At 44.3% G+C, this 72,089-nt stretch overlaps 1 protein-coding gene across 1 annotated transcript; it reads left to right on the top strand.

Moving 5' to 3' along the window:
* Positions 1-17,880: 17,880 nt before the first annotated feature.
* Positions 17,881-65,870, top strand: LOC142301297 (exocyst complex component 1-like). Its single transcript, XM_075342322.1, has 3 exons — positions 17,881-18,013; positions 23,481-23,611; positions 65,613-65,870. The coding sequence occupies exons 1-3, from the start codon at positions 17,881-17,883 to the stop codon at positions 65,868-65,870; spliced, it is 522 nt and encodes a 173-aa protein (XP_075198437.1).
* Positions 65,871-72,089: the final 6,219 nt, after the last annotated feature.

Here is a 72,089-nt window from a genome sequence, read left to right as displayed (position 1 = left end):
TACACCCGGCACTGTGGAGAGAGGGGGTGGTTCGCGCTGGATGCGAAGTTACGGGGCAGCCAGGAGTCCCGTGTGAGCGCCGCGCCCCCTCCTTCAGGTGATGTGGAGGACTCGGAATAGCGGCAGCGGAGCACCGTTGCACCGTCCCCGTTGGGACCACCAGTGTGTTTATTTAAAAGTTGAAAATGATGATAAGTGAAATGGAACCGAAAAGTCATCTGATTTTACTGTGATTTTGAAACCGGCCGTTGCCGGCACCGTTGTCCCCGTGGGGACCGTTTGAAAAATTTGCATAGAGAACTTTCTATGGACAAGCCCGTGAACTTGCAGGGCAACCACAGACGTTAGTGGCTTGTAAATAAGTTGTGTTACCGTTACCGTTTCCGCATTTACCGCCTCCAGAGAGGCAGGTTGGAGGGAGGGCCCACAGCAGAGCAGGCTGGGGCCCATCCACCACAGGAACCGGTGGCTACCCTCTGGAGGGGAAGGACAGATCCCGCTCGGGTAACTTGTGCTGGACTGGGGTCAAGGGGTGCTGCCTGGGCTTTAGGGGCAGCATCAGGGCCAGGTTACTTGGGTGGGAGAGAGCGGAGACCGTAATCGTTAACCGTTTTAATGTTTGCAATGTTTAAGAACTGAACCTCCCGATGTGGGATGATGCCATAAATTGTATATATGTTACCGTTTTATCTTTACAGAAAAAACAAAAGAAAATAAAACCGGTGTTGGACGGGCAGCCCGAGGACGGTCTGCGTTTTGCTAAGGGGGAATGTGACGCCCTGGGCAAGCCAGGGGTCACAGGTCACAACATCACACGCACCTCACATTCCCTGCAGGAACATCTAAGCTAACCTAAAATCCTTGTTTCCTTCCTCCAGGGGCTGATGTCCACACCAGGGGGTGGGCCAGGCGGTTGGCTCCGCCCACCGAGGAGTTCCCAGCCCTGGAGGCGGGAAGAACCAGGCAGATAGAGTTTGGAGGAGGAAGTGAGAGGAGTTGAAGTCTAGCTGAGGGCTAGAGTGGAGTGAAGTTTAGGAAGTGAAAGTAGAAGGAGGTGAAGTGGTAGAGGAGCTTCAGAGGAGTGACAGAAAAGGAACAGTTAAGCAAGCCTGAAGTTGGTCCGGGTGTGTGCCCCGGACTGAGATAGCAAGGTCAGCAGACGGCGGTGATAGTCTGCAGGGGGACTGTTTGGAGGTTGCTGGAAGGACCGCGGACGAGTGGTGACCCGGCGGTACTGGAGCAGTATACGAAGAACAGTCAGCACCAGGGCAGGGGCCTTTCGGATCCCGGCAAGGCTAGGAGTCGCCATAATTTGCCAAATCGGTCAGTGAAGGGGACCTCTGTCTCCTAACAACCAAGTCCCGATTGAAGGCAACAGTCCGACCGTGAAGGGGAGACACCGCCACCGCCACCACCAGTTTCCCAGGGCCAGCGCCTGCGGGCAAAGTAGGGCTCCTTCGGCCCAGATTGAAGCTGAGGAGTGGGTAACCGGTGGGGACCCATCGCTACCAAGAGACTTTATATAGGTGCAAGGAAGAGACCGTCACCGCTAACTGCAGGGAACCACAGCACCGTAACCGTCCGAGGGACCCGTCCAACCAGCCGTTTGTTTACCGAGAACTGTGTCGTGTTTACTGGCTGAGTACCTCCGTGCCGTGCGGCACAGCGCTGCCCCTGTGCCCCTGCACCTCCACAGGCCCCATACCCGCCTGTCCACCATACCAACCCCATCACTGGGCCTCGGGACAACCACCCCCTACCCACGGAGGGGAGAACCAACAACTTTGCTGCTCCCTGTCACCGCTCCCGGGATCCCCATACAGAGCAGCGGTGGTGTCCATACAATCACCACAACCGTGGGTGGTGTCACGGACAATAAACTATCCCAAAAACCAATCCCCTTTCACTCACGGGCGAGGAGCGCCGCTCGAGTCCCCGGGATCCGGCCCATCGCTCGAGCCACCGAGCAGCAGCAGCAGCAGGCCGCAGCAGCCGCAGTGGCAGCCGGACCTGAGCAGTGGGAGAGCGCGGCGTCCCCTCCTCCGCCCGCGACAATACCATCAGCCCCGGAGGCCCCATACAGCAGCAGCGGCTTAATGGCCGCAAACCACAGGTGGCGTCACGACAACCATAAACTTTATTCACCAGTCATATTTAATTGACACCCACCAGGGCCACGGAGTCGGGCCCCGCCACCACTGACGACCCCCGGACTAGTCCGGCCCGACACCGAGTGTCCCATAGCCCTGGGGTGGGCGAGTCATATCTGACACTGACTAATGAAACCACGACATGATCTGGCATCGCCAGAATACCTGTTTGGCAGAGCAAGTCGAGGATCATGTGGAGATGTCACCATGGTCTGAGGTTTATCCTCTATATTCTTGAGCCGCGACACAAGTACTTGTATGTAACGGTGTAACTGCTGATATTCTGCCATAACTGCCAGACCCTTGGCTCAGTCCTAATGTTACGGGGGCTGTCTGATTATAAAAACCAAAGAGATATCAGGCAGTCAGGGTCCACCGTGCAAAGTCTCTGCTGCAGACTATGGCAGAGGATAAGGGGTATCTTGTACCACGAAAGCAGTACTGACACTGATACGTCTCAGTGACACTAGAGCCAATCACGGCGTGTACTGTTAAAGTCACAGCGACTACCGTATTTAGCATTAACGTAAAAGGGATATGTTAATGAGTGAGGAAGAGTATATAAGTGTGCCGCTGTAAATAGTAGTAGCACAAGTGCAGAGTGCAATACCTCTGTTAAACTCACAGAGGCATATAGTTAGGAAATAAAGCAATTCCTCCCTTACTTGGAGGGTGTGTGGTATGGTCTCTGTTAATGGTCACAGAGACAAAAGCAGTGAGCGTGAAATGGCACCTACCTAGGTCCGCTCCACTAGTGGTGCAAAAGAGACGGACAGCAGCACAAGCCGCACAAAGCTCCTACCTGCGTTCGCTCCACTAGTGTGCGAGGACACAAACCACTAGATATGGCACCTGCCTAGGTCCGCTCCACTAGTGGTGCAAAAGAGACGGACAGCAGCACAAGACGCACAAAGCTCCTACCTATGTTCGCTCCCCTAGTGTGCGAGGATACGAACAACTGCCAGATGCAGCAAAAGGAACGTTACCCTAGCGGCAACGTCCACCTACGAGTAGAATCACAAGGCCCAGCCTGATCATGTGCCTCAGCCACCTGCCTATGTCCGCTCCAATAAGGTGCAAGGATACGGACCGCAGCCGAAGCTGTAAGGTACAAGAACGCTACCCTGCCGATAGCGCTCACCTAGCATAGACAGAGGGACGTGCACAGAGCGTCTACTCTCATGCATGAACCAAGAGGACTGAGCGCCGAGGAGAAGGTGTCAGAGACATGTGACCTTGTGTCAGTGATGATGTCACTTTCACATGTGCAATGGCTCCAAGATAGGACTCCGAACATAGTCTCCAGTGCCACAGCAAAGCGGAAGGAGACACGCAGATACCCAGAAACGGGAACCGTAACAGCCACAGAGCATCTCCAAGGGCAAGATGCTCTGCACAAAGGAATAGTCACACTGCCATATCTGTAAGTGCTGCAGAGCATCTCCAGGTCTGTGAGATGCTCTGCACAGAGAATTGTGACAAACATGCATGAAAGTCTTTTCACAGAATATATGCCCTTTATACACAGTGTCTTTACAAAGAGCAGCACCTATACCTTATTATGTAGTGAGGAGGAGGGGGTGAGTCCTGTGCTTGGTCAGTTTTCCTTACTCTCTTAGGCTACTTTCACACATCCGGTTTTTGCTCTGCGGCACAATACGGCGCTCTGCAGAAAAACCGCAACCGTTTTTTTTGCCGCCGGTTGCGGTTTTTTTTGCATAGACTTACATTAGTGCCGTATTGTGCCGCATGGGCTTGCGTTCGGTCCGGTTTTTGCCGCATGCGGCAGATTCAGCCGATGCTGCGGCCAGATGGAACGTTGCCTGCAACGTTTTTTGCTCCATCAAAAAAAAACGCACCGCGCCGCATCCCGGCGCTTTTTTCAATTGATGCCTATGGGCGCCGGATGCGGCGCGATGCGGAAAAAAACGCATCCGGCCGCCGCATGCGATTTCTTCCACTGCGCATGCTCAGTAGCGTGCCGCAAACGGAAAAAAACGGACCGACCGCATGTAAAAACTTATGCAAAGGATGCGGTGTTTTCGCTGCATCCGTTGCATAGGTTTCACAGCCGGATGTGTGAAAGTAGCCTTACTGTGGGACTTCCGGAGCTGCTCTTGAACTATTCTCTCCTCCTGGCATTCCATTCTTTGGACTGGGTGGTCTATATAGCCTGACACAATTCCACAACAGTCTTTTCTGCTACTACTTCTTCCATATGGAGAAGACTTATTCACTACATCCCAGCACTCTCTGGGTCACTGCTGAAAACTTCCTTTCTCCTGTAGCAGTTTTCACTCCATAGTTACTGGATGATTTTAGATCACCAGTACAGCTCCTAATTGTCACATATATCCTAGTAGAGTTACATTAGTAGATAAAACTATATCAATAAACAGGTCCCCAAACTGCAATTAAGGTGACTGATGTCTTGTACTAAAGTATTGCAGTATATACTGAAAATAACTATCTCCTTTGAAAACCAGCTAACTAAGCCTGCCCATACACGGTCCATTTTAAGGGTAAGTTCACACAGTGCGTTTTTGCGCAGTTTTCAGGTCCGTTTTTGCTCAGAAAACTGCATGACTTTGCTTCCCCAGCAAAGTCTATGAGTTTTCATTTTTGCTGTCTGCACACAGCGTTTTTTTTCAGCTGCGTTTTTGTGGTGCCACAAAAACGCAGCATGTCAATTATTCCCGCGTTTTTCACTGCGCTTTTCATCCATTGAGTGCAATGGGATGTTGAAAGACGCAATGAGAAACGCAAATAGGTGCGTTTTGGTGCGTTTTAGTGCGTTTCTAAGACCAAAAACGCAGCTACGAACGCAGGAGGTTGGTAGTAAAGTGACGTGTACAGGAAGAGGATTCCTTCTGTCAGTAAACACAGAAGCGTGAATCCTCCCGGTACTGTCACCGCCGCTTCCACCTCCGGTCCTGTGCATGTATGCTGCCGTGCGGCGCCATGTCTGGGCGGGAGGTGGAAGCGGGTGCGAAAACAAAAGTTAACAGTAGAAAAAAAAAAAGTCATACTCACCTGTCTGCAGACTCCCGGTGCCATGCCCGCTCCCATCTCCTCCCGGTACCGCCGCTCCGGGTCTGTGCATTCTCCCTGGGTACGTATGCCTGCAGGATGCAGGACCTGGCAATGGATCCCCTGATGCAGTCACCTGACGCGTCAGCTGATCGTAATTCTCGGGCGCCCGGCCGGTTATCAGCGGATGCGTCAGGAGACTTCATCCTTGATTACTGGCAGCTGCTGCAGCGATCGGACGGGATCAGACTCCGCTCCAGGAGCTGCCGGTAATCAGCACATAAGTGAGTATTTTTTTTTTTGCACCAATGCATCAGCTGATTGTATAAACGGCTTTTATAGAATCAGCTGCTGTGTGAAGTGATTCAGGCACTTGATCCTGACACATCATCTGATCGCTTTGCCTTCCAGCAAACCGATCAGATGATATTGGATCCGGATTGGACGGTGCGGGACCCTTGACCCAGGATTACTGCAGAGGGGGGGTTCTTTATTTCAATAAAGATGGAGTCACTAATTGTGTTGTCTTTTATTTCTAATAAAAATATTTTTCTGTGTGTTGTGGTTTTTTATCTTTACTAGAAATTCATGGTGGCCATGTCTAATATTGGCGTGACACCATGAATTTCGGGCTTAGGGCCAACTGATAATATACAGCTAGCCCTAACCCCATTATTACCCAGTGAGCCACCCGGCATCAGGGCAGCTGGAAGAGTTGGATACAGCGCCAGAAGATGGCGCTTCTATGAAAGCGCCATTTTCTGGGGTGCCTGCGGACTGCAATTCGCAGCGGGGGTGCCCAGAAAGCATGGGCACCCTGCACTGTGGATTCCAATCCCCAGCTGCCTAGTTGTACCCGGCTGGACACAAAAATTAGGCTAAGCTCACATCATTTTTTTTTTAATTATTTCATGAAATTCATGAAATAATTAAAAAAAAAAAGGGCTACTCTATATTTTTGGTTCCCAGCCGGGTACAAATAGGCAGCTGGGGGTTGGGGGCAGCCCGTACCTGCCTGCTGTACCCGGCTAGCATACAAAAGTATGGCGAAGCCCACGTCATTTTTTTTGTTTGGGGGGGGCAAAGAAATCCTGCATACGGTCCTGGAAGGAGGATGCTGAGCCTTGTAGTTCGACAGCTGCTGTCTGCTCTCCTGCATACACTATTGGATGGAGGATGCTGAGCCTTGTAGTTCGACAGCTGCTGTCTGCTCTCCTGCATACACTATTGGATGGAGGATGCTGAGCCTTGTAGTTCTGCAGCTGTCTGCTCTCCTGCATACACTAGTGGAGAATGAAGAACATATTGAAGAAGGAAATGACATCAGACCTTTTTTTTTTGTTCACTGATAAAAAAACGCATAAAGACGCAGTGAGCAAAAATGCAGCAAAAAACGCACCAAATCGCGGCAAAACGCGTGCGTTTTTTGCTGCGTTTATTTGACGCGGGTGCGTTTTTGTGCGGTTTTTGCCGCAAAAAAACGCACAAAAATGCAGCGTCAAAAAAACGCAGTGTGTGAACCTAGCCTAAGACTGTTTTTCAATCTTTTAGGCTATATCAGAAAGATCAGCAACTGTTTATTTTATTTTGTACCTTGCACCTCATTAGGTAAACAGATGCAATCTACACATTTCCTGAATAGATAACCGTAAGACTCTCATTTTACAAAAATTAATAAAAAAAGACTTCTACGTGATGGTATTTTATTAAAAACTGAATAAAATTTAAAGTATAAGCTGAAAAATAAGGAGCGCTGATAGTGTAATACCAACAGATCAGTGAGGTAGATCAGGAAAAATACACTCACATGAAATGGTTGTGATAGCCACAACCACTGATAGAGCATAGGATGATGGCGTCTGCTGCAGCCCCACGTGGATGAACATACAAATCAGAGTACAAAGGGGGTTAATGCCGCGCATCAGCCAAAATGAAGATGTAGCACGTTGATATTATAAACGTATTCTTTTATTCCATCGGTCTACGCGTTTCGAGGATATACCTCTTCTTCAGGACCAGTGCATCAACATAGTAACTATATGTTACTATGTTGATGCACTGGTCCTGAAGAAGAGGTATATCCTCGAAACGCGTAGACCGATGGAATAAAAGAATACGTTTATAACATCAACGTGCTACATCTTCATTTTGGCTGATGCGCGGCATTAACCCCCTTTTTAATCTGATTTGTATAAAATTTAAAGTAATAACACATACAGTGGGGAATATACTGTAAATATTTGATACACTGTCGATTTTGAAAGTTTTCCCACCTACAAAGATTGGAGAGGTTTGTAATTTTTATCGTAGATACACTTCAACTGTGACAGAGAGAATCCCCCCCAAAAAATCCAGACTATCACATTTTATGATTTTAAAATAATTAGTTTGCATTTTACAATACAAAACAGTTTCCACCCCCAGGCATCTCAGTTGGGATTGTGTTCTTGGGGTTGTAATCATCCTTTTTCCTCCTCCAAACACACCAAGGTGAGTTGATACCAAAAAGTTCTATTTTTGGACTCATCTGACCACATGACTTTATCCTATGCCTCCATTGGATCATCTAGATGCTCCTTGGCAAACTTCAAATGGGCCTGGACATTTGCTGTTATGAGCATGGGGACCTTGTATGCCCTGTAGGATTTTAATCCATTACAGTATAGTGTTTTACTAATGGTAAGCTTTAAGACTGCGCCCCAGCTCTCTTCAGGTCATTGACCAGGTACTCCTGTGTAGTTCTGAGCTGATTTCTGACCTTTCTCAGAATCAACCTGACTCCACGAGGCGAGATACTGCATGGAGTCCCACAACAAGTAAGATTGACACTTATCTTGTGTTTCTTCCGTTTTCTAATAATTGAGCCAATCGTATTTGACTTTTCACAAAGCTGCTTGCTTATTGTATTGTAGCCAATCCCAGCCTTGGGCAGGTCTATAATTTTGTCCTTGGTGTCCTTAGACAGCTCTTTGATCTTGGTCATAGTAGAGAGATTGGAGTGTGATTGATTGTGTGTGGGGACAGGTGACTTTTTTTTATACAGGTAACGTGTTCAAACAGGTGCAATTAATACAGGTAATGAGTGCTGAGTAGGAGGGCTTCTTAAAGAATAAATAACAGGTCTGTGAGAGACAGAAATCTTGCTGGTTGGTAGGTAATTAAATACATATTTCATGCAACAAAATGCAAATTAATTATATAAAAATCATACAATATTATTTTCTAGATTTTTGGGGGGGTTTCTGTCAGAGTTCAAGTGTACTTACTAGTGATGGGCAGATTCGCAGATAACCAGATTGTTGGGTCCAACCGGGATAAAAAAGAGCCCGGCTCGAGCCCGGAATTGATCTTATATATCTGGCTGGATGCCAGTCCCCATATAATTTTATGGGGACCTAAATCATTAGCTTAAAAATGGTGGTAGAAAGGATAGGTGGATAAGAACAGGCACTTTATACCTATCACTCACCATGCAGCTCTAATGCTACCTCCGAGGCCGCTAATTAACCTCATACATATGCACTACTTCCCCTGCCCACTGATAGTCCTCGCGTCTCTGGTTGAAGTCAGACATGCCCCCACCCTGTGTGACAGCGTGTCTGACTGCTTTCAATTTGAAATGTTGTCTGTGTGTGTCTATATTTCTGTAAAAATAAACAAATTAATAAATTGGCGTAGGGTCCTCCCATGTTATGATACCCGACACAGATAAAGCATACGGCTACAGGCTGCAGACCCCATTCCTGCCCTTATCTTGGCTGTGTATTAAAATAAGGACTGCATGTGGCTTTTTCTTTAAACTATTTAACTAAATAATTGAAAAAAATGGCATGCGGCCCTCCCCCCCAATTTTGACATCCAGCCATATTAAAGCAGACTCGTAGGGGCTATTATTCTCAGGCTGAGGAGACCCATGCTTATTGGGTCCCCCAGCCAAAATATAGCAGCCTGCAGCCACCCAGAATTGTTGCATCAATTAGATATGACAGAAAAAAATGGGTTTAAGTCAGCTCACCAGTCCTATTAGAAGAGTAGCCGTCATGGATTCAGTGAGACAAAATACTAATAATCCAGAAAATTGGCAAATTGAAAAGCAAAAAACAATTCAGAGATTAAGAGAAATAAAATATCCAGAATGGGCATTAATTAGAGCTGATAGAGTTGTGGAACAGAAAAATAGAGAGGATTTATTAAAAGAAAAACCGAAGGGGAGGGGACGTAAGGAGAATAAATGTCATAATGACAAAAAATAAAACGATTTCATTTGTTACCACTTATAGTCCCCAATTTAATGATATTAAAAACATCATAAATAAATATATCCCCGTTCTATATGATTCAGAACCACTAAAAAAGGTATTACAGTATCGAATTAGATTTATAGCTCGTAAGGCTCCTACCCTAAAAAATAGTCTGTTACCTTCCAATCTTTCATCTGATTGTAATGCAAAAAAGGATAATTGGTTACAAACTAAAGAGTTTTATCGATGCGGTCATAACATTTGTACATGTTGTAGTGTGGCAAGTCCATAAAAAGATTTTGAATCATTTGTTACATCTAAAATATATCCCATTACGCGTTACATCAATTGCAATAGTACTAATGTTGTTTATTTGATCTCATGTATGAGCTGTCGGGTTCAGTATGTGGGATGCACGTCAGGTGCGTTAAAAATTCAAATCCGCAGACATTTGTCTGACGCTAGGAATAAATTAAACTTTAAATGTTCAGCAGCTTCGAAACATTTTTCGGAGGTACATCAGGGTGATCTTACCTACTGTTCCATTCAAGGTATAGAAAGAGTTAACCCCCCCGAGGAGAGGGGGAGATCTCAGGAGACTATTGTTGGGCCGAGAGACATGGTGGATTAAGTTGCTTAATACAAGATCACCCAATGGTATGAATATCAGACATGATATGAATTATTTTTATAATTGACTATAATATTAATTGTTTGACAATACCTGAGGGGTGATAAGAGTAAAATTGTAATTCTATGTGTCAGTGGCAGTTTGTGGTGGGTGGAATTAATTCCCTGCCTTCATTCCTGGTGCAGGTGTAGGTGTTGCAATTAGATTATAAAATGCCTGGATTAGTTGTTTAGTTACACACATCGAGGAAGGAGGCATGTCCGAAACGTGTCTGTGTGTATACAGACTTCATGCATCTCGGGAATGATTGTGTCATGCATTTGTTTTATCCTTCATGCACCAGTGATTGTACATCTTTTTAAAAGAATTTTGGAATAAAATTGATTTTAGAAGAGCGGACGCTGGAGAATTTTCCTTATATTAGATATGACAATCTCGGAACTTTACCCAGCTCATCCTATTTGCCCTGGTGTGGTGGCAGTCGGGGTAATAAGGGGTTAATAACAGCTACAGCTGCCACTAAGCTCTAGATTAGTAATGGGAGGCATCTATGAGAACAAATTTGCACCTCCTGGCAGAAAACCGCACCGAAACGGCGTCAAAACCGTTTTTTGTGCATTTTTTTGGCCAAGAGATGCAGATTTGGTGCTGAAATTTTTAAACCATATTAATGCACACAATCTACACCTCCAGGCATGAAAAGGGCAAAAGTTGCAAACTTTTTGTGCAACTTTCCGTTGCACAAAAGTTTTGCAATCTTTCAAAATTTTTTGGAGTAAAAGCTTTGATGAATTGGCAGCTGACTCTATTTTCCAATATTTTAGCCTATATCAGAAAGATCAGTAACTGTTATTTTGTTAGGTGAACATATTTAATCTGCACCATATTTCCTGAATAGAAAACATTAACCTCCTCATTTTACAAATCTTACAAATGCAAGTCTTCTGTGTGATAACATTTTCCTAAAAACTGAATAGAATTTAAAATAGATTCATATGTATTATGGCAAGGTACTCAGACTCAGCTGGGTATATGGGCCGTACATATAGTGGGTATGGAAAGTATAGAGACCCCTTTAAATTTTTCCCTCTTTGTTTCTTTGCAGCCATTTGATAAATTCAAAAAAGTTTATTTTTTTTTCTCATAAATGTACTCTTTGCACTACATCTTTACAGAAAAAAACAGAAATGTGGAAATTTTTGCAAATTTATTAAACAAGAAAAGCTTAAATATCACATTGTCATAAGTATTCAGATCCTTTGCTCAGACACTCATATTTAGGTCACATGTTGTCCATTTCCTTGTGATCCTCCTTGAGATGGTTCTACTCCTTCGTTGAAGTTGTTCAGAAGAAAAAAAAATTACTTATAGGTATACAGAATTTGTTTTGTGACAGTATATACCCAATATATGATAAAAACTTATACTTTATTAAATATGTTAAAACCTAACCCAAACAAAACACACATGACAGACTGTCTCACAGCGTATAGACTGTCGCTATATTAATGTAACTCCTTGCTCCTTATCCAGTTATAAGTAAGGGGTGGGAGGGGGATTTAAACTATGTAGAAATCCATACAGATATCAAAATATGAAAGGGACAATCTCTACAAATACTGTAGAACACACTAGTAGAGTCCCTAATAGAATCTGTTCCTGCCTGTCAATGGAGTACCTCCTTATTTGAGCGATGCCCCCATTTCTCGACGGCTTTCCCTCGTCTCACCCTCTCCTCCCTTCCTCTGTTCAATCAATATAATAGATTAAATAGGGCAAGGACATTTCTGCTCGAAAACCTTTTGACAGCCAATCTAAAAATATCCCAATACACAATGATCAATTATTCAATTTTTTTTATTATTGATCAACAAATATGCTCTCAATCAACCCCAAAGACATACATATCAAAGCTTAATATTTGAGGAAGTTGGAATGTTTGTTTTTTTTAGATTTGACTATCTTAGGAGGATATCTGTTTGTGCAGGTAACTATTACTGTGCAGAATTATTAGGGAACTTAATAAAAACCAAATATATTCCCATCTCACGTGTTTATTTTCACCAGGTAAACCAATATAACTGCACACAATTTAGAAATAAACATTTCTGACATGCAAAAACAAACCCCCCAAAAATTAGTGACCAATATAGCCACCTTTCTTTATGATGACACTCAACAGCCTACCATCCATAGAATTCTGTCAGTTGCTTGAACTGTTTACGATCACCATTGCGTGCCGCAGCCACCACAGCCTCCCAGACACTGTTCCGAGAGGTGTACTGTTTTCCCTCCCTGTAGATCTCACATTTTATGAGGGACCACAGGTTCTCTATGGGGTTCAAATCAAGTTAACAAGGGGGCCATGTCATTATTTTTTCATCCTTTAGATCTTTACTGGCCAGCCACGATGTGGTGTAGTTGGATGCATGTGATGGAGCATTGTCCTGCATGAAAATCATGTTTTTCTTGAACGATACCAACTACTTCCTGTATCACTGCTTGAAGAAGTTGTCTTCCAGAAACTGGCAGTAGGTCTGTGAGTTGAGCACACCACAGCGGTTTTGGGGGTTTGCTGCTTTCGGTTCCGAAATCACCTACGACAAGCTGCTGAGCTTCACTCCATCATCAACCCAAAAAAGTCCCACAAGTTCATCTTTGATGATACCAGCCCATACCAGTACCTCACCTACACCTTGCTGGCGTCTGAGTCGGAGTGGCGCTCTCTGCCCTTTACTGATCCAGCCTCTGGCCCATCCATCTGGCCCATCAAGAGTCACTCTTATTTTATCAGTCCATAAAACCTTTGAAAAGTCTTGAGATATTTCTTGGCCCAGTCGTGACGTTTTATCTTATGTTTCTTGTTCAAAAGTGGTCATTTTTCAGCCTTCCTTACCTTGGCCATGTCCCTGAGTATGGCACACCTTGTGCTTTTTGATACTCCAGTAACGTTGCAGCTCTGAAATATAGCCAAACTGGTGGCAAATGGCATCTTGGCAGCTTCCCACTTTATTTTCCTCAATTCATGGGCAGTTATTTTGCGCTATTTTTGCCTAACACGCTTCTTGCGACCCTGTTGGCTATTTGCCATGAAATGCTTGATTGTTCAGTGGTCACGCTTCAAAAGTTTGGCAATTTCAAGACTGCTGCATCCCTCTGCAAGACATCTCACAATTTTGGACTTTTCAGAGCCCGTCAAATCTTTCTTCTGACCCATTTTGCCAAAGGAAAGGAAGTTGCCTAATAATTAAGCACACCTTATATAGGGTGTTGATGTCATTACATCACACCCCTCTTCATTACAGAGATGCACATCACCTGATTTACTTAATTGGTAGTTGGCTCTCAAGCCTATACAGCTTGGAATAGAACAACATGTATAAAAATTATCATGTGATCAAAATACTCATTTGCCTAATAATTCCGCACACAGTGTAAATAGATTCTGAAACAGCAATTTTGAGCTGGACAACAGATTTTGCACTTTTTAGATGCTGAAATAACAATTTTAAGGTGGACAACAGATTTTTGTACTATTTTGGTCAGGGGTGGGAAACCTTTTTTCTGCTGGGGGCTGTAAAAAATTATCAGCTTGCAAATTACTAATATATTTGGTCAAACCATTAATTAACTCACCCCTACACCTCTACTGTGGTGGTTGGAGCTGCTTCTCTTTGGTGCAGCTGTAATGTTTGGTGATATTGATCATGTTCTTAATATTAATATTATTATTATCATGTTGCTTCTCAAAATTGCTTTTCTAGGATTGTCTTAGTCTGGAGCGCAGTAAACACATTGATAAATCATATACATCATATACAGTAGGAGAAGCGAGGGGCACATACATCACATGAGGGGCTGGTGGCATAGACATCACAGGAGATGCTAGGGTGCATAAATTACAGGAGATGCTGGGGCATATACATCACAGGAGATGCTGGGGTGCATAAAATACAGGAGATGCTGGGGCATATAATCAAGGAGGGACTAGGGGCATATTTATTTCAAAGGAGGGGCTGGGGACATATACATCATGGGGGGCTGGGAGCATATATGCATCATAGGAGGGGCTGGGGGCATATATACATCCCAGAAGGGGCTGGGGGTATATAAATTATAGGACATGCTGGGGGGCATATATGTAGAGCGCTGCCACACCCCAGGCCTTTGGGATACTTGGTTCCGGGTGGTGGATAATGGGGATCGCCGTCACAGGTGGCCGTGCCCGGTTCCGTGACCTGGGGGGGCGCTCGCTAACAGGGTTATTTTGTATGTCACATGTGACGCCACTGGTGGGTTGCAGTAATAAGATGTCCCGCCGCTGCTGTGGTTTTAGGGACAGATGATATAGCAGCAAGTGTGTTCGCGCCCTTCGCCAGTAGGGACTTACGTCCCATGTAGGTGTGCTGCACCTTGTGGTGCGCCAGTAATAGACACGACACAGTTCTTGCAGATTAACTGGTATTTACTCAATGGATGTTGCAAGTGCAGTTTGGTATGGCTGGTCAACCGACTTTCCTTTGTCCCAATGCTGACGTGAGTCCCAGTTGAGCCCTCCGTGCACATGCAGAGCTGATGGTCCCGTTGCCTATAGCTGTTGGTGACCTGCGGCACTCCGCTCTTTTATTTATCTGGGCCCAGTATGACAGGCCTCGCGGTTCCTTATGGGGTAGGCTACTTCTCGGTGCCCTCTCCTGGGTCCTATATATGAGGCTGTGTCCCTGAGCCTATGTGTGGTGTGGTACCCTGGAAGTCACCACAGATGGCTGGATCAGCAGACCGCCAGGAGCTGTCTACTCTTGGGTCCAGTACCCCGTCGTGCATAGTACCTGGAATCTTCTGTATACCCCTCAGGCTACTACCCCTTTGGGGGTCTCCTCACAAACCTCACACCCCGCTCACTCACTGACTCCTTTCAACTGTCGATTTTCCTCTCCTTACTCTGCCTAGCAACCCCTGTCACTTTCCACTAGCCACGCCCCTTCCCCAGGCTAACACCTAAGAGATTGGGTCTCACATCTGCCCACTGTTAACCCTCTACATGCTGCGCCCAGTTCTCAGGCAATGTGCCCCTACCTGTGTGTGAGGTGTGAGTTGTCAGCAGAGGGCGTTCTAGAAAGCCTTAGGATCCTGCAGACCACTGGGGTAGCATATCCCAGGGTGCTGCATATACATCACGGGAGACGCTGGGGGCACATGCATCACAGAAGGGGCTAGGGGCATACACATCACAGGAGGGGCTGGAGTATCGATACATCACTGGAGAGGCTACGGCACATAAATTACAGGAGATACTGGGGGCATATAAATCACAGAAGGGGCTGGGTCTCAGACATTACTGGGGGGGCACAAACAGTACTGCCAGCCACGCACCACAGTGGTGGCAGCATAGACAGCACTGGGTGGCACGGACAGCACTAGAGGGATGCGGACAGAACTGGAGGAGCACAAAAATCACCAAGGGGGCATGGACAGCAAGGGGAGCACACAACACTAGCTGGAGGGCTCACAGCACTGGATGGAGGCCTTACAGCACTGGGGTGAGGGCTCACAGCACTGGATGTACGGCTCACAGCACTTGATGGAGGGCTCACATCACTTGATGGAGGGCTCACAGCACTTGATGGAGAGCTCACAGCACTTGATGGAGGGCTCACAGCACTGGGTGGAGGGATCAAAGCACTGGGGATGGGGGGGCTCACATCACTGGATGGAGGGAGGGCTCACATCACTAGATGGAGGGCTCACAGCACTGCATGGAGGGCTCACAGCACTGGATGGAGGGTGCACAGCACTGCGTGGAGGGCTCACAACACTAGGTGGAGGGCTCACAGCACTGGGTGGAGGGCTCATAGCACTGGATAGAGGACTCAAAGCACTGGATGGAGAGCTCACAGCACTAGATAGAGGGCTCACAGCACTGGGGATGCAGGGCTCACAGCACTGAGTGGAGAGCTCACTACACTAGATAGAGGGCTCACAGTACTGGAGATGCAGGACTAACAGCACTGGATGGAGGGCTCACACCACTGGATGAGGGCTCACAGTCACAGCACTAGATGGAGGGCTCACAGTCACAGCACTGGATGGAGGGCTCACAGCACTGGATGGAAGGCTCACAGCACTGAATGGAGGGCTCACAACACTGGATGGAGGGCGCACAGCACTGGGTGGAGGGCTCACAGCACTGGGTGGAGGGCTCATAGCACTGGATGGAGGGCTCACAGCACTGGGTTGAGGGCTCACAACACTGGATGGAGGACTGAAAGCACTGGATGGAGAGCTCACAGCACTAGATAGAGGGCTCACAGCACTGGGGATGCAGGGCTCACAGCACTGAGTGGAGAGCTCACTACACTAGATAGAGGGCTCACAGTACTGGAGATGCAGGACTAACAGCACTGGATGGAGGGCTCACACCACTGGATGAGGGCTCACAGTCACAGCACTAGATGGAGGGCTCACAGTCACAGCACTGGATGGAGGGCTCACAGCACTGGATGGAAGGCTCACAGCACTGAATGGAGGGCTCACAACACTGGATGGAGGGCGCACAGCACTGGGTGGAGGGCTCACAGCACTGGGTGGAGGGCTCATAGCACTGGATGGAGGGCTCACAGCACTGGGTTGAGGGCTCACAACACTGGATGGAGGACTGAAAGCACTGGATGGAGAGCTCACAGCACTAGATAGAGGGCTCACAGCACTGGGGATGCAGGACTCACAGCACTGGGGATGCAGGGCTCAGAGCACTGGGTGGAGGGCTCAGAGCACTGGGTGGAGGGCTCACAGCACTGGGTGGTGGGCTCACAGCATTGGGTGGAGGGCTCACACCAATGGGTGGAGGGCTCACACTACTGGATGGAGGGCTTACAGCATTAGGTTTAGGGCTCACAGCACTGGGTGAAGGGCTCACAGCAGTGGATGGAGGACCTAAAATTAAACCCTCTATCTAAGCTAACTGTCTAGTAGCAGTGACAGCAGCATCATCCCTAAGCTGTAGCAATCACAAAATGGCGCTGATGCCACATGTCCACATTTTATATGCAGAGGTACATGTGACTTAGGCAGCTAATGACACAAGCCCTTGTGTCTGAACGTTGCAGATGTTTTCTGCTAAATGATTAGCTGCTGAAACATCCACACATAAAGTTAAGAAAAAAAAACAGTCCGCCGCTCCTCTGACCTCTCCCCACCTCCTCCATTTATCAAACACGTCCCCGCGCTCATCATACAGCACCATTATCTTAGCCAAAGTGATAATAAGGTAGATTAAAGCATTAGTGCAACCGCAAACAGTTACCGAACAAATCCGATCTTTGCCGATTTTTGAGAAAATTGCTTGTGAATGTGAACTCGAGCCGAATGAGACAAAGCTCGTACTAAATTTGAAATTGGTGAGCCTTTTTCAAACAAGTTCGCTCATCTCTAGTGAATACTCTCTATTAGTATTTTTGGTAATTTTATGTTTTTTTGCTAATATTAAAGTGATGAGTAGCACACACTGAATAAAACGGAAATAGAGTGTTTCACTGATTGTAATTTTTCATTTTTTACTCTTTACCCTGGATAAGGATGACGTCTACTGTAATAATATATGTTCCCTTATTCTAACAACTTTACTTCTATGGTTTCTTTTCCTAATTACTTGCATAATACATCTTTTAGCTTCACTGAATTGACAGAGCATTGATCTGGTGGTCTGGAAAATATTGAGTGGAACTTTGTTAATATGAAGAGCTATAGGAGCCTGTTATATTACACACAATACATCTCAACATAAGCACTGAGATTATCTTCTAAGTTTTCTTATCATTTCACCTGCATTATGACATTAATATCTATTCTCAAAAGTACACTGCAGAGGGATGTCTTCCGGAATAAAGGCGATAAACTTATCCATGTCCTGCCACTGGCGAAGATTAATAAGGAGGACGCGGGTAATTATCTCTGTGTGTCAGGTATGTATATCTGCTTCTGTTATTTCCATGTATAGTATATATTCATGTCTAGTGATAAGGCAGACTCTGACTTGGGATATCAGCTATCAGCTGAAAACACTTTTGAGGTTTAAAGTTTTCATATGCACTATACGTGAATATATTGTGCACAAATACTCTTTAAAGACTGGGGTTAAAGAGTTATGCTATGATCATTGTTATACCAAGTGTCCTTTAGGATTGTGAATAGCTCTTTTAAAACAATTTACTATTTATCCTAGCATAACGATATAGCTTTTAATATTTTTTGGCTTCCATGTTTAGCTATCTGTGATGTGGGGCTCCAGCCCTGGACATTATCGGTATCATTACCCAGCTGACAATATGGTTCCTTCTTACTTGCTCTGCGTAGGGAATATGTACTGCCACACTACTACAGAAATCCGAACTTCTTTGACAAGAGCAGAAAACTGTTTCTATTGACTACGGTTAACACAGAATCACATATAGATTCAGTTATCTCTGTCTTGTATCCAAGAAAGGACTGATTTTATTTTTTTTTTATTGACTTTCTCATTAGTGTTTGGGCCATGTATCAGAACTTATCAGATTTTCATCTTTTTTTTTTGCATCTGAGGTTTCCCAAGCTTCTAGTACCAAACAAACATGAAAATCAGACCGCACTAGCATGCCACAAAGATGTCACTGAGTTTTTGATGGACCTAGAGATTTGCAGTAGAGTTTGATCTGTAACCAAGATACAAATTTTACAAGTTTTTGCTGTTCTGCTTTTGCAAACTACCTGGTCTACAATAAAAGCTTAGACATGTGAATAGCCATATAAACTATATGTTCTATTATTTCTATTAATGAAATTATGGCTAGAATTTGTATTAAAAAAAATAAAAACAGATTTCTGGATGAAATGGTGACTGCTGGGAAAGTGACTATCCACTTCTGAGTCTCCCAGGTTTAAAGTTAATGCATATGTCGCGGGCGGAGGAGGGGACGCTGCGCTCTCCCACTGCTCGGGTCCGGCCGCTGCTGCTGCTGTGGCTGCCGCTACTCGGTGGTGGCTCGAGCGGTGGGCCGGATCCCTGGGACTCGAGCGGCGTTCCTCGCCCGTGAGTGAAAAGGGAGATTGTTTGGATGGTGGGGGATTTGGTGATTGTCCGTGACGCCACCCACGGTTGTGGTGAAGTTGGTGACACCACCGCTGCTCTGGACGGGGATCCCGGGAGCGGTGACAGGGAGCAGCTTTGTTGTTAGTTCTCCCCTCCGTGGGTAGGGCGGTTGGTTGTCCCGGGGCCCGGTGATGGGGTAGGGATGGATGGCAGGCGGGTTACGGGGCCTGGTGAGGTGCAGGGTCGCGGGGGCAGCGCTGTGCCGCACGGCACGGTGGTACTCACTCAGCCAATGATGAGGACACAGTTCTCGGTAAAACACACTGCTGGATGGACGGGTCCCACAGACGGCTGTGGTGTTGTTTCTCCCGGCAGGTTGATGATGACTGCCTTTCCCTGCACCTATGTACAGTAAATGGTTCCAATGGGTTCCCACCGGTAACCCGTTCCCCAGCTTGGATATGCGCTGGAGGAGCCCCTTTTGCCCGCAGGCTCTGGCCCTGGGAACTTTAGCCTTGGCGGTGACTGTGTTTCCCTCTCTCGGTTGGACTGTTGCCTTCTGTCGGGACTTGGCTGCTGGGAAACCCAGGAGGTTCTGACTCGCCCACCCCAGGGCTATGGGACACCCGGTGCCGGGCCGGACTAGTCCGGAGGTAGTCAGTGATGGCTGGGCCCGGCTCCGTGGCCCTGGTGGGTGTCGGTAGAATATGTGGCTAGGTGGATAAAGTTTGTGTTCGTGACGCCACCTGTGGTATGCGGCTATTAAGCCGCCGCTGCTGTGTGAGGCCTTCGGGGTGATGATATGGCAGCAATGGTGGTACTGCTCCCCACAGGTGGAGCGATGCCCGGGGCACAGTTGGTGCTTGTGAGTGTCTATGCAGCTGAAATAACAGAGGCAACTCCAAGGGTGCAGTTTCAAGTTCTTTACTCACAATTCTTGTCACAGTCCTGCAGGAACCCTTGGACTGCTGGGACCACTGTCAGGGACCTCCGCCGATTCTGGGTGATTTTGGGAGTAAAAGCCGGTACCCTTCTTTTAAGTGTCTCTGTCTTCAGCTGTCTTCCTTAGCCTTGCCTTTGTAGGTTGAACCTGGCTCGGCCTCCACAACAGCCTCCAGGCTGGGGGGTCACCTGTCGGCTGATTATCCCTTTTCTAGAGGTACTGCTGTGGGCTATGGCCCGGGGAGTTTACAACATTCCCTGGGCCTCGGTTTTTACTGTCTGGAGATGATTTTGCACTCCTCCGGTTTCTAGGGACCGTCCCCTGTTGCAGCTTGATCCCTCCACCGATGTTCCTGTGGAACAGGCCACCGCAGCTCTACAGCTACCCGTGGCCCTGGGACCCCTTCGGTTCTCTGCTTGGTGTCACCTGGACCCTCTGAGTCCCAGGATCTTCACCAGGAAGCGTCTCTTTCCTTCCTTAGCTCCTGACTGACTTGGAGCTCTTTTTCCTTTCACTTCTCCTCCTTGCCTGCCTCCTGCAGACCTCTTCCTCCTTCCGCACTCTCTCTCAGACTTCTGTTGCTTTCTCTGTGCGGACACTCTGAGCTCACAGAGCTCCTTTCTCTTTCACAGCTACATGCTGGCTCCTCACTCTCTCACTCTCTGAGGTAAACTGAAACTCTGACCTTCCTCTCTGCTCTACACTCGGCTGGCTCTCCCCACCCCCCGGTTGCTAAGCTACCACCCTATGGGAGCAGGGATGGGTCTTACGACCCCTCCCAGCATGCAGCATGGGAGGGTTACTGCCACTATCCCTTGACCCAGTGTGTGCCTAGCAATGGGTGTAGTGCAGTTTTACCAGGGGACCGGTGTTCACTCCCTTCCTCACCCAGAATGGGGCATCACACCGCTGATGGGGTGCAATGACCTGTGGCGACGGAAGCCTCAGGGGCGCCACAGTTCCCTTCGCTAACAAATTTGGCAAATTCACGGCGACTCCTAGCCTTGCCGGGGTCCGTAAGCCCCTGCCAGATGGTTCTGACTTCTCTTTGCGTACCGGTCCGGTACCCCCGGGCCACCGCCCGTCCACGGTCTTTATGGTAAGCTCCAATAGGCCACTCCTGCAGATGGTCACCACCGTCTGCCAACCTTGCTGATCCGTCCGGGCCACACACCCGGACCAACTTCAGTCTGCTCTACTACCACTTTCCTTCCTCTCACTTTCACTTCCCTCACAGAACTGTCTACTTTTCCCGCCTCCAGGACTGTGAACTCCTCGGTGGGCGGGGCCAACCGCCTGGCCCACCCCCTGGTGTGAACATCAGCCCCTGGAGGAAGGCAACAAGGATTTTAGTCTGACTTCGGTGTGCCTGACCGGGAGTGTGGGGTGTGTGGGTGTTGTTCTCTGTGGCCCCTGGCTTGTCCAGGGCACCACACATATTCCTTTCTCTCTCCATTGATCTCCTCCCCCCTCTCCTGTAATTAAAACTGTTCGGTTTTACACCAAATTTAAAGGGAATCTGTCACCAGGTTTTTGCTCCCCTATCTGAGAGCAGCATAATGTAGAGACTGAGATCCTGATTCCAGGGATGTCACTTACTGAGCTGTTTGCTGTCATTTTGCTAAAATCAATGTTTTCTGTGCTGAAGATCTAACAGTTATACAGTGCCCATGAATATGGTGGACTACCTGGCAGCACACCAAGTAGTCCTGTAATGATAACCTGCGATTAAACAGTGATTTTATCAAAACTACACTAAGCAGCCCAGTAAGTGACACATCGCTGGAATAAGGATCTGTGTCCCTATGATATTCTGCTCTCAGATTAGGAGGTAAAAGCCTGGTGACAGATTCCCTTTAAAGTGAACCTGTCAGGTGCAATATGCACCCAGAACCATGAACAGTTCTGGGTGCATATTGTTAATCCCTGCCTAACCGTCCCTGTATATACTAGCATAGATAAAGAGATCTTTAGAAAGAGTATTTCTAAAGATCTTACATCATATGCTAATGAGCACGGGGACAAGTCCGTAAGGCGTTATTTACCCCAACTAGTCCGCCCTCTTAGCCTGTTAGCATGCCCACAGGGACAGACTAACATGCTATTCAATGAAGCATCACCGGCAGTGATGCGCATACCTGTTTCCACTGTGATCGTGTATCTGAATACCGGCACTTCCGGTCATGCACAGTATGAAGCCAGATGTACGCATCCCGGCTTCAGACAGGTTTAGTGCGCATGACCAGAAGTGCCCGGCATTCATCTCAGCGTTCACCGATACACACAGCGAGCACAGGTATGCACGTCATCGCTGGTGTCGCAGCATTAAATGGCATGTTACAGGGGTGTACTAACATGATAAGAGGGTGGACTAGCCGGGGGATAAATCACCCCCTGGACTAGTCCCCTCGCTCATTAGCATAAAATAAACGATCTTTAGAAATACTTTTTCTAAAGATCTCTTTATCTATGCTAGTGTATGCAGGGATGGTTAGGCAGGGATTATAATTACATTAGCAATATGTACCCAAAACTGCTCATGGCTCTGGGTGCATATTGGACCTGACAGGTTCCCTTTATTACAAAAAGGTGTGTTTCAAACACACAAAAAGGAGTATAATTTTCCATAAGATAAGATAATCTTTATTTAGAAAATAGAGTAAAAGCACAAAAATGTACAGTATAATGATACATCAATTATGAGGCTAAAGGAGGACCTCTACCAAACAACACCCCCCACAGTAGTATATGTGTGTACTCAATAAAAGCATATAATATTGCCTATGATACCCATCCAGACAGAAAAAATCAGCATGTCCTGAAGTTGAACGGTGAACAAATCTTGGGAAACTGCTGCATGGGAGCACAGGAGCTCCAAAATTGGCCAAGGGTAAGTGCCTATATCATAATCAAAGTGTAGCAACAATTGCAATAGTTAGATGCAACTTACCCATAAAGAACAGCAGGAGCGAAAAGTACACACAGTGGGGGGAAGAGGAACCGCAACCAATCCCGAACGCGTATCGCAATGCTTCCTCAGCAGGACGGAGGCAGGGGTGGAAGACTTTGGTCTTTAGTCTTTTTTGTACAGGTTCCCTTTATTGTACATCAGAGTTTTAGTGTACAATGAATCCATATCGTGTAAACCACTCTTTTGACATATCGATGGATAAAAGTAAATGTAGAATGTATGTAAATATAAGAATCTAATACACTGGGCCTCTGCACAAATTAGGTAATTAATACTATTGTTTCAATAATAGATATTACCACTCTTTACGGAATCATAGATTTTTGGCATTACCATAAATGTTGGTACTGTTATATAAATGTATTCTTTGCTACCTGGATGAATGATTTGTATATGACATGTCATAATCTGCACATACAAATAAAGCTGACAAACTATTTGTAATTACAGTATCTTCTACGAATGATGTCCACATAAGTTTAATAACTGTAATGGAAGAGAAAATGTTCTTAAAATGTGAATCAAGTCAGGCGTGGCATCTAAAGGATCTAACACTTATAGATGGAATAGATCATTCACAGGTAAAAATCTTCATCGCCATTTTCAGCTTCTGTAGTGAGAGTCATTAGATCGATATAATAACAGATTTTCTTTTCAGCAGTTTCTCATATCCCTGTAATGACGTTTCGCTCCTATTTCCTCCGTAGTTCTCCCTGAAATCTGATCTCTCTTATTATTCCCATTCCCATAGGGCAGAATTCCAGGCTGAATGTAGGCCTTTAGTGTTTTTTATGCTAGAAGCAGGTTGCCGTCAACAGTCACTATACAGATTTACGTCATCAGTTTTGTGACCTCGCCTAATATACCACAGAAAGGGAAGAATTACTATAGAAGAATTATTATACCCAAAACTTTTTTTGACATTGATTATTCTGAAGTGCTAAGAAAGCCAGAATTTTATAGTCCATTTTAATAATATTATATTATACAGTAATATATTATAATAGACTCTTTAATTATTATAGTGAAACGTTCACTTCTTAGCTTCTGGAGTGAAGCAAAACTACAGTATTCACCACCAAAAACCTCAAATTCTCTGATTAGTGTGTTACAAGATTTATCAGTTGTGATTAGAGATGAGCGGATTCACCGAATTTGCATGTACTTGAAAAAAAGGTTGTTTAGGGAACCGAACTTGCCCATGGACAATGAACCCCATACAAGTCAATGAGGTCCCTAATTTCTGTGCTGAAAAATGCCTTTCAGCTGGATGTGTGTCAGTGAATGTGCGTTACGATCCTGCTTATAAGGCTGGAGTCACACTTGCGAGAAACTAGTCTCGCATCATTTCACTCGGCACAGCCACACACTCTCCTGACAGGACCGGGTCGGCTGCATGTATTTCTATACAGATGAGACACTCGTGTCCGGAGAGCATCAGGCCGTCCCAGGTGATGCGATGAGAGACTCGCGCGAGTCTCTCGCAAGTGTGACTAGAGCCTTTGCATGAGTGAGCTTGTCAGCACTGTGCAGAAGCTGGCTATGATTGTTGGAGCCCACTCATCTCCTGAACCAGGCCAGCTTCAAACCCCCCTGTGAGCCCCATTCTACAGAGGCAATGCACATTTCAAGCTAATAACAAGACCATGCTGCTCTTCTGGTCGCAGTGCTTGCCCCCGAGCAACCAGAAAAATCCTTGCCTTCTTTAAGACAGTAGACAAAACCAACCTGCCATTATGGATTAGCATGATGTAAAATAAAAAACATGTCAACATTTCAGATGTAGCATTACTAAACCCTGACAATCGCTTTACCTCATGACATAAGCCGTGCTCACACTAGTGTTAGGTTCTAATATGCTATGGTTCCGGTGTCAAGGATATGTCAGATTATAGCACCATTGGTAGGCATACCATTCATAACTCTGTTGGTAGTGCGAGTATGCGACGCCCTGGCGCCGCCAGGTGGTCACAGAGGTACATTACACAATACATAACACCTTCCCACATAAGGTTTCATCAGCCACAAAATCCTAGTCATCCCTACAGGGTAAGAAGGACACACCAGTGGGCAGGACCAGGCGGATTGGGAGTGCCCACCTAGGGGTCTTGAGGATCCGGGGGCGGGAACAAGTCAGATCAGTTTGGTGTTTGAAGTTTGAAGGAGGTCAAGGAGAGGAGTGACAGTGACAGACTGTCAGAGAGAAGCTGAGCTTAGTGGAGAGTAGACAGGGTAGTGGCTCTGGTCTGCTGGCTAGGTGGCAAGCAGTGGACCGTGTCCAAAAGCGACAGGAATACGGTCGCGGGAGATCCAGAATGGACCGAGAAAGGGTTTGAGCCCGCCGGTGCCGACAGCGGAGATCCGGTCTGCAAACCGTGCACAGGCGGGGTACCTGGACCCTAGTTAGAAGACGGTTTCCAGCCCCTTCTCTAATTCACCAGGCCGGGAGCAGGTTGTGTGATGCCCTGGACTAGCCAGGTAGTCACAGACATAACAACATACACACCCCCACCCTAGACAGTTACAACAGTCAACCAAAAACCCTTGTTGCCTCCCTCCAGGGTCTGATGTCCACACCAGGTGGGGCGGAGCCAGGCGGTTGGCCCCACCCACCGAGGAGTTCACAGGCCTGGAGGCGGGAAAAGCAGACAGTTAGAGTTTGGAGGTGAAAGTGAGAGGACAGTAACTGCAAGTGTCTGGGTCGGAGCCCAGGCACTGACAGCAAGGTTGGCAGATGGTGGTGGCCATATGCAGGAGTTAGCGGAACTCTGCAGAGCCGTAGGACCGGGGAGCAGAGTGAAGCTAAGCACACAGGCAGGGCCATCGGACCCCATCCAGGCTTGGAGCCACCGACAATAGTAATAGTAAAATCCGAGTGTGACAGGAACCCCAGGGGTTTCCCAACAACCAAGACCCGACAGAAGGCAACAGTCCACACCGAAAGGATATACAGCCACCGCCACAGGCTAGAGATCCAAGGGTCAGCGCCTGCGGGCAAAACGGGCTCCTACGGCACCTATACGCCAGAAAGCGGACTACCGGTGGGCAACCACAGGAGTCAGAACATTCTAACAGGTGCAGGGAAAGACAGCCACCATCACAACGTCTGGGGAGAGCACAACAACACTGCAGCCGGCTGCGGGACCCGTCCATCTGGCCGTTTGGTTTACCAGAGACTCTGTCATTGATTGTCTGAGTGAGTACACCAGTGCCGTCTGGCACTGCGCCACGCTGTCCCTGCAACCCTGCACCCCCAGCCATCCAGCCTCCCCGTATCACCACCGGGCCCCGGGATCACCAACCCCTACCCACGGAGGGGACAACATCCTAGCTGCTCCCTACCATCTCTCCCGGGATCCCCGTCACCAGCAGCGGTGGTGCCCTCATCACCACGTCCCGTGGGTGGCGTCACGAACTCTCTCACCAAACCAACCATCCCCTTTCACTCACGGGTGAGGAGCGCTGCTCGAGTCCCCGGGTCCGGCCCACCGCTCGAGCCACCGAGCAGCAGCAGCAGAAGCCCCGGACCTGAGCGTAGCGAGCGCGTCCCCTCCGCCCGCGACAGTTGCAGGCCTAGCTCCAGAAGTTTTCCCAGATAGAGTGAAACGGCAGTCCACCGCGGTGGATAGGGTATCCGCATATACCCACTGAAATTCCAAGGGTCAGTTTTCGCGGGCACATCTCCCAACCAAAATACACCAGGTGCGGACTTCCCCGTTCCATACGGAGTCGTCCAAAAGTGAGGAAAGTACAGAGTGTCGGAGGAAGGGACATTGGTACACCAGCCGTGTATGGGACCCGAGTACACCCGGACGTGGCAGCCGGCCACTGACACCTTGGTTTACCAACGGACTTGTGTGTAATTCTTCTACAGTGAGTACACCAACATTCCCTGGTCTGGCCCAGCGTGCCACCTCCGGCCTATATCACTCCCTGTGTTTTGGACATTGAGCCCCGGGGTCTCCATCCCTACCCACGGAGGGGTTAACATCCAGCTGCTATCCCATCTCCCCCCGGGTGCTCCCCAACAGCAGCGGTGGTACCATATCTTACCACACACCGTAGGTGGCGTTACGAAGTACCTACAGCAATCCCCGTACAAATACGTCCCATTTTTATTTGAGTGTCCGCGCGACCCCCAGGTCCAGAAATCCCGCGAGCCACTGCGGATCCGGATCCGAGCAGCCCAGCTGCTACTGACGTGGGGGCGGCAGAAGTAGATCATTATGGCCGATATATTTTGGATGGAAATCCTTACTTGCTATTTTTACAAATAGGACATAATTTAATGCTCAGGCCCTAAGTTTCCTGCTAAAATCAGAAGTCAGATTGCAGTGAATTGCTTCTTCTTTGTGTCACATCTTAGTTGTGTGTTCCTGTAAAGCACAACAATTATTGTTTGCTTTTCCCATGCGGTAAGTTTCACCTTCAGTCACAAACGGTAATTTTTTTTCCATGCCAATTAAAGTGCAAAAATTCAAATGAAGAGGTTGAATGAGTCAGTTCCAAGAACCGTCTCTAATAATAATAACATTTTCCATGTATTGATGCCGCTATTTTGCATTTTTAAAAATTCAGTTTATGCCATCAAATGACCACAGTTGGGCAATTCTTACGATTCGCATGGCACTATAGAAATTTACAGCTATAAGCTCTCAGTATAACATCATGGTACACACAGGTATCTGCTTATGTAGTGGTCCTTTTCAAAGTATTTCAGTATCTGTTAGTAGACATTATTAGGAATTTTGGGCATTATTGAACTTAATTCTTGCGTGAATAAACCTTCTTAAGGTTCCTCTTTGGGAATATTTTTTTAATTAACCTAAATGCATATATTTTGCACTAAAGATCATTTTTGCAATTCGCTACAATTCAAATCTTTTACACCATTAGCCTTCTATGGCTACATGCGCACGCTGCATCTTTTTGTGTTCACAAACTGCAGCCAATACTGCACCTTGTCAGAGAGAGCCTGGAAAGTCACAAAAAATGTTTGTAATTATATGTGCGTTTTTGCTGCGTTTTCGGTGCGTTTTTGCTGCATTTTTGTGACAAATGTTGACAAAAACGCAGGAAGAATGAACATGCTACATTTTTTTATCACAAACTTTTGACAAATAAAACGCTGACAAACAAACTGCAATGTGCGCATAGAAAATCTGACTTCTCATAGACTCTGCTGGGAAGTCAAATGTCAGAAAGTTCTGACAACAAAACTGCACCAAAAACGCAGCGTGCGCATGTAGCCTATAGCTTCTGTTTTAGGCGTTACTCACACCCCAATATACATCAGATGAGTGCTGTCCAATTTTTTTTTATAGGATAGCATTTGAACCAATGTTATTCAATGGGGCAATGCTGATGCCTGATTTTTTCAGACAGAATCTGCATGCTGTGATTTCTTGATCCAAAATTTGTAACAAATTCCATCAACCGTAGCGGGAGATGAGATAAAACATCCCATTTATTATTCCATTAAAAGAGTGATAAATTATAGATACCTGGCCGGTCTATGCGTTACTTCGTCATGAGTAAGAGCGGCACTCACTCAAAACGCGTAGACCGGCCAGGTGTCTATATTTTTATCACTCTTAATGGAATGATAAATGTGATGTTTTAACTCATCTTCCTCTCAGGTTGCTGGATTAGAAATTTTGGATCAAGCCTACTTAGGTGCCGGCCTGTGGTTCCATGCACCACACCCATCGAAGCATTCATCCTGCATTCATGGAATTGGTGAGCTGACGCTTTTCCTTTATATGCTGTGATTTCTCTCTGAAATAAGATACCACTCAACCATTCAAGTCTCTGAGTGCGTGGAAATTATCGGACTGTACTCGGATGACATCTGAGTGCAGTCCGATTACCGCGGACTCACAGGAAGGAGAAGATGGAAAAATTATTTTCTTCTCCTCACAGTGTGCTCCTTTTCTGTCATCTGAGAGAATGAAATCACACTAATGAGGACACTCAGATCAAAGTTTGATGATCAGTGTCATTACGTAGTATAATTGACCCAATTTTCTCATATGAGAGAATCTGCAGTTTTGTGATCCTAACATTACACAGTTTATTGCTAGCTGTAGAATATGTTAACTGAGAATCTGTCAGCCTCTTTTATTTGTCTTTTTCTGAGCTCCTCTCAGCTGGTTTATGACCTCAGACCACAAGGAAGTTGAATATGCATGTTAGAAAAGTTCCTGTAAAAGGTTCAAAATATTAATTGAAAACCAATTGCAAAAACAATTTTTAGCCCCAGATGCACGACTCTATGTAAGGAAAAATTCACCAAAGGTGGACTTCCCCTTTAAGCTAGGAACATACTGTGTTTTTGGCCACTGTCAAGTGCATATGCTCAGGAGCTATACAAAGCTACCACAGTCTGGATTGATGCCTTAGTATCTGTCCACCATAGTGACCCATTGACAGAAATGATCAGTGGATTCTTCAGCAGCTGTCCAAATCTATCAACTATTTCTTGTATTGTGGTTGACACAATCCAACAAGGTGAGCAAGTAATCTTTGTATGTCATTAACATATCAGTTGCATAAGACCTTATTGCTTTTTAAACCCTTAGATCCTCATTCTAGTTTTGGTGGCTCTTTTTATTTAAAAATTAAATTTGCTGAGCTTTCCTATATACAACCTCTGGCAAAAATTATGGACTCACCTGGCTCTGAGGATGTTCATTCTGTTGTTTACTTTTGTTTAAAAAGAGCAGATCACAGACATGGCACAAAACTAAAGTCAGGTCAAATGTCAAGTTTCTGGCTATAAGAAATAGTAAAAAAAAAAAATCATGAAAACATAATGTGCTAGCCAGTAGAGATGAGCAAACTGGCCGTGGTTCGGCTCGAGTTCGGTTCGCCGAACGGAGGTCTCGTTCGAGTTCGGTTCGTCAAACGTTCGACGAACCAAACTCGAACCTATAGGATATAATGGGAGGCAATCACAAACACATAAAAATGCATGATAAATGTACACAAACAGTTAATAAACATTGCCATAACACTTACCGGTCCCCGCGATCCCTCCTGCACTCTGTCTCCTGCCGCTATTCCATCCGATGATCGCTGAATCCTCCCGGTGACCAGCACTGCCAGCAGTGATGCAGGACCTATCGTGACGTCAAAATAGCCATGTGACCAGTCACGTGGCTATTATCTCATTGGCTACAGACTGGTCACATGACTATGACGCGTCATGTAGGACCTGCGAGTGCATCTCTCCGGTACACGGTGCACATTTGTGTATCGCCGTGTACCGGCGACATGCTCTAGCACACGGTCGACTCCCCATTTCGTTAGGGACCGGCTGACACAGCCGGTCATTAACGGAGATCATCGTTGCCATAGCAACGCAGTTAGCGGCGACGTCACCGCTAACCGCGGCTTCGGGAGCACCGTTGCTATGGTAATGCGTCTGTCAGCGTTACCGCTGACAGCCAGCAGCACTGATCACTCACGGAGTGAAGGCTGCACGGGGAGCAGCAGCGCACTTCCCCCATGCAGCAGTGATGGAGCAGAGCTGCATTTGTTGAACGAGAAAGACAGAAGACCATGGATCGTGGAGGGCTGACAGGGGGCAATAAAGATGGAGTCTCCAATGTGTCTGTGTATTTATTTCTATTAAAGTATTTTTTCTCTGTGTGGTGTCTTTTTTTTAACCCTTTATTGGAGATTCTTAATGGCCGGGTCAAACGTGCCTGACATTAAGAATCTCTGGCTTAATACTAGCTAGTAAAACAAAGCTAGTATTAACTCATTATTACCCAACAAGCCACCCGGCTTCAGGGCTGTTGGAAGAGTTGGATACAGCGCCAGATGATGGCGCTTCTATGAAAGCGCCATTTTCTGGGGCGGCTGCGGACTGCAATTCGCAGCAGAGGCGCCCAGAAATCTCGGGCTAACCTGTGCTGCAGATTCCAATCCCCAGCTGCCTAGTTGTACCCGGCTGGACACAAAAATGGGGCGAAGCCCACGTCATTTGTTTTTTAATTATTTCATGAAATAAGTGAAATAATTAAAACAAACGGGCCTCCCTATATTTTTGGTTCCCAGCCGGGTACAAATAGGCAACTGGGGGTTGGAGGCAGCCCGTGGCTGCCTGCTATACCTGGCTAGCATACAAAAAGATGGCGAAGCCCACGTCATTTGTTTGGTGGGCAAAAAACTTCTGCATACAGTCCTGGATGGAGTATGCTGAGCCTTGTAGTTCTGCAGCTGCTGTCTGCTCTTCTCCATACAGACAGACAGCAGCTGCAGAACTGTAAGGCTCAGCATACTCCATCCAGGACTGTATGCAGAAGTTTTTTGCCCCCTGAAAAAATTATGTGGGCTTCGCCATATATTTGGCTAGCCAGGTACAGCAGGCAGTTACGGCTGCCCCCAACCCCCAGTTGCCTATTTGTACCCGGCTGGGAACCAAAAATAAAGGGAAGCCCTTTTTTTATTATTTCATGAATTTCATGAAATAATTAGAAAACAAATGACGTAGGCTTCGCCCCATTTTTGTGTCCAGCCAGGTACAACTAGGCAGCTGGGGATTGGAATCCGCAGCACAGGTTGGCCTGAGCTTTCTGTGCCCCACTGCTGCGAATTGTAGTCTGCAGCCGCCTCAGAAAATGGCACTTTCATAGAAGCGCCATCTTCTGGTGCTGTATCCAACTCTTCCAGCACCTGTATTTTGATTGCTGGACATCACAGTGCTGTAAAAATAAATCTTTAAAAAAAATGACGTAGTGCTCCGCGGTATTTTTGATTCTCAGCGCAGATAAAGCAGACAGCTATGGGTTGCCACCCCCATCTGCCTGCCGTTACCTTGGTTGGCAATCAAAATACAGGGAAGACCATTAATTTTTTCTATTTAAAAAATAGTTAAAAAAAAAATGACGTTGGGTCCCCCCATTTTTGATACCCAGCTAGGATAAAGCAGACGTCTGTAGCCTGAAAACCACAGCTGGCAGCTTTACCGTGGTTGGGGATCCAATGTGGAGGTCCCCCCAGGCTCTTTTTTTATAATTATTTTATAAATATTAATAATTACACAATAAAAGTAGGGTCTCCCCCAAATTGGATCACCAGCCAAGGTAAAGCGAACAGCTGTGGTCTGGTATTCTCAGGGTGGGAAGGTCCATAGTTATTGGGCCTTCACAGCCTAAAAATAGTAGGCCGCAGGCACCCCAGACGTGGCGCATCCACTAGATGCGCCAATCCTGGCGCTTCACCCCAGCTCATCCCGTGCCCTGGTGCAGTGGCAAACGGGGTAATAAATCGGGTTGATACTAGCTGTAAAGTCACCTGAGATCAAGCCCAGCAGTTTGTGATGTCATGGCGTCTATTAGATACCCAACATCATATACTGTCAGTACTAACAAAAAAAAAAATCGACAAAAGAAATTTATTTGAAAAAACAGTCCCCAAAACATTTCCTCTTTCATCAATTTATTGTAAGAAAAAAATAAAGGGGTCCCACAACGACTCTGGACCGTCTAGAATATGGGGGGGAGACACTCAGGGAACGTATCCCCCATTTTCTGGGAGTGCGGACCCTTCATGGGAGGAGTGTGGGTGCAATGAATCTGCACTTACTCTCCCCGGGTCCACAGCAGCAGAGTCCATGTTGTAATGGTTGCTAACAAAGCTGCAATGCCCTGCTCATGAGGTAAGGGCATGCCTAATCAGGAGAACTATTCTACATTTCCAAATATTGGTATTTGCTGATATTATTGCTATTCCACCTACTATATATTGGGGATAGGATCTTGGAGATGGAATACCCCTTTAAGTCCAGTTATCCAGCTGAATGAATACTTAACAACAGAGCTCGCTATTTAGATGTGTTTTCTTGTGGCGTATAACGGACTCTCATGTTTGGTAGTCGTTCAGCAGGGAAACTATAAAAGCAGATCCCTCCATTTGGAAATGTAGTATATAGCTCTCCTGATCAATTATGTTCCTTACCTCATGAGCAGGGCATTGCAGTAATAATAATAATTTATTCATTTATATAGCGTTATTAATTCCATAGCGCTGTATGTCTTTGGAGTGTGGGAGGAAACCGGAGTACCCGGAGGAAACCCATGCAAACACGGGGAGAACATACAAACTCCTTGCAGATGGTGTCCTTGGTGAGAATTGAACCCAGGACCTCAGCACTGCAAGACTGCAGTGCTAACCACTGAGCCACCGTGCCGCCCATTTAGCTTACAGATGCATAACCACCACTCACTGTGTCTGAACACAGGAAGCTGAGCTGACAGCCGCTCTGTGCATGCGGCAGCGTCTATTGCGAAGGAGAGGGCCGTGGGGGGATCAACGCTGCACAGGTACCGTGGGACACCGGGGAACACCGGTGGGGTTATAGGGGGTGACCTGGCAGGGCCTGGGGAGAAGTTTTCTGTCGCATGTGTCATGGCACATGCGACAGAAATCAGAGGAGTAGGGTGAATGCGGCCGGCGCGCTGCTGTGCGCGCGGCCATCTTGGATTTCTGGTAGGGCATCAGGGGGGGCACTTTGGCGACACCGGGGGACCGGAGTGGACCGGGGAGGAGATAAATAATTTTTTACCGGCGCTGTCATTTACTGTAACGTGATCATCGGTGTACGGTGTATACCTCTGATCACGTGAGCGGGGACCGGAAAAACCGTCCTGAATCATGATCTCCAGGGTCTCAGCTAGCCCTGAAACCCCTGTGAGGCAGTGACAGGGGTAATATTTGAAGACCGCTATGTGTCCCCCAGAATGTGTCTGGAAACCCTCTGAGTTTGCTATAGCTATTACTGGGAGTATAGCACAAAGGGTAACAGGGAGACAGATCCCTCCTCCCAGTCCAGGTTTTGTAGCAATCCTCATGTCCGGCATTTTCATTTAAAATCATGCAGAGCACAGCAGAGTGTGTCTCAGTTGAGAGCCAGGCTTGGTGAAGCTAACACATGCCGAGTGAGCTGGGCTGGCTCTGTGTGGAGTGAACACAGGCCAAGAGTGTGAGCCTAGGAGAACCTTACACAGATCCCTGCGGTTAACGGGGTCCTAAGGTAACAAGGCTTTTTTTTGATGCAAAGAATTTGTCTATATGCACCGGCTGTGATCCGGAAGAGACTTTGACAGTGGGAAATTGGATCTATTTATGCTGCAACAATAAATAGACTGTTGGTGTGAACACGCTGCTGCCTCACTGCCTCACGTTTTTGCCCAAGCAATGCTGCTACCTCACATTATGGTGGAGAATGCGGGCATGGCAGCCTGGTTGCTAAGGGCAATGGCCTAAGAGGTACTTACCCGGAAAAGAAAAAAAAAAAAAAAAAGGGAGGAATTTTTTTTTTTACTGGCTGTTTGCGGTGGATCGGCGGGTCCACGTAGCTTACAGGCGTTGCAGCCTGGTTGCTAGGGGCAACAACCCAGTTTTCACATGTTTATGATCAAGCCTGCAAAGTTACAGTTTAACTCAGCAGCCACCATGGAGGATCTTGTAAAGCAGCTGGCCCAGGCTAATGCTTAGCAGCAACAAACCAATGTCCAGCTCCAGCGGGCGTTCATTCAGCAACAGGAGACAAACAGCTTGTTGGCTAAGCAGCTTTCTGCTCTGCGAGAAGCGCTCCCAGCGGTAACTCCAGGTCATCCAGTCCTTCCTGCGGCCCAGGACAGAGTAAGGGCAGCACTTACGAGGATGAGTGTAGAGGATGACCCAGAAGCCTTTCTCTCCGTGTTCGAGAGGACCGCTGAGCGAGAGAAATTGTCTATCGACCGTTGGACTGATGTCGTGGCCCCGTTCTTGGTAGGTGAACCCCAAAAAGCCTCCCTGGATCTCAGCACGGAGGATGCCAAGGACTATGGCACACTGAAAGGTGAGATCCTTGCACGAATGGGGGTTAACACTTATCTCCGGGCCCAACGAGTGAATCAGTGGTCCTTTGAGGAGGGAAAACCTGCACGCTCACAGACCCATGTCTTACTGGACCTTGTAAAAAAATGGCTGCAGCCGGAGACCTTGAACCCCGGACAGATGATTGAACGGTTTGTGCGGACTTTGCCAGCCCCCATTCAACGGTGGGTGGGACAGGGGGACCCCGGTACCCTAGACCAGCTAGTGAATTTGGTGGAACGCTACACAGCTACCCAGGAGTTGGTCCGGGACTCTGCTTCACGGCGGGCACTCCGTAGGGATACGCCCCCTTCACAGTTGGTAAAAGACTCCCGTCCCTCCTCGGGTGCTGCCCCGTCTTCAGCCCTGGCAGAGAGTAAACCCCAGACTAAGGTCAGCAGGAGTCCCGGTTCCCCAAAGTCAGACACCCGAAACAGGGACACCTCTTCTGTTATGTGCTGGCGGTGCCATCAGCTCGGGCATGTGATGGCACAGTGCCCACTCACATCAGAACCCATGGACTGCCGGTACGCTCGCCGGGTATCAATGTATGCCCATACTGTTTGTACCGCAAGCACTGTTACTATGGGGGAGGAGCCCCATCTCTGCAAAGTACGTGTTAATGGCTATACAGCAGAGGCTTTGTTGGACTCAGGAAGTGTAGTGACTCTTGTACATGCCTCCTTGGTCTCCGGGGAAAACCCTACGGGACATAAAGTAGGGGTACTTTGTATTCATGGAGACCTACGTGAATACCCTATGGAAAGGGTCACCATTGCTACCTCGTGTGGAGAGGTTCAACATGAAGTGGGGGTGATGAAAAGACTTCCATATGCTGTTATTTTGGGAAGAGACTTGCCCCTGTTCTGGACATTATGTGGGAGGCGACCTAGCCCTCCGAGGTGTATGATTAAACCAGGCCCTGAGCCGGACGATCCCGACTCAGGGATACCTGCCGTAGGGGTCTCCAGTATAGGGAAAGAGTGTAACCCTGCTAGGTTCCCCCTAGAGGTAATGGCAGGAGAGGTTGAGCCACCCGAGGCCATCCCGGAGTTGAACGTGTCTCCAGATAATTTCGGAACAGCACAGCTCCGGGACCCCACATTGGCTCCTGGACGTGGAAATGTACAGGTAATTGATGGGGTACCCCAGCGGCCTGGTGCCAGGCTGGAAACTCCCTACATGGCTCTAAAGCGAGAGTTGCTCTATCGGGTTGATACAATCCGGGGGGAAATAGTGGAACAGTTGGTGGTCCCTCAGCCGTACCGCCGTCAGACCTTGGAATTGGCTCATAACCACCTAATGAGTGGGCACCTAGGTGAAGAGAAAACGCGGGAACGCATGTTTCAGCGGTTTTACTGGCCAGGGGTCGGCGCAGAAATTAAGAGGTTCTGTGAGTCCTGCCCAGTTTGTCAGTTGACCGCACCAACGCACCGTTTGCGTAGTCCTCTGATACCTTTACCCATTATAGAGGTGCCTTTTGAGCGGATTGCTATGGATCTGATCGGACCCATTGTAAAATCAGCCCGTGGTCACCAGCACATCCTGGTAGTGATGGATTACGCGACACGTTATCCGGAGGCCATTCCACTACGTCACACCTCGGCGAGGCTTATTGCTCGGGAGTAGTGATGAGCGAGTACTAAAAAGCTCGGGTGCTCGAGGCTCGGGCCGAGCATCCCAAGATACTCGTGTACTCGGCCCGAGCACCGAGCCCAATGTTATCCTATGGGAGACCCGAGTATTTCTGTGAAATGACCCCCGGCAGCATGTAGAAACCCTAAAAATGTCACAAAAGTCTCAGAAGAGTGCTCAAATGACATGGCAACAGCATGGGGAAGACCCCTTGAAGCATTTATCACTCAAAAGTCACAGCTGTGAACAATTTTGTCCGAGTTTTACGCCATTTTTACGGACTCACCAGAAAACCTTCCAAAATGACACCAAAATGAATTTTCATGGTGGAAATGTTAAGGGCACATACCCAATAGTGAGATAGAGCTAATGTATGTTACTTTTTGAGATTAATACATGAAAGATTTTACGTGAAAACCTTGTGTGGCACTCCGATGTCCAAAACGCACGTTTTGTGCTTTTTACTAACGATGTCGGTCATTTTTTTTTTCATTCTATCTCCCGTCGGTCGGTCTCGCTCTGTCGGTCTCTCTCTGTCTTGTCTGTCCCCCTCTCACAGTCTGTCGGTCATTCTCCCCCCTCTCTCTTACTTACCGTTCCCCGATCACTGCCGCGGCGCTGCACGACTGTTCACTAAACTCCGGCGGCTTTTCCTCTTTTGAAAAAGCCGGCCGCTCATTAATCAATCACGTATTCTCTGCTTTCCTGCTTTTCGGCGCCTATGATTGGTTGCAGTGAGACACGCCCCCACACTGAGTGACAGCTGTCTCACTGCACCCAATCACAGCAGCCGATGTGTGTGTATACTGTGCAGTGAAATAAATAATTAAATAATTAAAAAAAACGGCGTGCGGTCCCCCCAATTTTAATACCAGCCAGATAAAGCCATACGGCTGAAGGCTGGTATTCTCAGGATGGGGAGCTCCACGTTATGGGGAGCCCCCCACCCTAACAATATCAGTCAGCAGACGCCCAGAATTGCCGCATACATTAGATGCGACAGTTCTGGGACTGTACCCGGCTCTTCCCGATTTACCCTAGTGCGTTGGCAAATCGGGGTAATAAGGAGTTAATGGCAGCCCATAGCTGCCACTAAATGCTAGATTAATCATGTCAGGCGTCTCCCCGAGATTCCTTCCATGATTAATCTGTAAATTACAGTTAAAAAACACACACACCCGAAAAATCCTTTATTAGAAATAAAAAACACTAACAAAGTCCCTCATTACCAATTTATTAACCCCGACAAACCCTCCATGTCCGGCGTAATCCACGGACCTCCAGCGTCGCGTCCAGCTCTGCTGCATGCAGGTGACAGGAGCAGCAGAATACACCGCCGCTCCGGTCAGCTTCACACAGCAACTGAGGTGAGTATAGCGATCAGCTGAGCTGTCACTGAGGTTACCTGGATCCAGCGGTGGATGCAGCGGTGGCCGCGGGTAACCTCAGTGACAGCTCAGCTGATCGCGCTACTCACCGCCGCTGGATCCAGCGGTGGCCGGGAGTTACCTGACTGACAGCAGCTGATCGCGCTACTCACCTCAGTTGCTGTGTGAAGCTGATAGAAGCGGCGGTGTATTCTGCAGCTCCTGTCACTTCCATGCAGCAGAGCTGGACGCGACGCTGGAGGTCCGTGGATTACGCCGGACATGGAGGGTTTGTCGGGGTTAATAAATTGGTAATGAGGGACTTTGTTAGTGTTTTTTATTTCTAATAAAGGATTTTTCGGGTGTGTGTGTTTTTTAACTGTAATTTACAGATTAATCATGGAAGGAATCTTGGGGAGACGCCTGACATGATTAATCTAGGATTTAGTGGCAGCTATGGGCTGCCATTAACTCCTTATTACCCCGATTTGCCAACGCACTAGGGTAAATCGGGAAGAGCCGGGTACAGTCCCAGAACTGTCACATATAATGTATGCGGCAATTCTGGGCAGCTGCTGACTGATATTGTTAGGGTGGGGGCTCCCCATAACGTGGGGCTCCCCATCCTGAGAATACCAGCCTTCAGCTGTATGGCTTTATCTGGCTGGTATTAAAATTGGGGGGACCGCACGCCGGTTTTTTTAATTATTTATTTATTTATTTTACTGCACAGTATAGACACGCCCACCGGCTGCTGTGATTGGGTGCAGTGAGACACCTGTCACTCAGCGTGGGGGCGTGTCTCACTTCATCCAATCATAGGCGCCTGTGGGCGTGGAAAGCAGGGAATATGAGATGGCTGTGTGCAGAGCACAGCGCGCCCGCCGGTATAAAGGCTCGGTCACGCTGTGCAGGCCGGCCAATCACTGCAATTCCACAACTAACAGGGCTGTGGCATTGCAGTGGTCTGCCAGTCAATCCCTGCATGAGGGCTGGCTCTCAAAAGAGCGCCAACATGCAGGGATGAAGACCACGAGTACAGCACGAGTATTGCAAAATTACTCGGTACCCGCCGAGTAGCCCGAGTACAGTGATACTCGTGCGAGTACCGAGTAGTAACAAGCATACTCGCTCATCACTACTCGGGAGTTGTTTGCTATGTTCTGTCGCGTGGGGTTACCCAAAGAAATCCTGACCGATCAGGGCACTCCCTTTATGTCTAAAATTACAAAGGAACTGTGCAAACTCCTCCAGATCAAGCAGCTACGCACGTCAGTGTACCATCCCCAGACTGATGGTCTAGTGGAACGTTTTAATAAAACTCTAAAGGCTATGTTGAAAAAGGTGGTCTCCAAAGAGGGGAAAGATTGGGACATGTTATTGCCCTATTTAATGTTCGCTATCCGCGAGGTCCCACAATCTTCCACCGGGTTCTCGCCATTTGAGTTACTGTATGGCAGACATCCGCGGGGACTGCTGGATATAGTTAAGGAAACTTGGGAACAGGAGCCCACCCCTCACAAAAGCACAGTGGAATACGTTATGGGTATGCAGGATCGTATCACGGCTATAATGCCCATTGTTAAAGAGCATTTGCTGGATGCTCAGGCAGCCCAAAGTACTCAGTATAATAGAAAGGCCTCCATCAGGTTTTTTAAACCGGGAGATCGTGTCTTAGTCCTAATACCTACTGCAGAAAGTAAGTTCTTAGCCAAATGGCAAGGTCCCTATGAGATCCGGGAGAAAGTGGGGGAAGTAAACTATAAGGTGTATCAGCCAGGTAGAAGAAAACCAGAGCAAATATACCATGTAAACCTGCTGAAGGCGTGGAAAGACAGGAAATGTATGGTGGCTGACGTAACGTTGGACCTAACTTTTTCAGATGCCTTGACAACAACAAAGGAGGAGTCCCCTGATGATGAATTGGGAGTGAGGATAGGGGATTCTCTCTCAAAACAGCAGAGACGGGAGTCTCGGAGGTTAGTGCAGCGGAATACGGATGTGTTCTCAAGCCTACCAGGCCGAACAACCGTAATCCACCATGATATTGTCACCGAGCCTCAAGTAAGGGTACACCTGAGGCCATACCGGGTACCAGAGGCTCGTAGGCAAGCCATTGCGGAGGAGGTAAAAAAGATGCTCCAACTAGGGGTTATTGAAAAATCCACGAGCGAATGGGCCAGTCCCATTGTGCTGATCCCGAAACCAGACGGTTCTTTAAGATTCTGTAATGACTTCCGAAAGTTAAATGAGGTTTCGAAATTTGATATGTATCCCATGCCCAGGGTCGACGAGCTGATAGAGAGACTGGGACGGGCCCAGTACTTCACGACTCTCGATCTCACTAAAGGTTACTGGCAGGTGCCACTGACAGAGGCGGCAAAAGAAAAGACCGCGTTTGTCACGCCAGGGGGGCTCTATCACTATGTCGTCTTGCCATTTGGTTTACATGGGGCTCCGGCCACGTTTCAGAGATTAATGGACATAGTGTTAGAACCCCATCAACCATATGCCTCCGCATATTTGGATGACATCATCATCTATAGCAGTGACTGGAGCACCCACTTATCTCAGGTACAAGCGGTAGTGGATTCGCTCAGAGCTGCTGGTCTGACGGCGAATCCAAGCAAATGTGCTATGGATCTCAAAGAAGCCCGTTACTTGGGGTATGTGATAGGCCAAGGGGTTATCAAGCCACAAGTAAACAAAATCGAAGCCATTCAAAACTGGCCTCGTCCCCTTACCACAAAACAGGTAAGAGCCTTTCTGGGTATAATGGGGTATTACCGACGATTCATACCCAATTTTGCGGGAAGGTCGGCGCCTTTGACCGATCTCTTAAAGGGGAAGAAGTCGGTTATGGTCCACTGGAATACACAAGCAGAGGAAGCCTTTCAGGCGCTAAAGGTTATCCTATGTGGTCAGCCTGTCCTTGTCAACCCTGACTTTCAAAAGGAGTTTATAGTACAGGCAGATGCCTCTGAGGTGGGTCTGGGTGCAGTTCTGTCCCAGGAGGTAGATGGGGAAGAGCACCCGGTCACCTATTTGAGTAGAAAACTCACCCCGGCAGAGAAGAACTATAGCATAGTGGAGAAGGAGTGCCTGGCCATAAAGTGGGCTCTGGAATCCCTACGCTACTACCTGCTGGGGCGACACTTTCGCCTGGTGACAGACCATTCCCCTTTGGTCTGGATGAGGAATGCTAAGGAGAGAAATGCTAGAGTCACCAGGTGGTTTCTCTCCTTGCAGAACTTTCACTTTTCTGTGGAACACCGGGCTGGTAGGTTGCAGGGCAATGCGGATGCCCTGTCCAGAGGTCCCTGTATGTTGGCAAAAGTTCAACCCCGCCCGTTTGAACTGAGGGGGGGATATGTGAGGCAGTGACAGGGGTAATATTTGAAGACCGCTATGTGTCCCCCAGAATGTGTCTGGAAACCCTCTGAGTTTGCTATAGCTATTACTGGGAGTATAGCACAAAGGGTAACAGGGAGACAGATCCCTCCTCCCAGTCCAGGTTTTGTAGCAATCCTCATGTCCGGGATTTTCATTTAAAATCATGCAGAGCACAGCAGAGTGTGTCTCAGTTGAGAGCCAGGCTTGGTGAAGCTAACACATGCCGAGTGAGCTGGGCTGGCTCTGTGTGGAGTGAACACAGGCCAAGAGTTTGAGCCTAGGAGAACCTTACACAGATCCCTGCGGTTAACGGGGTCCTAAGGTAACAAGACTTTTTTTTTTATGCAAAGAATTTGTCTATATGCACCGGCTGTGATCCGGAAGAGACTTTGACAGTGGGAAATTGGATCTATTTATGCTGCAACAATAAATAGACTGTTGGTGTGAACACGCTGCTGCCTCACTGCCTCACGTTTTTGCCCAAGCAACGCTGCTACCTCACACCCCGGAGATTTTCTGACGCTGGGGGGCGTTATTCACTTATTTCTGCCTGCAGTTTATAAACGGCAGATCAGAATAAGGCTACATTAACACGACCGATCCATTTTTGCGGTCTGCAAAAAAACAGTCCGTTTTTTTTCACGGGTGCATCCGTGTGGCATCCGTTTCCGTTCCGTAGACGGTCCGTATGTCATCTGTTTGTCATCCGTGTGCCTTCCGTTTTTTTTGTGTACTGCAAAAAAACTGAAGGAGGGTAAATGCATAAATTTAGCCAGGATCCATAGCTTCATCCTACATGAGGCGGTCACATGTTCACTCCAGTGCCATTTTCTACTGCTTTTCACAGCGTAGAGCGCTCTGGTGATTTTCTTGTGCTTGTGCACTTCATATCAGTCTTTTCTGTCATTATAATGGCAGAAAGACACATAATGTCCCACTCTCCTGCATTTTGTAATTTTGCACCCTTTGGTGCCTTTCATGTGGCACTAAGGGGTGCTTAGCTTTGTATTTAGCCAAAAAAATGAAAAAAAAAAAATGACGTAGGGTTCCCCCTATTTTTGTAGCCAGCTAGGGTAAAGCAGATGGCTGCAGTCTGCAGACCACAGCTGGCAACCTCACCTTGGCTGGTAATCCAAAACTGAGGGCACCCCACGCTGTTATTTTAAATTAATTAAATAATTAAAAAAAAAAACACGTAGGGGTCCCCCCAAAATTGGATCACCAGCCAAGGTAAAGCAGACAGCTGGGGTCTGATATTCTCAGACTAGGGAGGTCCATGGTTATTGGACTCTCCCCAGCCTAAAGATAGCAGGCCGCAGCCGCCCCAGAAGTGGCGCATCCATTAGATGTGCCAATCCTGGTGCTTCGCCCCAGCTCATCCCGCGCCCTGGTGCGGTGGCAAACGGGGTAATATATGGGGTTAATACCAGATGTGTAATGTCACCTGGCATCAAGCCCTGGGGTTGGTGAGGTCAGGCGTCTATCAGATACCCGACATCACCAACCCAGTCAGTAATAAAAAAAAATAGACGACAAACACATTTTTATTTGAAAAAATACTCCCCAATACATTCCCTCTTTAACCAATTTATTAGAAAGAAAAACAAATCCAGGTCTGGTGTAATCCAAGGGGTTGCCATAACGATCCACACTGTCCCAGTCAATGAAGAGCAGGATGTTCCCCATTGGCTGGGAGAGCAGTGCAATGACCTGAGCTAACATCAATGGGTCAGCCCAGGTCACTGCAGGGCATGACAAGTGCTGCTGTCAGCGAGGTACATTACCTGCGCTGATCTCCTGCACTGCCGACAGCACCTGTCACTGAGTTCAATGACCGCCGCCTTCACAGCCAAGTATCACGAGAGGCCAGTGACGTCACCGCTAGTCAGTCTCGGGTCGGAAGCGAGAGAAGGTGATGTGACAAGCGGCGGCCATGGAGGACAGTGACAGCGCTGAGGTCGGGACTTCATCACCGCAGGTAAGCCGAGCGGGACCATGTGTGCAGAGTGCCAGGAAGACGTCAGTGTCGTGGACTGCATGGCTGGGGACGTGTGTGTGTGTATGTATGTGTACATGCCGCGTGCAGGAGGGGGCGGAGCGAGCTGAGCCAGGAAGTGTGGGCTTCCTCCACGTAACTAGGATAAACATCGGGTTACTAACCAAAGCGCTTTGCTTGGATAGCCAATGTTTATCTTGGTTTCTAGCTTCTGGCAGGCTGCCAGCGATGGCTCCTGCACACTGTAGCTGTAAAAAGCCCTGCTTTTTGCTGCTAGAACCGTTCTCGAACGTATCTAGAACTATCGAGCTTTAGCAAAAAGCTCGAGTTCTAGTTCTATCTAGAACAGCCCCCAAAATCACTCGAGCCGCGAAATGGAGAACCTCGAACCGCGAACCGCGCTCAACTCTACTAGCCAGTAACGGTTACTTTTCAAAACCAAAAAGGGGGAAAAACTATGGAATCACTCAATTATGAGGGAAAAATGATAGAATCATGAAAAACAAACAAACAAAAGAACACTCCAATACATCACTAGTATTTTGTTGCACCACCTCTGGCTTTTATAACAGCTTGCAGTCTCTGAGGCATGGACTTAATGAGTGACAAACAGTACTCTTCATCAATCTGGCTCCAACATTCTCTGATTGCTGTTGCCAGATCAGCTTTGCAAGTTGGAGCCTTGTCATGGATCATTTTCTTCAACTTCCACCAAATACAGTCATATGAAAAAGTTTGGGCACCCCTATTAATGTTAACCTTTTTTCTTTACAACAATTTGGGTTTTTGCAACAGCTATTTCAGTTTCATATATCTAATAACTGATGGACTCATTAATATTTCTAGAGTGAAATGAGGTTTATTGTACTAACAGAAAATGTGCAATCCGCACTTAAACAAAATTTCACCTGTGCAAAAGTATGGGCACCTCAACATAAAAGTGACATTAATATTTTGTAGATCCTCCTTTTGCAAAAATAACAGCCTCTAGTCGCTTCCTGTAGCTTTTAATGAGTTCCTGAATCCTGATGAAGGTATATTTGACAATTCCTGTTTACAAAACAATTCCAGTTCAGTTAAGTTTGATGGTCGCCGAGCATGGACAGCATGCTTCACATCATCCCACAGATGTTCAATGATATTCAGGTCTGGGGACTGGGATGGCCATTCCAGAACATTATAATTGTTCCTCTGCATGAATGCCTGAGTAGATTTGGAGTGGAGTTTTGTATCATTGTCGTGCTGAAATATCCATCCCCTGCGTAACTTCAACTTCGTCACTGATTCTTGCACATTATTGTCAAGAATCTGCTGATACTGAGTTGAATCCATGCGACCCTCAACTTTAACAAGATTCCCGGTGCCGGCATTGGCCACAAAGCCCCAAAGCATGTTGGAACCTCCACCAAATTTGACTGTGGGTAGCAAGTGCTTTTCTTGGAATGACGTGGTTTTTTGCCTCCATGCATAACGCCTTTTTGTATGACCAAACAACTCAATCTTTGTTTCAACAGTCCACAGGACCTTCTTCCAAAATGTAACTGGCTTGTCCAAATGTGCTTTTGCATACCTCAGGCGACTCTGTTTGTGGCGTGCTTGCAGAAATAGCTTCTTTCGCATCACTCTCCCATACAGCTTCTCCTTGTGCAAAGTGCGCTGTATTGTTGACCGATGCACATTGACACCATCTGCCGCAAGATGATGCTGCAGGTCTTTGGAGGTGGTCTGTGGATTATCCTTGACTGTTCTCACCATTCTTCTTCTCTGCCTTTCTGATATTTTTCTTGGCTTGCCACTTCTGGGCTTAACAAGAACTGTACATGTGTTCTTCCATTTCCTTACTATGTTCCTCTTAGTGGAAACTGACAGTTTAAATCTCTGAGACAGCTTTTTGTATCCTTCCCCTGAACAACTATGTTGAATAATCTTTGTTTTCAGATCATTTGAAAGTTGTTTTGAGGAGCCTATGATGCCACTCTTCATAGGAGATTCAAATAGGAGAACAACTTGCAAGTGGCCACCTTAAATACCTTTTCTCATGATTGGATACACCTGCCTATGAAGTTCAAACCTCAATGAGGTTACAAAACCAATTTAGTGCTTTAGTAAGTCAGTAAAAAGTAGTTAGGAGTGTTTAAATCAAGAAATTGATAAGGGTGACCATACTTTTGCACCGGTCAAATTTTGTTTAAATGCGGATTGCACATTTTCTGTTCGTACAATAAACCTCATTTCAATCTAGAAATATTAATGAGTCCATCAGTTATTAGATATATGAAACTGAAATAGCTGTTGCAAAAACCCAAATTGTTGTAAAGAAAAAAGGTTAACATTAATAGGGGTGCCCAAACTTTTTCATATGACTGTATTTTCAATTGGATTGAGATCCGGACTATTTGCAGGCCATGACATTGACCTTATGTGCCTTCTTTCAAGGAATGTTTTCACAGTTTTGGCTCTATGGCAGGATGCATTATCATCTTGATCAATGATTTCATCATCCCCAAACATCCTTTCAATTGATGGGATAAGAAAAGTGTCCAAAATTTCAATGTAAACTTGGGCATTTATTGAAGATGTAATGACAGCTATCTCCCCAGTGCCTTTACCTGACATGCAGCCCCATATCATCAATGACTGGAAATTTACATGTTCTCTTCAGGCAGTCATCTTTATAAATCTCATTGGAACGACACCAAACAAAAGTTCCAGCATCATCACCTTGCCCAATGCAGATTTGCGATTCATCACTGAATATGGCTTTCATCCACAGTCCACGATTGCTTTTCCTTAGCCCATTGTAACCTTTTTTTCTGTATGTAAATCCCATTTCCTTTAGGTGATTTCTTACAGTTCGGTCACAGAAATTGACTCCAGTTTCCTCCCATTCATTCCTCATTTGTTTTGTTGTGCATTTCCTGTTTTAGAGACATATTGCTTTAAGTTTCCTGTCTTGGCACTTTGATGTCTTCCTTGGTCTACCAGTATTTTTGCCTTTAACAACCTTCCCATGTTGTTTGTATTTGGTCCAGATTTTAGACACAGCTGACTGTGAACAGCCAACATCTTTTGCAACATTGCGTGATGATTTACCGTCTTTTAAGAGTTTGATAATCCTCTCCATTGTTTCAATTAACCTCTCTCGTGTTGGAGCCATGATTCATGTCAGTTCACTTGGTGCAACAGCTCTTTAAGGTGTGATCACTCCTTTTTAGATGCAGACTAACAAGCAGATCTTATTTGATGCAGGTGTTAGTTTTGGAAATGAAAATTTACAGGATAATTCCATTATTTTTACCTCAGAATTGAGTGATTCCATAATTTTTTTCCCTGTTTGGTCTTGAAAAGTAACTGTTACTGGCTAGCACATTATGTTTTCATGATTTTTTTAAGTGTTTCTTAAAGCCAAAAAGTTAACATTTGAAATTACTTTTTGCAGATAAAGGCTTACGGTACATTCACACTAGTGTATAACTCGGACAAGTGCTATTATCTAATGTTTTACACGATAGCACTTGCTCCAATGTCATACTGTGAGCCAGTGCTGATCAGCACTATTTTTCATGCCAATTCAGTGTATGCTGCGATTGACAATGTATGTTGGACAGCACGCACCTATGCAATCTATGGGTGCGTAAAAAATTTTGGACTGCACTGATGACATCTGAGTGCAGTCTGATATGTGCCGACACACGCAATGGAAAAGATGGAGAAATTAAGTTCTCTCTGTTCTCCTCCCCTGTGATACGATTCTCGGATGCAAGAGACTTGAATCGCAGTAAAATGACACTCGTCAGTTTGAGGAGGGTTTCATTTGAATAATTGGGCTGCTTCCCATCCATGAGTGAATGTATGCTAGTGTGAGCATACCCTTATTTACATCATCGCAAGTTATCCCCTATCCATGGAATTAGGGATTACTTGCAGATCATTGGGGGTTAAACCACTGGGATTTTAATTGGCTGCAGAGTTCCATTTTCAGGGATCCAGATCTCCAATCTAGCATCACTGAGGGTTCCAGTGGTCAAACCACCAGCGATTGGCAAGTTATACCATATGCTATGGATAGAGCATTACGTGTTTTAGGAAATAACCCTTAAAAAAGATGATAAGCTAACACATACTAGCCAGACAGAGGCCATAAGGACACACTTAGCCTTAGCCACTTAGCCTCCATATGGTAAATATATGGGAACATTAAAAGGAACCTGTCATGTTCATAAATACTATTAACCTGGAGAAATAGGGTTAATCTGCAGGTAAATAATATTAAAATGCTGTTTGGCTACTGTGAGAAAATTAACTTTATTCCTTCCTGGAGTCGCCGGCTTTCAGTCATAGAGGCGCCTATAAAGACAATGGTATATAATGTACATATAAGAAATTATTATTATTATTATTTATTATTATAGCGCCATCAATTCCATGGCGCTTTACATGTGAAAGGGGTATACATAATAGGGACAAGTACAATAATCATACACAGTACAAGACACAGACAGGTACAGGAGGAGAGAGGTCCCTGCCCGCGAGGGCTCACAGTCTACAAGGGATAGGTGAGGATACAGTAGGTGAGGGTAGAGCTGATTGTGCGGCGCTGTATCAGACTAAGAAATGCTTATATGTGTAAAAAATCTGCACTAAACTAAGGCTATTGTTGATTGAAATTTATTTTTGTTTTATTTTAACTTTAAAATAGGAATTGGATTTAATATTTATAAAAGTAGGGTTACAATGTTACAATCCGAAAACACAATGAACATATATTGCACAGTTATAAATCATACACTTTAAAAAAAAGTGGAGCCCTGGCCGGCAGCTACCACCTATAATTCAATAAATTGATAAGGGAACAATTGTCCTCTATAACTAAATTATTAAAGGAATATCGTAATTAAAATTATTCCACAAGATAAATATATATGTAGTTGGCAAAATTATATAAATAAATTGTCCCACAAAAAATTAAGAGCAGCATAGATTCATATGAGGAATTGATATAGTCACATCCAGGAGTAATATACAGTGGAACCTTGGTTAACGAGAACAATCTGTTCTGGGAGTGTGCTTGTAAACCAAGTTACTTGTCTAGCAAAGCAAGATTTCCATAGGAAATCATTGGAATGCAGACAATTCGTTCCACAACTTGTTCAATGTCCCATCCTGGTTCCCTATTGTGCCATTCCACACATACACAAACACACACACATATATTATGCTCACCTTACCTTCCGTTCCATCACCGGCCTCCTGGTTCTTGCAGTTCGCCGGTACAGGATGTGTATCAGGTAACCATCGCAACCGATCCGGGACTTCCGTTTCATCAAAGATTGTACCAGGTCTGCGCTGTGTACAGTCATGGCCAAAAGGTTTGAGAATGCTATAAATATTAATTTTTACAAAGTCTACTGCTTAAGTTTTTCTATTCTCCAGAATGTCATAAAGAGTGATCAGCTTAACAGCAATTACTTGCAAAGTCAATATTGGCTAAGAAAATGAACTTCAACCCCCAAAACACATTTCAACATCATTGCATTCCTGCCTTAAAAGGAGCAGCTAACATTGTTTTAGTGATTGTTCCATTAACACAGGTGTTTGTGTTGATGAGGACAGGGCTGGCGATCAATCAGTCATGATTAAGTAAGAATGACACCACTGGACACTTTAAAAGGAGGCTGGGGCTTGGTATCATTGTTTCTCTTCAGTTAACTATGGTTATCTCTAAAGAAACACGTGCAGCCATCATTGCTCTTCACCAAAATGGCCTAACAGGGAAGAGTATCGCAGCTACAAAGATTGCACCTCAGTCAACAATCTATCGCATCATCAAGAACTTCAAGGAGAGAGCTTCCTTTGTTGCCAAAAAGGCTCCTGGGCGCCCAAGAAGGACCAGCAAACGCCAGGACCGTATCTTAAAACTGTTTCAGCTGCAGGAGCGGATTACCAGCAGTGCCGAGCTAGCTCAGTAATGGCAGCAGGCTGGTGTGAGTGCTTCTGCACGCACTGTGAGGCGGAGACTCTTTGAGCAAGGCCTGGTTTCAAGGAGGGCAGCAAAGAAGCCACTTCTCTCCAGAAAAAACATCAGGGACCGACTGATATTCTGCAAAAGGTACAGGGAGTGGACTGCTGAGGACTGGGGTAAAGTCATTTTCTCAGATGAATCCCCTTTTCGATTGTTTGGCACACCTGGAAAACAGCTTATTAGGAGAAGAAGAGGTGAGCACTACCACCAGTCTTGTCTCATGCCAACTGTTAAGCATCCTGAAACGATTCATGTGTGGGGTTGCTTCTCAGCCAAGGGAATCGGCTCACTCACAGTCTTGCCTAAAAACACAGCCATGAATAAAGAATGGTACCAGAATGTCCTCCAAGAGCAACTTCTCCTAACTGTCCAAGAGCAGTTTAGCGCCCAACAATGCCTTTTCCAGCATGATGGAGCACCTTGCCATAAAGCAAAGATGATCACTAAATGGCTCATGGAACAAAACATAGAGATTTTGGGTCCATGGCCTGGAAACTCCCCAGATCTTAATCCCATTGAGAACTTGTGGGCAATCATCAAGAGACGGGTGGACAAACAAAAACCAACAAATTCTGGCAAAATGCACTCATTGCTTATGCAAGAATGGACAGCTATCAGTCAGGATTTGGTCCAGAAGTTGATTGAGAGCATGCCAGGGAGAATTGCAGAGGTCCTGAAGAAGAAGGGTCAACACTGCAAATATTGACTTGCTGCATTAACTCATTCTAACTGTCAATATAACCTTTTGGAACTCATAATATGATTGAAATTATATTTCTGTATGTAATGTAAACATCAGACAAACACAATTAAAAACCAGAGGGCAACAGATCATGTGAAAATATAATTTTGGTGTCATTCTCAAAACTTTTGTCCATGACTGTATACTCCTGGTATATCTCCCCGATGCCGTTCGGTTCGGCTCAGTCACGTCTCGTCAGTCAGACGCAGAGTGCCGTGACGTCTCATTGGACTGCAGAATGCGCGCTCCCGGGAGTGAGGGAACCTGGGGACGTGCACTTGGGTGCGTGCCGAACCGAACAGCACCGGGGAGAGATACCAGGAGTATACACAGCGCAGACCTGGTACAATCTTTGTTGAAACCATCGCTTCCAAGCATCAGGAGTATGCATAGTGCAGACCTGGTATAATCCTCGCTGAAACTATCGCTTCCAGACATCAGGAGTTTATACAGCGCAGGGACCACACAGACATCTCAGAATCAGTGCCGTTCATCAGGTAACCTGCACCGGGCACCCACTACAGACGCTCGGGGTATTTTTACATTCTTGCTATAGTCCAGTGTGAGCGCAGCGGACAAACACACTGGGAGTGCGTGGAGATTTACACACACCGAGGAGCTCATAGCACATGTGGAGTGCAAATATTTAAAAGGAAATTAGAAAAACCTTTTTGCTGAACACAGTATATTACTCCTGGATGTGACTATATCAATTCCTTATATGAATCTATGCTGCTCTTAATTTTTGCGGGACTATTTATTTATATAATTTTGCCAAATACTTATATATTTATCCTGTGGAATAATTTTTTATTACTTTAATAATTTGGTTATAGAAGACAATTATTCCCTCCTCAATTTAAAGTGTATGATTTATAACTGTGCAATATATGTGTATTGTGTTTCTGGATCATACCATTGTAACCCTACTTTTATAAATATTAAATCCAATACCCATTTTAAAGTTAAAATAAAACAAAAAAAAATGTTTTATCCAACAATAGCCTTAGTTTAGCGCAGATTTGTACACATATAAGCATTTCTTTTATGTACGTTATATACCATTAGTCATTGTTCCAGTCATAGTGACTTAAACCTAGCTGCAAATTATTGGTTTAAAGGAGTAATAGCGCTGACCTCCATCCTCACTGGTGTATATTTTCATAGCATATAAACACAACCTGGCACTGTGATCGACAGCCGGATCAATACAGATGCACTGCAGAGCAAGGTCTTAGTGCCAGGGCTTATTTACAGCTACCACTCACTGTGTACTGAGCGATGGCTGCAGCTGTCCTGGGCACGCCTCTACAACTCAAAGTTGACAACTCCCGGGAGGAATCAAGGTAATTTTCTTCTGGTAAGCAGTGCTTTTAGTAAGTCAGACAAACAGAATTGTATGGATATTAACTTTCAGATTAACCCTACATCTGCAGGTTACTAATGTTTGGGGACATGACTGGTTGCCTTTAAAATATACTTTGCGATCAGTTACCATTGAGCCCTGAAAACGAAGCCCTGAAATTTAATTGCAGCCCCATTTATGGTTTGTAGGATTATTGGAGATGGCTTAGGGCTGTATTTGTCTATCACTGATTGTCAAATAGACAATGAGTAAGGAGGTAGCACACATGTGTATCCATTGCTCTATTGTACCTCTACAGTATTTTGTATACTTTATTAAATTTTAAGGGGTTTACAATAACAGGGAAGAGGGTAATTGAAGTATTTAAAATGCATTCTTAAAAATATTGTTGAAATAACAAAGAAGGGGAAGAGGAAGGGAAGAAAGAGTAGGCTAAAAGTGGATGGGAAGGGGTATTGGAGGGGAAGTGGGAATGGAAGGAGTTAGGGAATATAAAGGGGGAGGAGAAAGGGAAGGAGGAAGACGTTGAGGTAATTCGTTAAGTTTCAAAGTCAAGCAAGATTATAAACTCATATTCATTTAGCACAGTATATAAACACATTCGGAAATAACATATTGCATTTATATTATTTAGATAATGTCAAGGAAATAATTCAAAACAAGGTTTGGCATGTATTTCTGGGACCAAAGAGACCATCTTATTTTATATCTTTGATAGTTTTTTTCTTTTAACGCAATATTATACTCATATAAATTATAAGCTGAAACCCTGTCCGTAACTTCTGAAATAGATGGGATTCTTTCTTCTCTCCAGTTGGCTGCTAATAAATTCTTAATAACTAAGAAAATGTGACAGACAATGTATCTATACTTTTTCTCATATTCTTCTAACCCTATGGAAAGAATAACCAATTCTGGAGTAAGATTTATATCTTTTGTAGTCAATTGCTTTAAGAGGTCTCTGACTTTCTTCCATAAGGGTTTAAGTAAAGGACATCCCCAGAAAATGTGGATAAAGGATCCATTTTTACCCGCAACCTCTCCAACATAGTGGTGAGTTTTCAGCAGAAAACTTGCACAACTTTAGAGGGGTATAGTACCATCTGGAATACTATTATTTATTACCAGGGATAGATAGATATACAGCAATTGGTAATATTAAAATTTAACTTTTAATTCTATTTCTTAAAAAGACTCAAAGTCTATAAAAATTATCACCCGTGAATCAGTGACCACACAGAAAAACGGACACAAGCAGGTAGAAGATAGGTCAAATATCCAATACCCTCATAATCAAGGGTTAATGTATTTGCATGAATATACCCAGTCTTTTTACCTCAGGTTGCTTTTTATCATCTAGCATGAGCAGGGTCTCATATCTCACCCAACTGCTCCGACAGAAGAAAATATTACCTTAGTAGGGCATGATATATATTATCAATTCAGCCCAATGAAACAGCCAAAGTATGCTCAAAAGCCCTCCTTATTCTCTTCCCAACGCGTTTCCTCTTATCGATTCATCAGGGGAATTTACCATTTGGAGGCATTTGGAGGCTGCAGTATGTAAAAGGTATAGTAAGCTAGTGACCAATAAAAACGGTACTCAAGCAAAGAAAAAGACACCACTGTTAAAGTCCCCATAAGCGATATTACCTTATCAGAAGAGCATGTAGTCTAAAACATCCTAGATGTGTGGTTCCATACACACCAGGTCTAGGGGCCGCGCTTCTTATTATGTCCACATGAACTATTAGGCCGCCGGCATTTTTATCCGGTCTCAAATGGCCTCGTTTTGAAAATCGCGCCCCATGTGACCCTGGTCACATGACCATCGTGTCATAATATCGCGTCACTTGGCCCGACATGTGACCATCGCGTCATGAGGCCCCATCACATGTTCAGGCCAGTTCCTGGCCAGATGCATGTTGGGCCAAGGTCACGTACGTCACGGTCACATGATCGCCACTTGGCCCTGCCTCCAAGCCCAGCTTACCACAAACGGCATACGGGCCAATAGCGTACGGAGAGGGCCGCGGTCATGTGATCTCCGTTCCGACCACGCCCCCAACCATTCATTCACAAACAATAAGGGATATCTTTGGAGATATACTCAAACAAACAGCGGTTAGGCTTATTCCCTAAGGGGGATATAGTATATGGAGTATACATCAGTTTTTTAATACGATTTTACTATATATCAATTCATAGCCATAAATCCTTTGTCATGTACATCCCATATAAGGAATTCAAGTGCCAAGAAAGGGGGTTTTATATTTAAGTAGAGTCTCCTTCTTTACTTGGATTAGGTGATGTTAATAAGGACGGACCCCGTCCAAAAGATAACTGATCCAATCAATGGATTCAGGACATAAAATGGTATTTTTTGGCAGGTTCCTAAAAACCACAGGACAAGAAATTACAATTAGGAAAAGAGATTTTGGTATATATGCATCTTCAAGATTGATACAAGGTATTTTAGTTACCGGAGCAGCATTGGTCAAGCCCCCAGAAAAACACAAGAAAGAGGGGGGATAAAAAAAATATAAAACAAGATGACCCTAGATAGCAGCTGTCATCTGAGATCTACCTAACTGCGGAGGTCGGCGCCCTATCCGTCACGTCATGGCGCCCCCGCTCTACGGTGGCTCGCCCTATCTAGCCCTATACTGTCCCTTCACAAAAAACAACTAAAAGTAAGAATTTCATTTAATCCCATAGGGACCTGGGTCTTAAGGGTGTAGATCCAAAAGGTCTCACGCTGCAAGAGGCTCTTGTCCCAATCGCCACCCCGAAGGGGGGGAGCAACTGAGTCAATGCCCATAAACGTGAGACCCCTTGTATCCCCCCCATGTACCTGGTTGATATGTTTTGCCAAAGGGGTATCTCGCTTATTGATTATATCTCGCAAATGTTCTCCGACTCTACGCCGTAGTTCTCGTTTCGTCTTTCCTACGTATTCAAACGAGCATGAGCAAGTAGCTTTGTAAATTACCCCAGATGTGCGGCAATTTATCAGTGATCTGATTGAGTATGTTTTTCCAGTATTGTGACTTAGAAAGTCCTTTCCAGTTTTTATAACCGGGCAAGCGACACAACCACTGCATCTGAATGAACCCACTATTCCACGTTCCAACCATGTAGTTCTTTTTGGTGGGTTAAAGTGGCTGTGGACTAATCTGTCCTGTAGTGATCTATTGCGCCGATAGGTACATTGAGGGTGTCCACCCACCAGGTCCCCAATGTCTGAGTCCATCTGGAGGATCGACCAATGCTTGCTCAGAATGGAGAATAGGGCTTTTGATCCATTGCTATATGTAGTAATGAATCTGATTTTGTTTTCTTCAGATCGTCTTGGGGAGGAGACCAGAAGGCTTGTTCTATCCTTTCTACATGCTTCTTGATAAGCTGTTTTTAGGATCTTGTCTGGATATCCTCTCTCCCTAAAGCGTTTTCTCAGATCTGCAGCCTGCTCTCGGAATTCACGATCCGTAGAGCAATTGCGTATGAGTCTGAAGTATTGCCCTTTTGGAATACCTCTCCTTTGTGGGAGTGGATGGCTGCTTTCCCAACGTAAAAGTGAGTTGGTAGATGTGGGCTTTCTATATGTTCTTGTAGATAGATTCCCCAAGTCATCCCTCATGATTAGGACGTCCAAAAAGGGGAGCTGGGTGGTGTTGCTCTCACTTGTAAAAAAGAGACCGATGGTATTATCATTCAGGTGTGCGACAAATTTCTTGAAATCTTCATGGGTACCCCTCCAAATCACAAAAATATCATCCAGGTATCTTGACCAAAAAACTATTCTCTCGATACCTGGGGGGTCCCCATCACCGAAGACCAGGGTCTCCTCCCACCAGCCCAGGAGTAAATTTGCATACGAGGGAGCACAAGGGCTCCCCATTGCAGTACCCCTGAGCTGGTGATAGATCCGCCCATCAAACAAAAAATAGTTTTTTGTCAGGCAAAATTCCAAAATTTGGAGGAGGAAGTTGTTATGTCCCTGAAATTGACGCCCACGCATTTTTAAGAAATATTCAATCGCGTGTAGCCCTACTGAATGAATTATTGAAGAATAAAGGGCCTCGACGTCAATACTACATAGTATATCATCTGGCTCCAGAGCAACACCATCCAATTTCCTCAAAAGATCCGTCGTATCCCGAGTAAAGGACGACAAAACTTTTACAAAGGGGGTAAGCAGTTCGTCCAAATAGATACCTACATTTTGACATAAACCACCTATTCCTGACACAATAGGTCTGCCTTTCAAGGGTATTAAACCCTTATGGATTTTTGGTAGGCAGTAGAAAGTAGCCGTCATTGGATGTGATGGTAACATAAATTCATACTCATTTTTGCTGATATAGTTGTTAGTGAGACCATCTGTAAGAATCATCTTCAGTTGTCCCAAAAATGACACTGTAGGGTCAGATTTTAATTTTGTATAGCCCGCTGGGTCATCCAGAAGTGATCGACACATATCCCTATATTTACACCAATCCATGACCACGACATTGCCTCCCTTATCAGAGGGTTTTATGACAATGTCGTGGTCATGTTGCAGTTCATTGAGGGCTCTCATTTCTTCCTGCGTGATATTATAATTGGTGTATTGTTGTTTTTTATCCAAATTTTCTATATCATCGCTCACCAATCGAGAAAAGACATCTATTGCAGAGACATCACTTTGAGGAGGAGGTAAACGGGTACTCCTCTGTTTTAAATCAGTGAAGGGACCCTCACCAACAAGGTTTGGGTCTTCCTCTGAAATACCCATCAGAAGGCGGATGTCTGGTAGAAGATCCTCCGAGACACCCAATTCCCTACATTGCATCTTTTCATTATGAATGAAGTGCTTCCTCCATTTTAATTTTCTCACAAACAGGTGAAGGTCCTTAATAGTGTCAAATATATTCAGTCCCGATGTAGGCACGAAAGATAGGCCCTTACTAAGAACACACATAGCTGCTGAATCTAGATTTTTTGATGATAAATTTATTACCTGGGAAAGTCCCCCTGCGACGGGTTGTAGGGTTGCTGACGGCTCCGAAGGTAATGTTGATGGTCTAAAAAATGGGATGTATATGGTCGGCCTCCCCTACCTCCACGATTATAGTTCTTATTCTTGTTTTTACCTCTCTTAGGCCTGGTGTCGTTATCTGACACCTCTGTGTCAGTTGAAGAGGGTTCTGTTTCTGGAGGTGGTATATAGACCTTATTAGCAGGAAAAAGGTACGCCTTATGGTCCTTAAATTCCTGGAGGTCCCTAACGAAGTAGCGGTGTTTTCTCTCCTTAAGATGGTATTGGAACCTTTCGACTGAATTTTGTAGGGTAGACTCTCGGGATTTAAAATCCACCTCTGATGAGAACTTTTTTGTTGTCTCAATTTGGTCAGTTAGTTTTTTTGATAAAACCACTAATCTAGTTTTTTCCTCCTCTAAAAGGAGGTGCATTAGTCGCAAGGAACTGGCTGTAATTTCTTTTTCCCACTTATCAGATAGACCCTGTTCCCTATACCTTGTGCCAGGTGTAAGAGTTATGCGGAGATGTCTGGGTACAATAGATGCCTTAATATAGTTTTCTAAGCTCTGGACTTCCCACCACGAACTTATATGGTCTTTATAAATTTTTGTCAATTCCTTAAATACAGTGCTATAGGCTGGAGTACAGCTCGGTTGAATAAATTCCCGTTCTGAGAAGACGTCTCTTGCCTCAGATGTCCAATTGTTTAAATCAAGTCCCGTTGTCAAGAAACCCGCCATACCATATATAGCAGGGATAGTATTATTTATTACCAGGGATAGATAGATATACAGCAATTGGTAATATTAAAATTTAACTTTTAATTCTATTTCTTAAAAAGACTCAAAGTCTATAAAAATTATCACCCGTGAATCAGTGACCACACAGAAAAACGGACACAAGCAGGTAGAAGATAGGTCAAATATCCAATACCCTCATAATCAAGGGTTAATGTATTTGCATGAATATACCCAGTCTTTTTACCTCAGGTTGCTTTTTATCATCTAGCATGAGCAGGGTCTCATATCTCACCCAACTGCTCCGACAGAAGAAAATATTACCTTAGTAGGGCATGATATATATTATCAATTCAGCCCAATGAAACAGCCAAAGTATGCTCAAAAGCCCTCCTTATTCTCTTCCCAACGCGTTTCCTCTTATCGATTCATCAGGGGAATTTACCATTTGGAGGCATTTGGAGGCTGCAGTATGTAAAAGGTATAGTAAGCTAGTGACCAATAAAAACGGTACTCAAGCAAAGAAAAAGACACCACTGTTAAAGTCCCCATAAGCGATATTACCTTATCAGAAGAGCATGTAGTCTAAAACATCCTAGATGTGTGGTTCCATACACACCAGGTCTAGGGGACGCGCTTCTTATTATGTCCACATGAACTATTAGGCCGCCGGCATTTTTATCCGGTCTCAAATGGCCTCGTTTTGAAAATCGCGCCCCATGTGACCCTGGTCACATGACCATCGTGTCATAATATCGCGTCACTTGGCCCGACATGTGACCATCGCGTCATGAGGCCCCATCACATGTTCAGGCCAGTTCCTGGCCAGATGCATGCTGGGCCAAGGTCACGTACGTCACGGTCACATGATCGCCACTTGGCCCTGCCTCCAAGCCCAGCTTACCACAAACGGCATACGGGCCAATAGCGTACGGAGAGGGCCGCGGTCATGTGATCTCCGTTCCGACCACGCCCCCAACCATTCATTCACAAACAATAAGGGATATCTTTGGAGATATACTCAAACAAACAGCGGTTAGGCTTATTCCCTAAGGGGGATATAGTATATGGAGTATACATCAGTTTTTTAACGATTTTACTATATATCAATTCATAGCCATAAATCCTTTGTCATGTACATCCCATATAAGGAATTCAAGTGCCAAGAAAGGGGGTTTTATATTTAAGTAGAGTCTCCTTCTTTACTTGGATTAGGTGATGTTAATAAGGACGGACCCCGTCCAAAAGATAACTGATCCAATCAATGGATTCAGGACATAAAATGGTATTTTTTGGCAGGTTCCTAAAAACCACAGGACAAGAAATTACAATTAGGAAAAGAGATTTTGGTATATATGCATCTTCAAGATTGATACAAGGTATTTTAGTTACCGGAGCAGCATTGGTCAAGCCCCCAGAAAAACACAAGAAAGAGGGGGGATAAAAAAAATATAAAAAAATTTTTTTATCAACTATAATGTACATTCCCCTTAGCTTTTCTCTTTTCTTTTTTTCTTTTTTCCTGTTTTTTTTACTAGGGTTGATTATAGTTGATAAACATTTAAAAAATAATTAAAAAATTATTAAATTGATTTCGAATAAATACACCATTCCCTTAGTCCTCTTATTTTATTTCTTCTATTTTTTCTTTTATTTGACCTTTTAGGTAATTTGTCTTCAAATAATGTTACCCATAGAGTCTCTTATTCATTACACTATTTTGGGCTTAATTACCCTTATTTCATGGTTATTGCATAAGGGGACATTGCCAGTCAGCGCAATTTTAGCGCTTGCCAATCATCTGGTTTACATATTGCCAACCAGGATCGTCACTTCCGGTTTGCGGACCGGAAGTGACGTTCCGCGGTGAGGAGTAGCTGTCTGTGTATGTCTACAGTTGCCAACCATCAGGATTTACACATTGCCAGCCGGTGACGTCACTTCCGGTTTTCTGTTTGGTTCCCCTTTTGTTGTATAATGGTTCTATTATGCTACATTTTATCTGTATTTCAATTATATCTTTAGGTGGACATTATATCTGCTAGTGAAGCGGCTCAACTGACAGATTCTTCACTTTTGTCTTTTTGTTGACATTTTTTGTATATCATAGTTCATGATTCATGCATTATAATGTGGTGAATATTTCTGCCCTTTTTTGTTACCATGATTGTATAATGCCATTATTTCTGTATACTTAAAAATCTTTTATGTATCTTTTTATTGTAGTGTAAACTGATGAAGGTCGGATGACCGAAACGTCTTTAATAATTACACAGATCAATGAATAAAATATAAAACAATTTCAGTTGAATGCTTTGAGTGCTGGATTTTTCAATTTTTTGATCTGGGGTGGGACCCTATCTAAGCACCAGCGACTATAGAAGGAGTGCCACATTTCTATATTTTATATTGTTTCAATTGGGCAACATTTAATATCCTCCAAAGGTACATTATCTTTCATCAATGTTTTTAATAGGGATTTCCATGCCCATAGTTCTGCTTTACTTGTTTGAAATTTAGTTAATGTTTTTTGTGTGTTTAAAAGTTGGGCCAAAATGATATCTGATTTGGGAAAGTTTCGATTATAATGTTTTTCTATATGTACCCAACTATTTTTAAATTCGGTAATTAGACTATTTTGGGTCTGTTTAATGAGACTAGTTAAATAATAAGCGTAAATATTCGGTAAACCTAGGCCTCCATTCCTCTTATGTTTACATAAAATGTTTTGGGAAATTCTAGGTTTCTTATTTTGCCAGATGAATAGTGATAACTGAGATTGTAGTTTCTGGATCCAGTGCTTAGGAATTGTTGTTGTTAAACATCGGAATAGGTATAGAATTTTCGGCAAAATAATAGATTTATATGATATGACCTTTCCCATCCATGAAACTTCAGTCATCTCTAAATTTTTCAATTCATTTTGGATGTTGTTTAATAATGGGGTAATGTTCATAAATACAATTTTTTTTTGGTTGGGTTTGTAATGTATATCCCTAAATATTTAAATTTTTCAGTTTCCCACTTGAAGGCAAATTCCTTCTGAATACAATCTTTTAAATCAAGGTCTATGTTATAACCCAAAATTTGGGACTTAGAATAATTGATTTTATAATATGATACGGCTGAGAAATCATCCAGAATATTAATTGTATTTCTAAGTGACTCTAGTGGGTCGGTTATACTAAGAATTACATCGTCAGCATATAGTGTGATTTTATACTGTTTGTGATTTGTGGAAATACCTTTTATATTTTCTCTTACTCTAATTTTTTCAGCTAGGGGTTCCATCATTAAGGCAAATAATAAAGGAGAGAGTGGGCAGCCCTGTCTGGTTCCATTGCTTATAGAAAAATTACTAGAGAGGAAGTTATTGACGTAGATTTTTGCAGTGGGTTGGGAATAAATTTCGAATATTAATTTTAATATCTGACCATTAAATCCAAATTTTTTTCAAGGTTGCTATCATGTAACCCCAATGGATCCTATCGAAAGCCTTCTCTACATCCAATGAAAGGAGCAGAGAAGGCTCCTGATTTTTCTCAACCAGATCCACAAGGTTCAAAATTCTATGCATCGCATCAGATGACTGCCTGTCTTTAATAAACTCCACCTGATCCAAGTGGATCAAATTAGGGAGAATTTTCTGAAGCCGGTTTGCAATAAGCTTAGAGATTAACTTCATATCTGTGTCAATCAAGGATATCGGCCTATAATTTGACATGTCTAGAGGATCACCTTTATTTTTTGGGATAATAGTAATATTAGCTGTAAGCATCTCTTTTGGGATATGTCCTTCTGTAGATAAGTAGTTAATTAATCTGGTCAGATATGGGGATAATATATCTCCAAATGTTTTATAATATTCATTATTTAGCCCGTCGGGACCTGGTGATTTCTCTAATTTAAGCTGTTTGATGACTAATAAAACTTCTCCTTTTGTATATAGGTTATTTAAAGATTTTAAATCATTATTTGAAATTTTGGGAAGGTCAATTTTATCTAGAAAATCCTTTATTGATTTTTCAGTGGGTTGTATTAGGTTATCGTTATCTTTCAAGTTATATAAATCGTGGTAGTATCTGGCGGAGGAATTTGCAATATCTTTAGGATGTTTACAAAGGATACTGTCTTTATTTTTAATTGCTGGTATTCTACTTTTAACTCTTTGTTGCCTAATTCTTTTCATCATTAATTTTGTGGGTCTATTATTAGAATGGTAAAAATTTGTTTTGTTTATTAACGTCACTTTGTTGTACTCTTGGGTTAGTAAAGAATTTAGTTCTATTCTCAGATTCAGTATGTGGGAGTGATTTGCATCTGATGGGTTTATTATTTGTATGTGTTCAGCTTCCCTAATTTTGTCTGAAATTTCTTTGAATTTCTTCAATTTTTGCTTTTTATCTTTACTGTTAATTTGTATCATTATCCCTCTTATGACCGCTTTATGTGCGTTCCAAAGAGAGCTAATTGAGATGTCGCTTGTGTCATTTTCCTTGAAATAATTTTTAAGGGCTTCTTCAATTACTGCAGTATGTTTTGGGTTTCTAAGCAAATACGAATTGCACCTCCATATTCTATCACTATTATCTAATTTTCCAGAACCTATCTGAAAATTTACAGGGGAATGATCAGACCAGGTTCTTTGACCTATGCTTACAGATTTAAATTTATTTATTGTAAATAATGTAGTTAGAACCAAGTCTATTCTTGAAAAAGTCTTATGGGAGTCAGAATAATACGTATACTCTCTTGAACTCGTATTTAAGCACCTGAACATATCAAACAATTCTTCGTCTTCAAGCCAATTATCTAATGTAGGTAAAAGATATCTTGTTTTAGATGTTGAATCTAGCATGCCATTTGGTACCATATTAAAATCACCAAAAAGAATCAAATCCCCCTTCTGAACTTCTCTGACAATAGTCATCAACTTATTAAGGAAGTGTATCTGGCCTCTATTTGGTGCATATACATTAACAAATGTATATATTGTGTTGTTGATTTTGCACACTATTATGCAATACCTACCTGCATTATCAGATACCTTAGTAATAAGTTCAAAGGTTACAGAATCTCTAATTAGAATAGCCACTCCAGCCTTTTTTTCATTTGAGGAAGTATATTTGTGGGGAAAACGTCTATGGTTGAATGAAGGACTTTGGACTTGGACTTGGACTTTTTAAATTTTGTCTCTTGGAGACCTACAACATCCGCCTTTGATTCATTCAGGAATTTCCATACCGCAAATCTCTTCCTTGGACTGTTTAGTCTCCTGACATTATTTGTCAAGAGATTAAGTGTCATTAGCAATAGTATTGAAAAAGGTGGTTATTCCGAATGTTGTGTTGGGTAACCAAAGATTAGATTCGTATAAACATATAACTTGACTATTATTTTGTTCCTGTATGGAGAGAAAAAGGTTAAACACAAGTAATACAAACAAGAAAAACATAACTGTATAACATAAGTCCCAAAGTCTTCCTGGAGGATCTTGATATGGAAATGAAATGAAACCCATTTCAAGAATCACTCCTGATGGGAGTAAAGTTCAACAGCCAATGTCTTACTCCAACCTCTTTTATAAGTGGATATCCAAATCCAGTGATAATAAAGTGTTCTTCCAATTCAGGTGGTGGGCCATAAATATTGTCCAACTAAATTGATGAGCCTAGAGAAGAAATAATAAATCAAGTTGTAACGAGTCCAAGATCCTTCAGCATCTTCTCGCCTTCTTTCGCAGAGATGATAGACAAAGTCTTTCCTTGATGATGGATTAGGATCTTTGTAGGAAATCCCCATCTATATGATATGTTGTTCTGTCTAAGTAGTTGAGTGATACTATTGAGACTTTTCCTCTGTAGAATGGTTTCTTTAGATAAATCCGAAAAAATCTTTAAATTCTTGTAGGGTGAAGGAAGACTCTTGTGAAGTCTTAGGTATTCAAATAGTTTTTCTTTCGTTTTATAGAAATGTATCGTGAGAATGGTATCCCTCGGAGTGTCTTGTGATATAAATTTTGGTCTAGGTAGCCTATGAACCCTATCTACAGTCAAATCCAATTCTGACATGTTAGGCAAGGTTGTTTTCAGTAGTTTCTGGATATATTGCAAAAGTTCGTTATTTTTGACATTTTCAGGAATGCCTCTAACCTTAAAATTATTCCTGCGATTCCTGTCTTCTTGGTCAGTTAGTTTTTGTTTCAAAATTCTGATTTCTTCTTTCATTTTCAATTGCTGTATAGCGACCACTTTGGCATCTTTTTTCAATGAATCGACTTCAGTTTCTGTTTTTTTAATTCTTGTGGACATAGAATTGAAAGTTGATCTCATTTCGTTGAACCGTTGATCTAAGTCCGACTGAATTGACATTCTGAAATTAGAAAGTGAGTCCGAAATGAATTTTTGGAGTGAGAATATATCTTTTGATAAAATAACATTTTCTTTTACAGCTCCTAAGTCCATCGGTGAGGTATCAGGTGGGTTATTTTCGACATCCAAGCGTGCTCTTTGTTTATCTGGACTGTTGAGTGAAGAAGAAAGTTCATTTCCAGAATCTGAATCTGAATCCATGGCCCAAGCATCCCAGTCAGCATCTCTGTTTTTTGACGCATCCTTTTCTTTTTGTCTTGAGCCTCTTTTCTTCCCTTGTTGGCGTTTGTCTTTAATTATTTTGGGAATTGCTCCAGAGCTTGGATTCCCAGGTGAAATATTTGTTGTGTTAGTTGGTGCCTCTTTGGTGTTTGTTGATGTAGTCGAAGTATTTTCCTCTTTTCCTTTTCTGTTATCTTTTTGAGACATTTTGTTTCAGGAATATTAATATTATATAGTAGGTCACTTAAGGGATTAATTATAGTTTTTAAACTTGGTGTATAACTAGTTTGCCTAATCTATTATATCTCTTTGATGTCTAGAGAGCTTTACTATCCATTACCACTGTCAGCAATCCCGCAATGTTTTAGTCTCAATAACTTTTTTGTGCCAGCTTTATTTTTCTTGAACGATGTCTGGAATTATGCAGGGGAGAGTCCTCTCTCCCTTGAGTATTGAGATTAGTTGGACCACACTTAGTTTAGGCTGTCAGATGTTCAGAAGTGACTGACATGCAAGGGTTTATATTAAAGTTGCACTGGTATTCACCTATGCAGTTTACACAGGCAATAATAATAACAATAATAATAATAATAATTACGTTGTACCAGCTTAATTTTTCATAGGGTATGCCTAGAATCATTCAGTAAAGGGCTCTCTTTCTGCCAAGTGTCAAAACAAGTCAGACCAGGTTTTAGTATTACGGTCAGAAGTGTCACAACTGAGGCTATAGAAGATCTCTGATATGTAAACTGCATATAAGTCTGTCAGGCTGGCTACAGTTGTTTGCACCACTGATTTCAACCGCCGATTTATCCTGTGAATTTGCACAGATATTATCAATTATGGTCTTAATATATTTATTAGGGTCTCTTCTTATCAAGTGTAGTTCGTTTTAATCAGAACAATTTCTCCAAAAAGCTGTCAAGAATGCTTTCTGTCAGGGCAGTTATCCTGTCATAGATCAGAGTTAAACAGGGTTCATAGGCAGCACTGACAGGAATTCAACACTGTCAATTTCAGCTTTAAATAATTCTCTTGTACCAAGTCAGAATTGCCCCAAAAAGATCTTAAATTGTACGTGGGGATGTTTCTTACTCCTTTGAGGGCAAATTTAGTTGAAGTAAATTTCCTGAATAGCTGTAACTTATGTTTTCTGAGGTGTCCCCATGACAACTAGATGGCTCCCTCACTACATAAAGGCAGTTTGCTGTCTTCTCAGAGGGATGTTATTCAGCAGTGTGAGGAGATTATCCATTAATTGTGAGATAATTTAGATTATTGATAAAAGCAGATAAAGAATATTAAATTATTTTGTGAGAAATTATCTTCTCTGGTGTTTAGTAGTAGAATAATTGTCCTGTCACAGAGGCACCTCCATGCGCCACTTACAGCTTTAGGAGACCTGGGTTACAACTATTTTGATGTGAAATCTGTCAAATTTAGTCTCTAAAGGCTCCTCATGTCTTCCTGAAGCTTTTATACTTCTTTTTTTACCAGAAATGGATGAGTTTTATCTTCTTCTACGTCGCTTTTGAGGTTGGAGATACAGCAGCAATTAAAAGATACGTCCTGTGTCGTCCATCATTAGGCCACGCCCCCCCTCTACAGTATTTTGGAGCCCTTTCTTAAGATAGTGAAGCACCAGCAGTTGGACCTCCAGCAATCAGCCAATTGTCCTTTCTCCTGTGAATCTGTAATAACGTATCAATCCTTTAAGTTATTAATGCAGTTGTTACCTTTCAAGTGGCTCCAAAGCACTGCTAGAAATTCAGACTTTTTTTTAAAATAGAGTGTTGTTTATATTAGACATTTAGAGTAAAACAAAGCTTTCTTCTTGTAGGACAATGCTGAATTCTGTCTGCATTTTGAGACTGAAATCTTTAACTTGGAAGCCCACAGCACCGCATCTAAATACGCCTTCCTCCGTTGTCTGTGCAAGATGAACCACAAATATCTTCAACATGAGCTACAGTGGATCCATTTTGACCACGACTTTGTAGGAAAAAGCCACTCTTTCCTGGTACCTGATGATGTTATTGTATCCATGAGGATTTGCCTTGAGGTTTTTACTTGTGCTTGTCTGTGTAGCTGTTTTTAAAGGTCTGTCATCCACTAAAGTATTGGTTATAGATAAAAGTATGTTATGTACAATGAACCTTGGATCATTAAATTTCATCCTTGGGGCTTGTGTAGTCTGGAATGTATCACTTTCTGGCTCCTTTGAGATTTCCTGATTTTTCTTAAAATGTGAGCAAGCCCATACTAGGACTGTCAGTCATATAATGTGATTATTAAACCCCAGCTTATAAAGAAGTTAAATTTCTTACACATGACAAAGATACCACTATGCAGAAAGATATCCTGATACAGAAAAGTCTAACTCAATACCTAAAAAAAAAAAATCAGTGGCTTTTATTGTGTTAAAGGGGTATTCCAGTTTCTGGAATTCTCTAGGGGCGTGTATTTAGGTTGCTCTGCATTACCCTATAAGCCACACCCCCTTGTAAAAACCATAAAAATTAGCACTAAAAAAAAAATCACATCTTTGGAACCGTATGGAAGATTTTAAGGAAAAACCTGAATACTCAAGGGAGCAGCAAGAATAAGGCAACAGCAAAAATGAGCCTGATGACAAGTCCTCTTTAAGTAAGGCCACACTATAGTCATGTTATCAATTAGTTTTGAGAAATGGTTGTACTGTCTTTTGTGTGGTTACATAAGCATGGCTATGTACTGTATTTAAGGTATAGTATAATAGTTTAAATAAAATGTTATGCTGAAAGAATCTTTAAGCGTCATATCCTCATTACAGCTACTTGCTGACTTTTGCCCAGCTGATTTTGTTCTTACAGACAACCGACATTTTCACAGAACCTGGAACGTTAAACTGTGGACAAGTACATGCGTTGTTTTGTCATTTTCAATACTATAATTTTCAATAGTGTAACATCAATAGCGGAAGGCATCGGAACTACCATGGTACCCCATTAGGCCTGTGTGATGCCATCACGGGTCCCTGATGGTTTGTTTATGGGGCCCCTGTATTTCTATGTACTCCCATGAGTCTCAGATGAAGATATGTCATTTTAAGGGATTGTCTAGTGAAAATAATATGGTATGGCACCTATTCTGAACAAAGCATATTTATTGGTGGGGATCCAACTGCTGGGATCTCCACTGATCAGTAGAAGGGGGCACTTTTTTTTTTACTTGAATGGAGCATCTGTGTGCATGATTGAACACCACTTCATTTATTCCAAAGGGACTGCTGTGTGATGCAATTGACTTTTTCAGTAGCCCCATAAGCATGAAAGGAGCGACAGTTGGGCATGTATACTGCTGTTTCATTTTAACAGGGCTAAAAGTGCCTCATCGGGGATAATTTTTTTGACAATCCGTGCCTAATTGTTAGACCCCCCCACAATCAATAAGTGATCACTAGGGATAAGTGGACCTGTGGAAGTTTGGGTTCACTGGGTTTGAACGAACTTTAGTTAAAAGTTTAATTTAGAACTCGGACTTGACCCAAACCTGACCCTTGACCCTGGACTCCTTATAAATCAATATAGACCCAAACTTCTGTGCTGTAAAATGGCTGTAAAATTGTGGTAGTAAGGGATAGGGGGCTGCAAAAGGAAGTAAAATGGGTCAATTGCTCTGCAAGCAAATGTGGATAGGGAATAAATAATAAAACAATGACGTGAGGTCCCCACCTATTTTTGATAATCCTCACAGGTAAAGCAGACAACTGTGGTCTGCAATCCTCAGTTGTCTGCTTTAGCTTGGCTGGTTATTAAAATTAAAGAGCACCTAAGCCATTTTTTTAAATTATTTATATAAATAATTTTAAAAAATGCTGTGGGCTCTGCTCTATTTTTGATAGCCAGCAAGATAAGAGACAGCTGGGGGTTGGTATTTTCAGGCTGGAAAGGCACATGGTTATTTAGTTCCTCCCAGCCTAAAAATAGCAAATCATAGCCACCCCAGAACTTTCACATCCATTTGACAGGCTCTTCCCAATTGCCCTGCTGCGGTGGCAATTGGGGTAATACTTTTGAGTTGATGTTAGCTGTGTAATGTCAGCTAGCATCAAGCCCAGGGGTTAGTAATGGATAGGTGTCTATCAGGCACCCAATAATTAACTAGGCAAGTGTGGAATTAAAAAACAACACACACAAACAAAAAATAGTTTATTTGAATAAACACTCCCCCACCCTCCCTCATTCACCAATTTACTGAGTAAAAAAATCCTCAAAGTTACATAGTAATCCAATCGGGGAATAAAGACTCCTCCACACTCCCTTGTTCAACAATTTATTAACTAAAAAGAAATCCTCGAAGTTCCAATGTAATCCAATGGTGTAATGTCCCATGACCCCATCAATTCCTTTGGAGCTTTGTTCTGAGAATGTTCTCAGAATGAGGCTCCATAGGTTACTTATGGTCTGTGGCGTGCACAAAATTTCTCATGCTTGTGAGAAAATCCATAGCTACCACTGACTGGGAGTGACCTATGGAGCCTCGTTCTGAAAATATTCTCAGAACAAAGCTCCATAGGATTCAATGGGCGTTTTTGCTCATTACACCATTGGATTACATCAGCAATTTGTGGATTTCTTTTTAATGAATAAATTGGTAAACGAGGGCTTGTGGAGGAGTCTTTACTCAAATAAATTATTTTTTTCCAGTGTGTGTGTATTTTTAATTTCTACACTTGACCGGTTAGTAATCGGGGTGCCCAATAGACACAAATCCATTACTAACCCCTGGGCTTTATATCCGTGCCAATTCACAGCTAACATCTACCCCAAAAGTTTTCCCCTAATTGCCACTGCATGGGCAATCAGGAAGAGCCAAGAAAAGCACCAGAATGGGTGCATCTAATAGATGCAACACTTCTGGGGCAAGTGCAGGCTACTAGTTTTAGGTTGGGAAGGGCCAAATAACCATAGACCTTCCCAGCCTGATAATACTAGACCCCATCTGTCTGTTTTACTTTGGCTGGTTGTCAAAATTACAGGGCACACCACCCTGTTTTTTTAATTATTTAAATTATTAAAAAAAAAAAAGCATGGGATCTTCTATATTTTTGATAACTAGACAACTGTGTGCTTAATCTTGGCTGATTATCAAAAATAGGCGGGAGCCCATGTCATTTATTATTTTTTTTCTTCATTGTTCACAGTAACGTACAGGCATTTTCCCTATGCAATAAAGGTTGTTGCCCCAGAGTTTCAGCAAACTTTATTGTGTCGCCCAGGGCTATGGAGTACTCAGTCCCGGGCCATATATTTACGGTGATGCTGTGTCTTGGGTGAATGCTGGCCATTGCCCTGTTCCGTGACCCTGAGGATGCTTTTTTTAATGGGGAGTATTTACAGGGAAGATTAAAGTCATTAGTGTAATGCCACCTGTGGGTTGCAGTTAAGATGGTGGAACCACCGCTACTGAGTTTGTTATCCCTAGGGCTGGTGGTAATGGCAGCTGTGGTGGTAGGCCCTCCGCAGGTAGGGCTAAGCCCAGGGGTTGTATAGTGGAGATGTTTGCCGAAGAAGGGAGGCCACTCCGGGGGTTGCAGTGTAACAGTTCTTTACTCACAGTTGGGCCCTTGGACGGCTGGTTCAGGTCCCTGTATTTCCAGTGCCAGTTTAATGACTCGGTGGCTTTGTCCCCAGCACCCTCAGTGTGGTTGGGTCCCCGTAGGTTGGAGCTGATATGGGGCCTGACTGTCCTTTTGGCAGTCTCCTTGTCCGTATGGCGGGCAGTGTGGACCCTGTAGGGCCGGTCCGTGTCCCGAACCCTGATCCTCACTTTACTGCTGGTTCCCTCGGATCTGTGGGTCAGTGAGGTCCGTGAAGGTCCTCTCACTGGGAAGGTAATTGCCAGGCTGCATGAAGCTAATGTCTGACCTAGGGCCCTGTGCTCCGACAGTGCTATGGTCCCAGTGGTACTTGGGTGTACGTACCCTGGTGACCACTCTCCTGTGCCCTGGGTCACCATTACACGAACCAGCTCTAAAAAAGTCTCTCTCTTTCACTATCTACTCTAGACTCCACTTTGTCCCCTCCCACCAGGCTGTCTAGTTTCCTGGACTGGCTCCGCCCTCTTGGTGGCCATCCCTTTGGTATCTGACTAGCCAATTACCCCTGGTGTGTAGCGGAAACTGGGATTTTGGTGTGTGCAGATGTCACTGGCACTAGTGTTCCAGGTCCCGGGGGGTAGGCCCTGCATCCTGCTGAGGATGCAGTACCTAGTAGTGCCCTGAGTGGTTCAGGGGCGCTACATTATCAGCACCCGAACTCTGAACTCAGACACAGTTTTTTTAAAAATCCATGTTTGACTTTGAGCCCCATACACCCAATGTCCATTACAAACCCCAAACTTTACCATTCGGGATTGCTCATCCCTATTGATAAGGAATGTATAAATCTGAGACTGCATCATACCAAATAGATCTTGGCTGTCTTTTATAGTTACAGCGACATGGAGCTTTCTTTTATTGCTGTATTTTAACGATTGATGAATGATGTACCAGTGCACATACTCGCCAACTTCAATTTGCTCCCTGCATTGCAATAATGGGGAAACGATGGGCCGGGGGCCCACTCAAACTGCCTTTTGTTCCTCCAGTGAATCTCAGCAACAAGCTGAGCTCAATAGGAGAACTGCTATTTTACAAGATACTGCAATACTTTAGCATTAAACCACAAATACCACATCTTAATATCCACTAGACGGCATCATAACCATAGAAAACACTAAGTAACTCCACAAGGAAATCACTGAAATGCCACAATGTCATAAAACAACAACTTTTATTCTTTTATATCAGAAAATATATTACCCAAATAGCATCACAGCGGCGGTATCCAGACCCACCACTCCCCACCAGTTCCATGAACAACACGGTCCAACCTGAATCTAAACCAAGGACTCACATAAAGGCCAAACAAGTATACAGACCTGACCGATGCACTGACCGCGTACCCGCAACCACCACGCCTCGACGCGTTTCACTGCTGATTCTTCGGGGCGTCGAGGCGTGGTGGTTTATGTGAGTGCTTGGTTTAAATTCAGGTTGGACCGTGTTGTTCATGGAACTGGTGGGCGAGTGGTGGGGCTTGATACCGCCGCAGTGATGCTATTTGGGTAATATATTTTCTGATTTGGTGCAGCGGCGATACCCACCCCCCTCCCCCATAGCCCCAGTGTGATTCATGCTGTTATGGCTAAATGTGTTACTGAAGGGAATGCTATGAACCTTAATTACTAACTAATCTTTTGATTTACTTACTGGTGGTGTAGCATTCCCCTGAGCACACTTACACCGGCTAATCGCATGTCACTCTCAACTTTATATTTATGATTGTGCCATGTGAGAGTGCTTCAGGAATACTCCATGGGTATATGGGGTTGGCCCATGAGATTCCATGGACCACACGGTAGGCTGTATACACTTAATGAATATAGTTACTTTGTATAATACTTGACTTATACCGATGGTCTGTTTGCGTCCGCATCTACCCCTCCCTTGTTAGGAGGGACTCACTTGTGGTTTACACTGTCCTATTGTGCCAAAAGTAAAAATTGTCATTTTTTAGGAAAATGTATCAATAAAAGTTGTTGTTTTATGACATTGTGGCATTTCAGTGATTTCCTTGTGGAGTTACTTAGTGTTTTCAATACTTTAGCATTGCAGAAATGAGTATAAGGTTGTGTGAACATGTTGCATATTTTTCTCTGCAGATTTGCCACCTGAAGGGCTTTCTGATGCCTGCAAAGTGAGAGAAGACTCATGCACACGTTGCGCATATTCTCCTTGTTAATCTGGTGCATGTCAATTTTTTCAGCTAATACTAATTTATGGGAAAATTCTTCACAAAAATGAGCTTTAAGAAAGTATAAAAAAACGCTGCAAAATCGGGTATTTTTGCCATTGTGTTTTTCCTGACAGGAGATGCAAAAATGGAGCATGACATTTCTGCACCAAATATTTGACGTGTTCGCATACCCTAAATGATCAAATGATCGCAGGTTAAACTCTCCTAAAAAAAAACTGAATGAAAGTTAAAATAATTTTATTTTAAAAAATATAACAAGTAGTAAAAAGTGTAACATTTCTAACCACCACCCTTATTCCCCATAAAAAAATAAAGAATTAAAAAAAACAATAAAAAAAACCATCTTTGACATCTTTATGTCCCAAAAGTCCAATCTATCAAAACATAAAATTAATAAAATCATACATTAGACGTCAAACATAAAAAAAAAATCGAAACTTTAGAATTGTGTTTTTTCTGTCACTGCACTTCCACAA

The sequence above is a fragment of the Anomaloglossus baeobatrachus genome, chromosome 4 (genome assembly GCF_048569485.1).
Source record: "Anomaloglossus baeobatrachus isolate aAnoBae1 chromosome 4, aAnoBae1.hap1, whole genome shotgun sequence".
Taxonomy (NCBI): domain Eukaryota; kingdom Metazoa; phylum Chordata; class Amphibia; order Anura; family Aromobatidae; genus Anomaloglossus; species Anomaloglossus baeobatrachus.
Note: the sequence above shows the minus strand (reverse complement) of the source record. Positions and strands in the feature narration are given on the sequence as shown.

Coding starts and splice junctions, on each gene's coding strand:
- LOC142301297 (XM_075342322.1), top strand. CDS start 17,881: ATGACATTAATATCTATTCTCAAAAGTACACTGCAGAGGGATGTCTTC. Junction 18,014..23,480: donor TAATTATCTCTGTGTGTCAG/GTATGTATATCT, acceptor TTGTAATTACAG/TATCTTCTACGAATGATGTC. Junction 23,612..65,612: donor ATGGAATAGATCATTCACAG/GTAAAAATCTTC, acceptor TTCTTCTTGTAG/GACAATGCTGAATTCTGTCT.